Here is a 51,497-nt window from a genome sequence, read left to right as displayed (position 1 = left end):
TTAACTTTTTAGGTGCAGAAGTTGGTTGATTTTAAGTTCAAGCGCATGGAAACAGCATGGATTAAATAAAAAAGATAGTAATTTCAGACAAATTTGATTTAGTGTTATTCTCATATACTGCGTGCTACTCGCTCTCTCTCTCGCTCTCTCTCTCTCTCGCTGTCTTAGGTTAATTTCAGGTTCTTTAGGTTCCACTGTGTTTGAGACTGTGAAGTGCATATCTCTATACTGTAACTGTGTGTTAGCTTCTCCGAGGAAGACATGCAGCCTTTGGCCAGCTGTCCCCTGCAGGCTCTGGGTTGCTTGTTGCTCTGCCTCCTCACCCGACACTGACAGGCTCTACTTTCCTCAGATATAAATAGATAACGATGCTAACAGATGCACCAGCCCCTGTCTATCTATCTGTGCTCTCTCACACACACATGCACACCCACGCACACACACACACACACATACACACACACACACATACACACACACACACATACACACACACACACATACACTGATACCCACCTATTCTTAAGCCAAGAACACTCTGGAAGTAATATAAAAGAGAGGACAACGCATTCTAAAAAGATCAAAATATGATCATGTAATGTAGGTTAACGACCCGAGATTTGTGCGCTCGCAAGAGATTGAAGAAATCAATTACCAAGTTTAAAGAGAGCAACTAATAAGCAGGTCATGGCACATTCAGGACGCTGCAAAAATAGTCAACTATATACAGAAGCGGGCCTTGGCTCTGACAACTGCAACTTCAGATTTGACTTAAATATCCAATGCCAGGAAAGCAAAAGTGATCGGAGGACACTGAGGGAGCAATAAAGTTGATGCTGGAAGATCATGAGGCAGTTGTAGGTCAAGAGTAAAGAGTATTAATTAGTTGCTGCTCTAATCATCTCATTTCCTTTCTCAGTGTTTTAATAACAACTCCCCATCTCCTTCTACACCTCCCAAACACCTCCCCAGCAGCCAGTGCAGGTTAGCGCTCCTGAAAAGGAAAGTAAGCAGGACTCACCGTTCGCAGGAACTGAATCTCCTCCTCTCCCTCTCCCCCTTCTGCCATCCTTCACCGAGGGTTATTCGCAGCTCCTCGGGAGAAAAGAGAAAATCCTTCTGTTTTCTCTCTTTAGGATTTGGATTTTTTTTTTATCTCCTTGGCTATGTCCCTCCCTCTCTCCCGGTCCTTTCTTGTTTCTGTAACCCTCTCTCTCTCTCTCTCTCTCTCTCTCTCACACACACACCCTCTCAGTGTCTCTCGTTCTCAGTGCTAGTGTGTGTGGGTGTGCTGGAGGACAGCGTGAGTCCTGTGGCTCTCACGCTGTTGTGAGAGAGAGTGACGGGAGGCGAAGCTCTCCCTGGCTCCTCTCTCCTCTCGCCTTGCATCCCCCCAACCGCTGATGAGGGAGGGAGGGAGGGCGGGAGGGAGGGATGGTGGACGGGTGAGGGAGGGGCAGACACCTTGTTACACATTTACATCGCTCCCATCCCACTGTGCCACCATGTTTGTAGAAGTGGGCCACTCCTTCACACAGGCTGCCCCCCTCCAACACACACACACACACACACACACACACACACACACACACACACCTCCCTACCCTCCTTCCACATGTCTGAGGCTATAAAAGGAAAGGGGGGTGAGGACTAGCCTTTAGGGAGTGTGCAGTAGGAACAGATGCACATACACACACCTTAACTCCTCAAAGTGAATAAGTCCGCCGCACTGTACCTTAAAACCTTCAGAATCAGGGCATTGACACTGTATTAGGGACTCTGCACTCTGCAAGAGCTATGTGGAAAAATGAGATGTCTGTATCACCTGACAGTCAGCTGATGAGGATGTACCATTACACAGTATTTGAGTAAGAACAGCAACTACTAACTTTACTTAGGGCTGATTATATTTTTTTATAATTGTTAAATCAATTGATTAAAACTTGATTGGCAGTAAAATTGACAGATTGGTCAATGCATGTAAGTGCTTGACATCCCCTGCTATCCAACATTTATACATCCATAACAACTATTAACCTTACTTTAATCCAGTGAGACATAACATTAATATAGGGATATCTAACTCTGTAAAGTAACAATGTGTTCATGACTGCACCACTTTCACTGAGTAGCTGATTAAGAAAATAAGTTAACAGGGCCTTTAATTGATTAAATGCCTAATTTTGCATGTTTTCAGAGCCCTACTTTATGTCCTCAAACTACTGATGTCTGAATTACAGTTTAAAAACCAAGGGGTTTCATTTCAGTATTTAGCTTGATAGAGGGCTTAAAAGGTAAACTGAATAACATAATTGATGTTGATTAATTTGCTGATGGGTATGAGCAATTTCCAATTACCTAAAACAGGCAGTTGTAAATGTTATTCAATTACATAATTCATGATCTTCCTGAATTGATTAGGTAATCCTAACTTAAAAATTGCCTGTATCCTGAAGTAATTTAAAATCTGTTTGATCAAAGCAAAGCTCAATCTACATCTTTGCAAGTTCAGTCAAGTGGATGCTACTGACGCTTTCTTACAGTCCAGCAACCTTGAGTCCAATCAATAACAGGGGGAGAAGCTTTGCACAGACATTATGTCAGGCTTTAATTAGCTCTGTGCACTTTCATACTTCCCCATAATTTTGTTTAACAGATTTTATGCTTCAGTATTAGCAAAGGTCTTAGTTGCACTAAGAACAGTAATTAATTACCAGCCTATTATTTTTTAACATCTGAGTCGCTTAATTGTAATAATATTGCTGTCCACAGCCCCCAGAGATTTCTGTGTTGCCTCTATGCACACATGTGAAAAATCTTTGTAGTGATTTAACAGGGACGAACCTGTCACATGTCTTAATGAATGGACATGAATCCCAAAAGGTCATTAAATTGAGACATTTCACCAAAAAGAAATTATCCTAGTGATCTTTTAGTTAATTGTATTTAAATCTATTTATCTATCTTCTGGTAATAATGTCAGATGTGAGATTCGTCGTTCCTTTAAGGGTGGTAGTGACTAATCAACAGAAAATTGATTTTCTCTCAATAATTGATTGTGTAAATGATTCTCAAACATTTTCACGACCCTAAACTGATGCAAATTAGACCACAGACCCCCATCCAATAAGATTTTTGCTTTTAGATGTTTTATTACAGAAAGTGTTTGATACCTATGAACAAATTAGTCACACATTATGTCATTGTGTTACATATGGATGGAATTATAGTGAAAATAAGTAAAAAATAAATTATTCCCCTGTTTGCTGGGGACCCCTGGGAATCACCTGAAGGAACCTTGGGGGTTCCCAGAACCCACTTTGAGAAGCACTTGTGTACATCACTTATCAAAAAGACAATTGTTGGTTTAATATTCTCAAATGTATGTATGTTTACTGACTTAATCTGTTTTATATCATTGTAAATTGAATATCTTTGTCTTGTTGTGTGGACACCTTGGGCATGGGTATTTCCTCTTATTTACAATTAGTAAATAATAATAATAATAATCCTGCAGCCTTAGTTAATAACTACTAGTTAATCCAATTTAATCGAACTGAATATTATTATAATATTATTATTAGGTTTCTATCCAGCTTCCCTGTCAGAGTCCTTGCAGCGAGTCCTTCCTAGCTCTGAAGACATATTACACCTTGACACAAAACTGCTAGTTGATAATGAATAAACAATGTACCAGAAAATTATTTTTGCAGGCTAATAACGCGCCTAATGACAGACGTAAAATGCTATCTTGTAACAGTGTCAACAGCTGTGTGGACAGCCTGATGCATTCGTGAAGGAAAACTGTGGATCTGCATGAGTATCAGGGGCACACCCCTCCTGGTCATATCAGGCAGCGGGGATGCACCAGACAGAAAAGCTGGAAGTCTGAGCGGAAAAAAGCGCATCACACACAATCACACAGAAACGGTGGCCAGCCTTCAGATGGTGTGCACATACACAAATCCTTACCTCCCCAGTCTCCATCTGGCATCCTTCGGCATGCTCTCCTTCTCGCCCATTTCCCACTGCAACGGCAGCTGGCAGCTGATTAAGCTGTTTTGGGACGCTGCTCGCTGGGATACAACTCTGTCCAGTAGGGAAAAAGAGGATGGGAGGCGGAGGAGGAGGCGATACGCTACTGAAGCAGAACTACCATGAATTCTGGGAGTGTGAGTCCTGATTCAGAAGTGACCTGCTGCAGCCTGTTGTGTTTTTTGCCAACTCATGAATCCTCCTGTGTACGTGCAGTTGCGACGCCGCGCCTAAGGGTGGCGACATTGCACCAACAACTGAACTCAAATCTCTGACCAATGACCTCCGACTCCAAAATGACCAAGAATTAGCATTAGCTTAAATTCAGTGGCGATAAAACAAAGGTAAGTCTTGACTGATGGTCTAATGCAGCATCTAATATTGGTCCCTTTAAACTTAACTAAATCAAAATATATAATATGATAGCTGTGGTACTGTAACGTAACGCTAACGTTACGCCAGTTACATTACTTTGCTAACAATGACAAAAAAAAGTTTAAAAAAAAACGTATAACATAAAATAAATCTCATTCTTAATATATACGAAGTATCCTGTTTAAATGTTTTACTCTGCCATGTCGTCTTAATTTAACTGAAAAACTGAGCTCCGTGAGTTCATTTTACCTTTCGTTATCGTTAAAACTACGTCAATACCACAAATCTAAGATACTTCCGTTTTTACAAGAAATAACAAAATAAAAGCCTGAAAATAAAATGCATAAAACTGAACAGGTTAGTCACAAGCAACACATGGTGGTCTTTAAGACTCACAGCGCCAATGCAACAGCTAATATTTAATTTCGGTGTTGAATTATAATTAAGGTCGTTAGCTTTTTTTATTCTCTGTGTCAAATGTCTTGAGATTTACCAGCTGAGTTGATTGCAACTCTTCCTGTTTTAAAAAAACTATTGCTTAAGATTACGGTAAGATTACAACATTACTTGTTTTCTCCTTTGACATTTCTATATACCATGTTTAAGTCTTTTAGTGATCTTCTTTCTAATGCAAATCCAAATGCATTTTTAGGAGTTTTAGATTTAGCATGCAAGGACTGCAGGAACCCTGCTCTGTGCATCTTTCCCTGCTTTTGAATGCCATATCACCCACTCTCTCTGCCAGCCAGTCAGCTTCCTGCAGAAAAGAAGCCACCTCTGCAGACTTGGGGACATTAATGTCCCCTGTTTGATCGCCTCTTCCTCTTGGTGTGTTAAAACAAGGATGCCTTTGAGTCGCCCTGTCCAGCTGCACAGCCACATTCACGAGCACAAACACTACCTCCCTGTGTAATCACTTGCTACCCTGAGAAATGACAGAGTGGGTTAAAAAAAAAAGAAGAAAAGGAAGAAATCAGGATGATAAACGTGATTTGGGGGACCCTGGAGACACTGGATGAACAAATCTAAGAGGGAGATGCGTGCCATGATTCAACAATGTTATCAGACAGCTAATTATTTCTTTTCAGGAACTGATTCTTTTGCCAAGTTCAGGCGATGCCCCAGAAGACTGTTTTAAAAAGTAACATTTAGGTGTGGCGCATTTCTTTCTATGTTGATACTCTAAAAAGAGCCGCAGATGTCGCTTCCTGGAGTACACTGATGGTACTCAGATGATTGCTCATCACTATCTTTCTCTCTCTCTCTCTCTCTCTCTCTCTCTCTCTCTCTCTCTCTCTCTTTCTCTCTCTTTCTCGCTCTCCTCTCCCCTCCCCCTGGTGCACACGCACACACACCACACAAACACACACACACACACACACACAGAAACTAATGTGAGTTCCCCTATCTGTCAGAGCCAGTTCCTCCATTTAAGATGCTGACTTGTTTATGTTGAAGGGACAAGTGAATGACTTTTGTTAGCGCTTGCACTCTACTTTGAAGCTTGTTTGAGCCTTTTTCTTTTAACATGTCTGCTTTGTTGCAGGCACAGGGAGCATGAAGTCTGTTTTGATGCTGATTTGTGGTTGATAGATATCTTCAGATAGCGGAGAGAGAGAGAGAGAGGTTGACTGACACACTGAGTGGTTTGATAAGCAGGGCTTAGGCGCTGAGTTTAGTCTAGTTGATGACTGGTAGGTGAGCAGCCCTCACCCCCAGCAGCTCTCCGTCCTGTGCCCGCTCCTGCTGTCCTGGGCACATAAACACATAGAGGACACAGAAGAGGAGGAGGAGGAGCAGGGTCAACCATGGAGCTGTAGGGACACGCTCAGATGTCCGTGTGGATCACCAGTGGAGGAGGAGTGCTGCCGAGGAGAAGAGCTCTACAATGAACAAGACCAAGAGGTAATTCAAAAGAAAAGAAGAGGGTGCATCAAAACCGAGAGTCTGGTGCACTCAGACCCACTTGCAGCTTAGTTTCTTAGCAAGTGTGAGTCTGAGTATGTGTCAGCAGCATGTGTTTCATGTGCAGCAGAGATGTGTGAACCTTGAGGTTATATCTGAGATGCAGTGTGGTTTGTGCAAAAGCTCTTGGCAAGTTGATGAGAAAGGAGGGCATTTACTTTTTATTTTCCATTTGATGTTTGCGTGTGCATGTTGTTTGCCATTTATTTGAATCTGACAATGAGTGGAGAGAAAGAGAGGCTTTGTGTGAAAAGAAAAGTTGCAGACACATATCACACATAACACAGTCACAGCTACTGTCTTTGACCTGAATATCAGTGAAGGCTATCAACTTCTCAAATTATTTGTGTGTACTGCACACAAGCGAGCCCTGACATTCAACAGTTGTGCGAGCCTGTTGAGTGCTGCTGTCTGCTCACCTTTCCATGGAAATGTGTTCTGCTTTTTCTGTTCTGTCCCGCCAGTCCCCATTTACATGTCAGTTCAGGCATGGTTGTTGTTTTTTTGTTTTTTTTGTTTAGTTTTGGGTTTTTTTAGCATTCGATGTTAGATACTGCTGAGAAACAGTATGTTGTGTGAGGTACTTTTTTTACTGCTGTAGTTGTGACCGCAGCTCTTATCAGATTGCCTGGAATGAAAGGATTGTGTGTTGAATGTTAAGGTAGTCAGATGTGTGTTATGTGTAATTTAGCTACCTGAGTTTAAGGTGGACTGATGCCCCACTCAGCGGCAAGGTTATCTTGAATGAGTAGTTAGAATTAACACATTGTGCCGAGACTGGGTTTTGTGAAGTTGCGCTAAAAAGAGAAAAAAGATAAAGATGACAAACTGAATCAACATGAAATAGAATTTTGATGAACAAAAGAAGGGAAATAAGTTGAAGCAGAATTACTGATGTGTGTGTGTGTGTGTGTGTGTGTGTGTGTGTGTGTGTGTGTGTGTGTGTGTGTGTGTGTGTGTGTGTGTGTGTGTGTGTGTGAGAGAGAGAAAGAAAGAGAGATCACAGGTGTGTGTAGTTGCACAGGTATGATTTCACAGTCTAACAGATTTGTGGCTGGAGTCTCAAACACTTGATGCTTCTCACAGACCAGGTGAAAATGTTCATGGATATTTGCTGTAGATTCTCTGGAATCTAGATTCTCAATGTACAGTAGCTTTAAGTTGAACCTAATGATTGAATTACTCAGTGCAGTAGATGCATCTCGTTGATGTGGAGGGAAAAAGAACGCAGGTTGTGAGAGGGAAGAGCAAGAGAAAAAGAGCAGCTCACAAACAAGGCCTTCAAAGGGCCCTGGCTTCAATTAATCAATTAAGGAAAGAAAGAGAGGAATTTGCATATCCCCCCGCCAGTGTGAGAGCGAGAGAGGGGAAAAAGGGGAGGGGGGGAGGGGGGGACTGGATCTGTGGCCAGGAGTCCTGACACAGATAGGAAGGGGAGTGAGAGGGGTATTTCCAAAGAAAAAAAGGAGAAGCTGTTTCCTGAATGGCTTGAATAGAGCAAGGATGAAGGAAGAGGGAAAAAAAAGTAAAGAGGAGTCGGAGAGGAAAAGGAGGTGTGGGAGGTCTTCTGAAAACAAAATCAGTAATATGATGGACCAGACCCAAGTTCATTAATGACTACTTGGGGTTTTTTCCTTCATTGTCACGCACACGAGGATTCTCTGTTTCACCGTCAAGTTTAGGCAGTCTTCAGTTTCCATGGAGGCACTGTTAAATAAAGAAGGGTAATTATTATATTTACCCAAGCTGTGTATCTCACTATTGGGAAAAGGTGAATGCAAATACCTAAACAGTAACTCCAATTGTGTTCAGATTTGCATGGGAGCTCACCACTCTATTTACCAACAGCCCTCGGTCTCTTCAGCTGGCCATGTTCGTTACACAGAACAGAGATCACTGACTGCTGTGCTGTGTGTTACCTGCTCAGCACTCTGTGGGAATTTCCCTGACAAACGTCACAACATCAATAACATTTCCCCATCAGCACTTCTGTTTGTAGTATCGACCGTGTCTCCTCCTCATATGTGTGACACGCAGAGCTGGATTCACTCTGAGTCAAAGAGAGAGATGACAAGTCGTAAAGGGCACGCAGATAAGAAGAGCATCGATCAGAAGTCAGAAAATTAACTGGCCAAATGTGCGATAACGGATTAATCTTTTATGTTTTTGATTTTAGTATATTTACTACATTAGTTTACACGTTATATGATATCTAAAGGATATATCTGGAGATATTCATGTATATTTTACAGGACAATATAAAGAAATGAAAACAGGAAAAATCATTTGTCAAGCAAAAATGCAAAGCACACACTTGTTCCAGCTTCTCAAATGACAGTATTTGTTGTTTTTTCATCACTGTAAAACACGACACATTATGGACTATTGGTCACATAACTGTACACATAACTCTGGGAAGATATGATAGGCAGTTTCACAATCTATTGATGTTTTCAATCAAAAGAAGAATGAATAGATTACTCTGTAATGGAAACAATTAATTAGCTGAAGACCTACAGTGATAAAAAAAATAAATTGTATAAAGACCAATTTGAAACAGTTAAGTGTGGCCCAGAGTCCTAATGGATAAGGCATCATGCTCCAGAGCTGGGGATTGTGGGTACCAGTCCCACCTGGGTTCTGAACGTCAAATGATGTATAGTGTACACTCTTGAAGAACAAAAAAGTGTTAATTGAAATGAATAGGAATCTGCTAAATGTTGCAGGATTGTCATCTCACCATCAACTGTCTAATGCTTTCTGAAAGGGTTTTCAGAGCTTCATATTCTCAACTAACATGGAAGTCAGAGTGAGTCCTAAACGTGAAGTCAAAAGAAAGTGATTTATCCTAAACAAGGACTTCACAGAACATGTAATGAGATGCAAGGTCTTCAGTGGAATATATTGCATGAGTGTAGTAGGTGACGGAGGTATAAAATGAACCCAGGCACCTTTATTGTGTCCTTGTTTGGTTTCTCCCACTAATGTCTCCATGTGTTGTCGGGCTTACCTAAATTTAATGTAAAACAGTTCACGGTGTACATGCTGTGCTGTTCAGTGTTAGTGTTTTGAGTTCAGTAGCCAGCCGGTGTAATGAGGCGAAGAAGAGGAGGAGGAGGAGGAGGAGGAGTTTTGTTGCCAAGCAGGTTTCCAAACCAGCCGTCTGGAACTGGACTACCAGGATCCAGAGAGATGGGGTCGTCACTGACATCCCTCCATCAGGGTTTCTCGATCTGGGCATGAGTGAGGAGGGAGATGTGTGGTGTGATAACTGTGACGTGTGAGTGGAACAGCACGTACAGGGAGGAGAGCAGCTTGTGGTATAAATAGATCAGTGAATGTCACCCCGTACGCCTGTATGAAAATGTGCATCCATGAGTGTCCATTTATGTGTTGTACATAAAGAAAACCAAATGCTTTTATGTGACTGGAGTGTGGATGCATGTGTATGTTGAGTAATGCATTGTATGCGTGCGTTTTATGACTGTGAGTGGGCTGGGGAAATGAACTGCACAAACAAACAGAGGTTAAGAGAAGGGGATGTAAGTCTGGTCATTCAGGGAACTTGTCGCCAGTTCTCTGAACTCACAGTGTTTCCTGGTAATGTCATCACATTAGATGCAGTATAGAGACCGACGGTTACGCCACGCTACATGGTGCACAATTTTTGGACTGATATATGAGGATAAAATCTGAAACACCCAAGTACAAAATTTTCAAGTTTTACTACCTTTTTTAGGAAACACTCACAAAGATTAGGTTTCTTTTGAACTTTGGTTTCATTTAAAATTTGGGAGGAGGACTGTTTAGATCAAATCTCTTTTGCAGAACAGAAGCAAAGATACCAGTTTAAATGAGAAAAAGCATGAGAAGAATCAGTTATTGTGAAATACAGTCAGACATTGCTAAACTGAGCCCCTGAGCTGAAGAGGAAGCATTAATCGCAAAATGAAACATTGGAGTCACATTTGTCTTTTCAAGGGGCATTCGTGTTAACACTCTAAGAAATAAGCGTTGTTCATTGGCCTTCTCTGGCGGAAAGCTCTTTTGCACTTCTGACCACACTCATCATCAGCCCAGCTTCACTGATGGGTGTACCCAAAGGTGTGGTCTATGTGCTACAGTGTGTCTGACCAAAAGCAACTTCTGTCAGCACTTTTCAAGTCCATATTGCCAGCAAAGGAACTATAATTAGCATCAACATTGTCCTACATCAGTGGTTCCCAATCTGTTGGACTTAATGGCAATCCCTAAGACAAAGTAATATTTTAACCCCTTCTCACTGGTTGCGTAGTGTGTGTCTATGAACTGTGAGGAGTGATCTTCTTTCCCTCTCAGGTAGATTGTTTGTAGGAACCTAAGTACATTGAATTATTCAGTATTTCACAAGAAGAACAGAAATTTTGTGGTGCAGAAATTTTTATTGCATTTCTCCGAAAGAGTGACAAAAAGGGCGCCCTCCCACCACCACGACCACCACACACACACACACATACACACCCCATCCATAATGTATGTGATATAGCAGTAAATAATACCATAAGCTAACGTGTGTGCCACAAACTGTGCTACTTTTTGTGAACTCAGATCAGGTGTTTTCTGAGGAAATACTGAAGATATACAATGACTTGCAAGTTAGTATTGCTGTACATGTGCGATGTGTTGTAGCCTACAGCTGACCTCATCTAAATGTGATGTAATATTGTACTGTTTCAGCTTGACCTTCAGATTTTCAGGGTACGCTGTAGCTACTGTTTAAAGGCATGTATTAATACTACAAAGGCAATGGCCAAGTGATAGTAACTTACACCAGAACTTTTGTTGCTCTGAAAATGGTCACCTGCATTTATTAACACTTGTAAAACAAAGCTGCGTTGCTATATTTTTGAAACTCATGCAAGGAGTTACAGCAGTCGCCTCATTAAACAAAACATGTTAGTCCTCTCTTAGCACTTGTTACCAAAGCCAAAAACGAATGTGCAATACTTCTCAATAAAAATCTTCTGAAAGCACGGAAAAAATAAAAATACGGTGCACCTGTCTGTAACTGGACCAGTTCTTTCCATCAAAACCTGCAACTGTGACATTTACAACTAGACTAAAAGTATGTGACCTATTTGTAATTAATAATGAACATTTTCTGGACCGTTCCACCATTATCTGTCTCTGAAGTGGCTTAAAGTAGAGAAACACATTAAGCTGTGTAGTTGTTTGCAGCTTCTCTGCCTGTGCATGATGTTTCAGGCAGCTGCAGCGCTGTAGCACAGCTTATCAGATGTGGGGAGCTGCATTTCCTCAGATGCTGACCTGCACTACCTCACCACACTCTGCTCTACTTATTTCTAGGCTAATATACACCCTCTCTCTGTCTCTCTCTCTCTCTCTCACTCAGGAAACCCAGTGAGAGCCCTGGTGTGCTGAAGAGCAGGAAGCTGGTCCCACGGAGGAGGAATACATGTCCCAGTCCTCAGGACATCAGCCGGGCCCTGCAGAGCCCCAGCTCTGCTCCCAGCGCCAGTGCTGCCAGCCTGGATGAGCTCATACAGCGCTGCCTAAACTGCTTTGGTCAGTCTCTGTCTCTGTGTGTTTGCATGCATTCCCAAGGTTTGTCATTTGTCTTTACTCTTTATCACAACCAGATTATATAATGAGGGGATGTGAGGGAGAGTGAGGGGGGGGGGGATCCAGGGTGAGAGAGACTGACAGGGAGGGAGGGAGGGAAACAAAGGGCAGTCTCATACAATCAAGCTTTGTTCTGTTGGGCTAGAGAGGCCAGCTAGCTATTCCCATGCACTGTTACACTACACAAGTCTCTCTCCTCTCCCTCTCTTTCAGTGGTCTCTCACTCTTCATTGGTCAGTTCTCCCACATCATAAAAAAACATGCCTATACTATCTTACAGTGCCTATTGGTGTGTGGCATACAGATAGTTTGTAATTTGTTGAGAGTCCTTCCGCCGCCGCAGCAATGGTGAATAGAATTTGCAAAAGACCCAGCAGTAACACGTCTAAACAGAAGCTCTCTCCTGGTTTATCTGGTTTTTCCAGGGAACTTTTTTTCATCTATAATAATAGACGTCAAAAGCTGACAAAAGGAAATAAACAAATGAGCCCAAAATATCTGAATATTCAGATACCCCTAGGAGGAAGTGGAATTTGTTTGTTTGTTGTAGAGGGTGGTGGTTTGGTTGTACTCACCCTTTTGGCACATCATTCTAAATGTATCATTGAAGTAATACCTATACATAGCTTTCATAGAGTATAGTACGGTACTTTGATTTCAAATAGCACTAAGTATTAGATATTTTACAGTCAGTCGTTGTGACTGACAACTTCTGTGATCTACTGCGATCCACTTGTTCAGGCAGATCACATGCATGCACATGTTTCATTAAACAGAGAGAGAGCTGCTGCAGGCAAATACGTGCAATAAAGCTTTTTTTTTCTACATGTGGGTGTAAAAAGGATCAAGAGCTCAAAATCTCTAGTGTTGCTTGTTTTATTTGGTTGATTTGGTAAGGGTGAGAAGTAGTGATGCCCACACCCACATGCCATTCAAGCATATTTCTGGCCTTTGTCTCCTCTTTACCAGCAACCTTAAATAACCCTGTGAGACACAATGACTGACATTGGGTTGCACTCTTCATGTCCCATGGCTGCTACAGCACGGTTCATGACTGACCACTGAGCCACGCTGCAGCACATAGTTTTTATTTTTTGTTGTTGTTGTTTTTAACCACACTAATCCCTGTTGTGTGAAACGTGCTGCTGTGTTTTGGTTGCAGATTCAGAGGGGAAGCTCTCCAGCCCTAGAGGGTCCCAGCTCGTCCACATGATGCTGATGATGCACAGCTGGGTCGTGCCATCTCAGACATTCGCCCAGAAACTTCTAACCCTATATCCTCCACTGTCGCTCAGCGCAGCACCCTGGTCCCACCGGTGCACTGCTCCCAATCACATGTCCACAGTTATTAATCAGATCAGGAAACAGACATGGCTTTGTTTTACACTCCTCGTCAGCAAAGCAGATTTGAAGTATACAGTAGATCCGTGCCGGTGTGTAGTGGTGCAGGAGTGTAATGGTGTGTTGAGATCCTTGACTCTTTCTCTCACTTATAAGGATTGTCCCTTGGACAAGAGAGGACTGAGGCGGACACAGATCTGCCACCTTGTCAGGTGAGTAAGGACACCAGGCACATGAACGTATTGTCTGACAGTGTATGTGACAGAACTGGTTATACTGCTCTATTTGCGGGTAGTAAACATATTTTCTGCCCTGCTTCGTGGCAAGGCAGTGGATCAGCCAGTTTCCGGCAGTGTTCGAGGCAGGCCCCCTCCTCGAGCAGACCATGGGGGACCTGTGGGCGCTGGTTCGGTCGGACGGAGAGGAGACGCAATCGCAGCTCATCGACCCCTCCTGCTTGTGAGCCATGTTTTGATTATGATTCACCATTATGCCCTGCAGGAATTGCAGTTTGCTTATTTGGTCACAACTCAAACACGTTTTTCTATAAATAGAAAAAAAATGTCTATTTTTATCCTGTTGCTTGGCTTTCTTTTCCTAGAAACCCTCATGGGAGCATATCCCAGGCACCCTCACCCTCCGTGAAGAAGAGGAAGGTGTCTCTGATCTTCGACCACATGGAGCCAGATGAGATGGCCGAGCATCTCAGCTACCTGGAATTCAAGAACTTTTGTAACGTTTCAGTGAGTTCAGTGAACAACTCGTCACTATTTGCTGTTCCTGCTTTGCTTAATGAGGCCTCATCATGTTGCCATGGCTTGCAGAGATGTCACAAGACAAACACTCACATAAGTGCATACCATGAAGATTTTATAACATGCTTAACTGACCACATGCCAATTAAAATACCAAATGTCATTTGGCTGATCCCTTTATAAAGAAAGACATGATACTGTACCAACAATTCATAGCAAAAACCTAATTTTACACAATTTTACAGAAATACTCTGACTACCAAGGGTTTGGTAGAAATAAGGAGACAGTTGTAAGGGGACTTAATGTTCCACACCACTGACATAAGTTTTTTGATTTAATCTATTTGTAAGAAGACCTTTTTGGTTGCAAGACTGTACGAAATGGCTTTGGCTGGTGTATAATATCTCCAGTGGATAGTTTGACCACTTACTGTCTGGAAAAGAGTTAAAGAGCATCTGTAATATTCACTTATTAATACCTACATCACCAGACTCAAACCCACAATAAAGTATGTCTTACTAGAAAGTTTTGGATACAGCTTTCTTTCTTCGTTGTTCACCTGAGTAAAAACACTGCTGAACTCTTGGCCATGTTGTTTCCTGCCTGACCACCTGACTGTCTCATTGGCCAGTTCCTGGACTACCACAGCTACGTGGTGCGAAGTTCGGTGAGGGACAACCCTGCTCTGGAGCGGTCGGTCATGATGTGTAATGGAGTCTCCCAGTGGGTCCAGCTGATGATCCTCAGCAGACACACAGCTCAGCAGAGAGCCCAGGTCTTCACCAAGTTCATTCACGTGGCTCAGGTAAACTGGCTGAGGGATCAAACTTCACACAACTCGGCTAAGAGGCTCAGAGGGATTTTTGTTTAGCTTCCAAAAGCTGTACTTGTTTGAGTTATGATTTTGGGTAATGTGCTGCTTTGTACCCTGCAGACATTCACTCTGCTCTTTCCTCTGTAGAAGCTTCGGGCTCTGCAAAACTTTAACACTCTAATGGCAGTAACTGGAGGCCTCTGTCACAGCTCGATCTCCCGCCTCAAAGACACTTCTAACCTGCTGCCTCCTGACATCACTAAGGTATTTGAAATATTACACATCACCACGAGTCAGGCTCTTGATGACTGCCTCACCACAAGCCTATGATGATGAAATTTTACTGTCTTGAATCAATCTCCTTCCTGAACTTCTCTATGCTTTGTCAGGCGTATTTGTTGCCTCTGTCTTCTCTGGAATTATCTGAGTTTGGTGAGATCTGGTGGCATTAGAAGACTGAATTTAATTTTCAGCCATTGCTATGAAACAAGGCGACGTACGGGTATCTGTATCTATAAGCAAGAGGAATGATGTGTTCAGGTATAACAGCGACTTGGAGAATTATTCGGTATAAGTGACATTTTTACTTCCTGTTTTCCTGTGGGGGGGGGGGGGGACGACAACATCTTCAGCTCCCCTCTTCAGGTTTCTTGTTTTATCTTTATAGTAATTCTTTCTTTTTTCTTTTTTATTGTCGTTAAGTTGTTCTGTTAAATTGGTTATGATTTAATATATATTTTCATCTGTTTACAAACAGCTGTTACATTGAAGATCATTGGAGAACAACATTTACTGTACATACAGGATGCCATACATGAATGGCATGTACAGCTATGTCCTTAAACTCATGAGCTAATTTAGAGATTGCCCAAAAGATTCAAATTCACCGTTTATAGGCCGAAATAAGAACAATGTTGGAATAAGACCATGTTGTTAATCCACTTTTTTATGTGTTGACAGAATATTGTTGAGCCCAGATGTTATTATGTGATCATTTTGATTACGAACTGACTACAGAACCACATGTATCATCCATCTCTTGACGTTTCTCCTCTTTCAGGCCCTGAGTGAGATGACAGAGCTGCTCTCCTCACGCAGCAACTACAGCAACTACCGGCGGGTTTACAACGAGTGCAGCGGCTTCAAGGTGCCCATCCTGGGCGTGCACCTGAAGGATCTGATCTCGCTGAATGAGGCCCTGCCAGACTACATCGACGAGGACAAGATCAACCTGAGCAAGCTGCAGCACCTGTACAGCAACATAAACGACCTGCTGTCCATTCACAGCTGCACACCGCCCTTCGAGACCAACAAGGACCTTCTGCACCTGCTCACGGTATGAGAAAGAAGGAGGTGACTTTTAAGATATTCAGATAAAAAAAGATTCCACGAGGAACATCTTAAATTATGTTCTTTTAATGCTTCAGCTCTCTCTAGATTTATACTACACCGAGGATGAGATATATGAACTTTCGTACACCAAGGAACCCAAGAACCCCAAGATCCAGGTCAGTGGAGCTGCATTCTCCTGTTTGAAGTTGAGCTTAATCTAACGCCATCAGGCTCACACTTGTTTTAACCTCTTTTCACAAGAGGAGGGACAGTTGTACACTTTCTGTGGGTGTGACATCTTCTTCAAAACAAAAGCACTGACTCCCTGCTGAAATACATCAAAGTCAGCCACATCAAAGTGCTATACGTTAGGGAAGCGTGTTATGTGGTGGGTGTGCTCTCTTTTTTTTTCTTGTTTTCTTGTATGCAGTCCTTCTTGTCTCATCACTGCATCTGTCGGTCCACAGCCTGTAGCTCCAGTTAAACCACCTGTAGTGGCAGAGTGGGGATCAGGAGTCACCCCCAGGCTCGACCCTGACACCATATCTAAACACGTCAAACAGATGGTGGATGTGAGTATGTGACTCTGCAACAACCTCCTGTCTTTCACTTCCTTATTATTTGGCAGGATTAAGCAGAACTAACCAACAGCTTTCAAGTGCAACTGACTGTCTGATTGCTCTGTTGCCCCCTGCAGTCCATAATGAAAAACTACGACCAGAACCAAGATGGCTACATTTCACTGGAGGACTTTGAGAAAATAGCAGCCAACTTCCCCTTCTCCTTCTGCACTCACGAAACTGACAGGTGAGGAAGCTGCAGCACACACAAAGGCCTCTCACCATGACGTGGCTGCAGAACAGAGAGAACATGATACATCATGAGTTGTTGAATGGATTGTAAAAACCTCGACTCACTTACTCACTTTTGTGTTGCACTTTGGAAAATTTTCTGCCCAGGGAGGGACAAATCAGCCGTGAAGAAATCACCTCTTACTTCATGAGGGGAATGTCTATATGTGCCAAGTTGGGCTACAACTTCAAAGACGTGCATAACTTCCATGAAACCACATACAAACGGCCAACGTTCTGTGACACATGTGGAGGCTTTGTTAGTATCCATTGTTTTTCATGTTTGTGGTTTTATGTTTTTTTTTTTTTTTTTTTTTTGGCCAATCAAACTGTAATATGACATATCATGTCTGCCCTCTTGTAGCTGTGGGGAGTCATCAAGCAGGGCTACCACTGTAAAGGTAAGATCATAAAGACAGAAATTAAATTCTAATATGACAATCCATGTCACGTCATCATTCAGCGAAAAGTAATCGGCTTCATCAGGGCAAGATTTCGCCTGATACATGCTGAAATAAGTTAAAGGTTCAGGTTCAGGTTCAAAGAAACATTTTGTCACCGACCTCCAGAAAGATTTTGGTCCAGGTTTTGACACCGTCTGTCTCTGAGATTTCTTCTGCCATGTCAAAGTCATTTGGTTCGTGGCGCTAAAAGCATTCAATTCACAGACCTCCTGTAATTTAAGTGAACTGATCCTTTAAAATAAAAGCGCTTCTGTTAAAGTCGGAACATTTTCTCTGTCTCTCAGACTGCGGGATAAACTGTCACAGACACTGTCGAGATCTGGTGGGGATGGAGTGCTTGAAGAAACACAAAAACACAACGGGTTCCTGCCCGTGCACGCCCGCCCCTGACTTAAGAACCAAGGGCAACAGCTGGAGTGCGTCCTTTCTCCATCATATACAGTGCACAAAACACACACATAAAATTCCATCCCTATAAAATGACTTTTAAACACAATGCACTAATGTGTATTGTTCTCCGCCAGGTTCGGAGGAGGAGGCCTTCGTTTTCCCGCAAAGTAACGAGACGGAACACGAAAAGGGCACTTCGGTCTGGAAAAACAACACCAGTGATTCAACGCTGTCGGACCGCTCCACTCAGACAGATCCTGGGGTGTGGACACCTGAGAAAAAAGACAAGAGGCGAAACAACCACAACTCTCTTGTATATTCGTCCCCAGATAGAAAGGTGAGACGGGACACGAGTCCCTGCAAATTCATCCTGCAGGATTTCCTGACCTTTTCTGACCTTTCACCCTATTTGTACGTCACAAAGCTTAACTTAACATCAGTGTGAAAGTCCAAATCCCTGGTGTGACCTCATGTGGTAGAAAAAATACACAGTATGAGCTTCCAGCACTGATTCACATCAGTGAAACACTGAGTCACTCACCAATACTGGCAGCTTGGAGAGTACATTTACTACTTTATATGACTCTCCTACCTACTACTGTAATTTTCCTGTAAATGTCAAGCACATCCTAAAATCTGTAGTTTAAATCCGACTGATGACTGATTCACTAAGTAGCAGAAAGTCATTTAAAGCCTCCATGTGTATAATCTTTGTATGATGATGGCATCTCTCAAATGATTTTGACAGCAAACATTTTGTCTTTAGAACTAACCCGTTTCAAAGCAACAAAATTTCTGTCAAAGTCAGAACATTTTAAACTCTACACACTGAGGCTATAATTTTCTTTTAAGCCTCTTTCCCTCTTAACCTGTTACCAGACATCAGCGTTTTTGTACACAAGCTGAAAAACAATGTACCCAAAATAAAAAGGTAGCTGTTCTGCAATCCTGTTGATTGCACTGGTCTCCTCCGCAAAGTAGCTTCACATTTCACAACCAAAAGGTCAGAACACTGAGCCAAGATTACAGACACAAACAAGGTAGAAATGTAATTTAAAAAGGGACTAAAGGGACTATAAGGCCTGTACTACTAGCTTTAGTGTAGAAAACACTTGTCACTTGTCTTGAACCAATTCTGTGTCAACAGCTGTTGCATTGATATCAGGGGTATGATATAATCCTGGAATGCTTTGCACAGATAGAATCAAGAGACTCTTCAAGTAATGTATCATCTGTCGAGTGTCAAGTGTAAGGATTTGAGTCGTGCTCCCACGACCGAAGCATCTCGCAGGTGGGACAGTGTATTTTGTGTTTTCACTCGGTGGCTGATCCACGTTGTCCGTTCTGAAAGTAAATTTGTTTCATTTACAATAGAGAACTGAGAAATGTAGCCTTAGCCAACTCACCCCTACCAACAAACATTCCAAGCCCATGGTTTTGGTTTTCTTTACTGAGTTTTTAAGTATAAAGGAGAATTCAAAGACTTCAAGAATTACATTTGACTAATTCAAAGGTGAAAGTACATTTTATTTACGCCTAACAACACACAGTAAGAGATACAATACAAGTGCAGGGAATAAAATACAAAATAAATTAGAAAAATATAATTGCATGAAAATAAATATGATAAACGCTGGTGTTGGAGTTGTGAGAGAGGTGTGTTTTGAGGTGGGATTTGAAAATAGGAAGAGAATCAATATTACAGATGTCTTGTGGAAGAGAGTTCCAGAGTCGAGGGGGCATCACGGCTGAAGGCTCTAAACCCCACGGTAGTCAGACGGGCGGGAGGTACGGAGAGGTTAATGGAGGAGGAAGATGTAAGGGTACGGGCAGGTGTGCAGATATGGGGTAGATCAGAGAGATACGGAGGTGCTAGGTTGTGAAGTGACTTAAAAGTGAGAAGCAGAATCTTGAAGTCAATACTGTGTTTAACAGAAAGCCAGTGCAGCTGCTGGAGGACAGGAGTAATATGTACTTACTTACTAAGTACTTTCTCAAAACCTGCAAAGTTTTATAAAGGGGGACAGGCTGGATCATGCAGCTCAGATAATTGGTCTGTCCTCTGACACACCAGAAGGTGCAGCCCTGAGTGAGGTTTGAAAGAGAACAAAAAAGGTAAAGCAAAAACTTTGCGTGGCTCTAAACCACTAGCGTGAAGTAAGATTTTTTTTTTTTTTTTTTTGTCAGATTTTTGATGAACCTACCCTTTATATAATTTTCTTGATGTTGAATTTTTACCTTTTCTGTTTTGCAGGTCAACACGTTGCCTTCAAGAGCCCGAGGTTGCTCGATGCCTGTTTCCTTCTTGCAGGAGAAGATGGAGGAGCTGCATCTCTATAAAGACAAGAGCAGAGAGCCGGACTGAGCACGCTACTGTCTAACATTTCCCCACATGGACAAAAACATTCAGACACCACCACGTTTCTGACAGAGCTGTGTCTGACTGGTTGAACTGATGAGATTTACTGGCCATTCACCTTAGAGTGCCAGCAATTATAAATGGACTCCTTCACGTTTCAAGTATGCCTGTGACTTGTTTTTAATTTTATTTTTGTCAGTCTTATTAGTTTGGCTTATTGTTTAGGCTCTGAACATTGATTATACTGTAATTTATGAACACCTCATTTTGTTTTTAGAACACGTGCCTTGGTTCTCTGGTGCTAAGATTCTACACAACCTCAATCCACAAGGTTTTCCTGATCAAATATAATCATTATAAATGCAGGGTAGGAAATTAACACTAACCTCAATACAATTCTGGTTCATTTTAACTTTGGCAGCTACATTATGACAACTTTGCTCATCAATTTGGAAAGTAAGCGGGTAAAAACTAAGAATTTCTATTTGTTTGGCTTTGCATTGGGTGATATGATGGTTGTCTATTTGTTCATTATCTCTAGTTTAAAAGGCCAGACAATTTTCCATATCATTGAAGCCCTGTCTTTATGGCAATCTTGGCTTTACTGGAATTTTGCATTATTGATTAGCTACCTTGAGTTGGCATTCTGGTTTGTTTCTCAGTTCAATTTTCCAGAAAGTTTCTACTGCTATCAAAAGCAATGTAAATTTATACAGAATGTCTTAAGACTGTCCATATCACCCACTCCTAGTTTGGTCGGTAAATGGTGATGGGAGCTTGTGAAGCCATGGTAACTAGAAGAAATTGTTTATTTCCTGCCCTGACTACATTTGATTTTCAAATTTCTACAGAAGTTCATTCAAGGTTCAGCAGGACTGCACTGGAACTGTATGTATGCTCCAAAATGGTCATATGGTCAATGGTTATTTTTAACTAAATGCTTCGTTTTGTCCTTTGTCCGTGATTTCAATTTTGTTGAATATGAAAAAAATACTCCAACAATGATAAATCATGCAGTATGTATTGTGCTTGAAAAAAGGATCATATTAACCGCTACAGGCGTATACAATTGCATTTATTGTATAAAGACAAGAACACAGCTTGGGTAACTGGTCATAATCAGATTTTCATTTTCAGGTAGAAAAAAATGGGTTTGAAAGAACAGGATTTAACTACTGGACTCAATGAACAGCCATCACAATGTGATAAAAAAAAACTGCACATACAACTACTCAACAAGAGTGGCAAAATATTCTTCTCAAAGACTGGATTAACGCTTAAATACTACATTATCAACACCTATAAAAAAAATGTTCCATAATGTTCAAATTCTATCAGAGTAAATAAAACGTTCTCATTCGGTAACTGAAAAATAAAAAGCGAGATGAAAGAGGGTCATGAAGGTAAAAAGCATGCATTTTGTTCTTTGTTAAGCTTCTCGAAACACGCAAAATTAATCAGGCTTTGCTGTATTTTTCCCGCCCGGTCTCTTCTTCACACTATGCATCCTAGAAATATACAATTACCTCCTCAATCTGTAGGAAATGTGGAGTTTGCAGTTCAACAGACATCCACATTCAATGCATAATGATAACATTCATTAAATGTTTTGATACCTATCATCTACCACCTCACAGTCACTGCTTAGAGTAAGACTTCATTCAGTAAAAAAAAAAAAAAAAAAAATGAAAAGACATCAAACTGTATACAGTTTAGGTGTACATTGATTGGTGAGGAATAAAGGATACGATGTTAAACCAGACAGAGACAGTTATGGTTGATGACATAAGGTGGAACTGTACAAAAATCGATTTTCTGCAGAGGTCAGAGGTGTTTAGGACACAGGTGGATGCAGGTGTAGGGCAAAGCTACTGGGAACCAGAAGATGAGCCTTGGTTGCCCTGTCCAGGGTAGCTGCCGTACTGGCTGTAGTACTGGTTCCACTGGTTCTGGTTCTGGTAGTACTGCTGCCACTGCTGAGCATACTGGAGGGGAGAAACAGAAAGAAAAACAAGTTAACATTTTTTTTTTAAGCGAACTGTCACTGCATTTCCATTTTGTGCAACGCAGCAGGTCATTTTCAGCAGAAAGAATACTCCACCCTAAATCTTATGAGCATGAAACATTAAACTCCTGCAGACTTAAAACTTTAAGGTGGCTTCAAAAAGTTTGAGGAAAGCGTGCGTAGATTTCGTCTCCTCATTCGTCTTGTGTCAAATGGGACAATCAGAAAATTAAACGAGAGCATACAGGATATAAATTAGAAAGGTGCAGCAGTTTTGATTCATTTTTCTACAGTGAAAAATAAATAAAATAAAATCTAAAAAATAAGATCTATTGTAACTGCACTGAATTCATGCTGACCACGGTCACTGCCTTGCGGTTTTTTATTTTTATTTAACACAACACAAAATGGCGGGTTTGGTTCTGTGTCACTGTCCATAGTGTTGGCAAGTCAACTGAGGATCCTATTGACCTAGCTTAGCGCAGAGCTGTACCCTCTGACGGCCCCATCACTCACTCCATCATCCCATTTGGGTTGACTGTCATTACTCTTCAACTACCTGCTGATACTGCTGGTTGTAGCTCTGTTGTTGCTGCTGCTGCTGCTGTTGCTGCTGCTGTGGCTGTGGCTGCTGCTGCTGCTGCTGTGGCTGCTGCTGGTGGTGGTTGTAGGTCTGTGCAGTGGTAGGTGTCTGGCTGTAGCTCTGGCTGTATCCTGGGTACTGACTGTAGTTGCTGTAGTAATTCTGGTTGTAGCTGCCTTGGTTGTACCCTTGATTGTAGCTCTGGCCGTAGCCCTGGTGATGAAGCAAAAAATTCATGAGGATAGATTAGTTTAAAATTAAAATTAGGTTGTTTAATTTGATCATTTCTCAAATTTTACACATAAAGGTGATGCCCAGTACCTGGCTGTATCCTCCCTTGTAAGGGGCTGGGCGATTATAGCTTCCTCCTGACTGTTGGTTGCGGTTATACCCACCGCGTGCATCAGAACCTCCATCACGGTAACTGTTGCCCCAACGATTCTGATTATAGCTGCCACGGTTGTAGCCTGCCAAATAAACAGACATTATCTTGCAACAGTAATACACATAGGTTCAGTGTATACCAACATACACGCCCCAGTTACAGCCTTACCTGTTGTTAAAGAACCTTCAACACTCATCTTACAGGACAAAGACATGTAGCCATGTGACTTGAATGTAACCAACATACTATTGATTTAAGGGATCAAGAACAAACATGGTATGAGGTATGCCAACTGCCTCACTCACCTCCTCTGTATCCACTGCCACCATCTCCACTGCGGTTTTGGTAGCCACCACGGGACCCATCACGGTTATCATAACGCTGGAAGCTACCGCCGCCGCGGCCGCGGAACCCAGCCTGCCTGTTGTCAAAGCGTTTCTCAGGGGGCGGGCCAGCCTTGCGGCCCTCTTCATTGTATTGCTTTAACAGCTTTTCAGCCTCATCTCGCTGCAGCTCAGCGAACGTCACCGCCTCCAGGAAGTCGCAAGCCTCGGGGATAGTAAAGTTGGCTTGAAGATTGACAGAGGTGACCACAGGAGGAGGAGAAGAGAGAGACAGCCCATCCAGCAAGAGATGGATGGAGAGACGGAGAGAGAGAGGGGTAGGGGGTTGTAGTGAAGACCAGAGCAGCCACACCACCGGAAAACAAAATGAAAAATAATTACGACCATACAGAGGCAGTGGAAATCATAGAGAAACTAAGAGCAGATAGATGAAAGCAGAGGGCAGGGTAAAGGGAACAAACATAACCTCCAGAGGAACATGGAGGAAACATTTGTTTAAGCAGACACAGGGAAGGGAGGAGACTTCAGTAGAGGTGGGGAGGGGGACAAAAAGGACAACTAGAAGGTTGGTGAGAAGAGGAAACAGCACTGCAAACCAAGGTAAGTTGATGTAATGCTATTACAAATTAACTTCCGACAACTTGAGCATGTGACTGCTTGTAAGCTTGCCATTTGGAAATATCATTTTCCGGGAAGCCAATTGTGCAATAATGGCTCTACAATTACATGACCTCAACAAGGCCCAAGTCTCAAGTCTCAGTTTGCAGTGCATTAGAAGTAAGCTGAATGGCAAGTGGCAGATAGAGGGCAAAAATAAGGAAGAATCAAATTCATGTGGACTGTTTAAAAATGTCCAAGTCTGATATCTGGCCAAAGGCTATGATAGGGGAAGGGGGTAGGGGGAATCTTCCAAGTTTGATTTTAGAGACAACACATAGAAAAAGTAAAAAGTAGATCTGGTGTTTTATTTGTTGTTTCCACAGCATTCCTACCTTTCATTTCTAAAACAGCATGATCGGGCACATCCTTCCCCTGCTCATTGGTTTGCTTTAATGTTCGTTCTTTTAAATCCTCGTCCGTGGGACAAATTACAATAGCCTTGCGTTGAAAACCTTCAAAAGGACGCATTTTTCGTCTCCTTGCTGATCCATATACATTTGTCTAGCAATGGTGACAAGAAAGAAGTAGAAGCTTGTTTGTTATTGTTTACTTGTAATGGCTTTCCACTGGAAGGAAGCTGGAACCCTGCAATAATGAAGTGAGAGAGGTTTGGCTTGGATGTCAGTCTACGTTTTTACTCAAGTGCTAGAGGCCTCTCGTCACTCCACAGACTTACCTCTGTCTGTGCATCCAGGTACCCAGTGACTGCTGATAAATGGCAATTATGGACATAGAGGGACCCCAAGAACATCTAAACTGACTATACATATTAGACAAGTGAGTTTTGACCAGTTGATCATAAAAACTGATATTTACCTAGTAGCTTATTCAATTATCTCTGCAAGCTGGGACAATTTGCTGCATTGTGAACATGTTTGAAAAAATGTTGTAGTTATTACTTGATACTGAGAGCAATTGCCAACGTATGAGGTGTGCCTTTTGTCCAAATGCTACATCACAAACTATGACCAAAGCTATTCTGCCCCTGCAGAACAAAACAAACAATGTAAATGCAAAGTTAGATACAACATGCAATGTTTTCCAAAGGTGTCCTGCAATACTTACACATTACTGTTACTCTTTATTTGCTGACTATTTGGGTAAGGAAAATATAAATCTATATTTTATATATATATATATATATATATGGTGAAAACAAAAAACACCACACACAAACCTAACTGCCATTTCTCATAAATGAAAAGGTTTTTCATAGTTATTGTTGGTTACATGTTGAAATAAAGAAAATAGATTCTGTTTACCTTGCCATGCCATACTTGATTTAGTCTACTTTTACTATTAGCCATTTTGTAGCATTATGAAAACTGGGAACATTTAAAGTGCTGCATTCTTATACTATGCTCCATGATATGCTTCATCATGTTAGACAAACTTCCTCCATAAAATTACATGAAGTGGAATTTATGCATAAACTCCAACATCTTGTTCTATCACTGCTATTTGCAAAGCTTATCCACACTTCAAAGTACCAACTAATCCAGCATATCGTGAACTCTACATGTTCACTGACACATCCAAACTTCACTTTAAGAAATTGATATATGGACTCAAAACACTTAACACATCAGTGAGTGTTTTTAAATCTGCAACTGCTTCCACTTCAGAACTTGATCTTAATGATAAACCCTTTATGCTAATTTAGAGGTTAAGTTCAGATTTCAAACTGCTGCAGATCTACACACATGCAGATAAGAATAAAGTGAGCATCATGCTGCGTCATGTTATTCAAACAGAGGATGTGCTGTCACCAGCAGTTATATACACTTTACCACACAACAGCAAAGCTTCTGAATGGGAAAACAACAAAAGTACCACCTACATGAAACAATCGCTGTTCACTCAACAGTAACCAGCGGTTTCTACACTGACCAACGAGACACTACAACACTATTGATTTTTAGTGTAATGTTATGCTAATGTCACACCAATATTTATTTGACATCGGAATAATAAGGATATTAAATGATTTCTCCAAATATCATGGAAATGGTTTTACAAAAGTTTTACAAATTCAGTCACTAACGGCATCTGACAATTTAACAGGAAGACTCGTTTACCTTGTTTAACACCTTAAAAGGTATACCAACATTACAAAGAACTTCAAAAAATATTGCATACATTTAATTTGATTCCCAATGTTGCACCCTACCACCAAACTCTACAGCCATCTTTGATACAACATTATCATTAACAACATCTACAAATAAAACCAAATCGCTGGCAATTCTTCAATTCAACAGAATATTCTCCCTCTCTGAACTGCCAGTTATGCCACAATCAATCTGATACACTACAAAAGCATGCCACATCAAAAACAACTTCCTATTCTGACGGGTCCCTCCAAACTTACCTCGACTTACCTCATCTTCATACGGATTCTAGTCCCACTCAAGACAACAACAGACAGATATAACCTACCTGCACATACTCACAGTATCCACTGAAAAGCCACAGTCCACTGCCAGACCCACCTACCTTTTCTCACTTTGCTGAGCACAAGGATCTGAAAATCTAAAACCTGTTAGTCATTACTTACCTTCAGGGTCAATTTATTAAAAAACACACTCAAAAGTTCCATGTATCTCACTTAAAAATAGCTTTTAAAAAAGCTATCAACTCTGTCTTATTAAATTAGCAACAGAAGGTGTTTTTCTTACTCACCAGTCAGAGCTTACTTGTTTCTCAACATCTTTACATAGTCATGGTTTACTTGTACATTGTTGAATTCACAAGACAAACAATACTGTATTATGACAAGAAATAGCAAGTGCAAATATACTGAGGAATGAAAACATGAAATATTCTGTCACTTATGAGAGCCATTAATCATTTTCTTTAACAATGCATGACAAGCAAGTGACAAGAGGGTGAACAATGCTTCTTCTACTCTATAATACACAGAGCCACCCTGAAAGATAAATAAATAGTCCATTAGAGAGAGTGATCATCAGGGCACATTGACTGACTGTGGCGATAATCAAGGCAGAGTGTGGGTGGGAGGGCAGTACCTGGTCGAGGATGTAGTTGCGTCTCTTGCGGGCAGCAATCTCAATCAGCCTATTCAGACACTGGGTGGCCTGCTGTATCAGAAGATCCCAGCGCCCAGCGTAGTTCCTCTGGCGACGCAGACCCATCACCTGCAGAACGAACAGTCAGTAAACCCTTTTGTGTATGTTTGTTTTGTTTGGGAGTGGTGGTCCAAACCAACCTTCATCTTGTCCATGATGGCATTTGTGCCCAGGATGTTGTATTTCTTCTCAGGGTTAGTCTCTGCGTGCTTTATGGCCCAAGTAGTCTTTCCACAGGCAGGCAGGCCAACCATCATCAAGATCTGCAACACATTAACATAGAAAATTAATTAACTCTGCATCAATTTTTACTTCATAAGTCCAGTTCCCATTAAAATCAATCACAAATATGTGTGATCTAACATTTATTTCATCTCTTTAAATCTAAATCTGCAAATCTAAATGTTGTGATTGATGGAGCTATTAACAGGTGTTTACTTCCCAGTCTTGCCAAGAGCTTCAGTTTGCATCAGATTTACAGCGCAAGAGGTAATAATACACCGTGCAGCGCTACTTCTTCAGGGCAGACTGGAAGCTACATTGACTTGGTATTGGAAAGTCACAAGACAGTCCTGTTGGACCAGCTGGTTAACATCTAGCTTTAGTAGATTGGTGTTGCTTTCCACCGCTGGAGACAGCTCTTGGCGAGAAAAGGAGAAAAGAACTTGCAGTTCATCTAGATTAGTAAATTAACGGCTGTTAATGCTAATGTTGGCTATGTAGCAACAGTAAACCTTACAAATAGCTCCTTTAAGATCAGTTTACTGAGATGTATTCCAACTAACATTACGGTATTTTTCTGTGCCAAAACAAAATTCTAATTATATTCTCTATGATTAATATTATAAAAAATAAAAACCAAACTAAAAAAAGGGGAAAATAAGTTTTATAGAATATGTACCAAATATCTGTATCAATTTTTTGTGGGCAAAAAAGGCCATAAACATTTAATTTCAATGCTGCTCTACCTCGCATTCAGATTTGCTGGCAGGTCCTTTCGTGCCTCTGATCTTGTCCTCCATCCCTAGATTGTGGATGTATGTGTATCCCTCTGGTGGGGGGAAGTAAGGCTCCCGCTTCTGTCCAAAGTTGAACTCAACAGCACAATTCTTCACCAGCACATGAGGGAACAGGGCACGGCCTGCCAAAGCCTCCTTGGTTGTCCGGAAAGCCACTCCCAACGGCACACCATTCTTAGAGTAGGCTATCTCCACCTCATCACCACTGTCAAAGTCCTGAAATAACGGTCATGAGGCACAAAGTAGCATCTTAAGTTTAACTTGTTAATAGTATACTGTCAACTACATGGAGAAAAACAAGCATACATATTTGTTAAAACCACAAAATCAATTATGAATTAATCAAATTTATTCCATTTTATCCATATATGATGCTATATTAAAAGAAGATGAAGTAATTGAATCACTGTTGCCAAAACTTACAATGTAACAGCCGATGACGTCGTTTTCACCAAACTTCTCCCCAAAGTCTGCAAACTTACAGTCAGCTGATTTCTTTCCTGTTCCTCCGTATCCAAAGGAGAAGGCCTCCTCGCCTACAACACGACAGAATGAAATGCATTTGTTTCTATTTAAGACCACAGTTCTCTGTTTCAACAAAAATTCATCCACGCCAAACATCTTGATTTTTCGGACAGTTGCTCCTCTCACCAAGCTGAGTGCCACAATAGTTGAGGGACCATCCAATTCTGACCACATGGGGATCTGGCTCACTACTGGGCAGGTGCTTTACTGGAATTTCCTCATTGATCTGAAGAATGGAAGACAAGTCAGTTCAAAATCAGGCCTTGAGAAGACTTTCTTCAAATATTTAGTGCTAAAAAGGAACAAGTCATAACACTAGAAGGTAGCTAACAAGCTTTAATGCAGTTGAGTTTTTTTAACAAGTAAAATTTCCTTAATTGTGTAAAATAACAGGGTGTTAAAACTGAGTTCATTGTTAGACAGTGTGGGATATTATCTCCTTTCTTGGTTTATCTGTATAAGGATGATGGCCTATATTGTTTGAAAGTCTTCCCAACCTTGCTAGTCTCCAATAGTTCCCATATGGTGTTTGCATAGACATCAGTTTTAAGGCCTAAAGAGTAATGTGATACTTAAGTGTAAAGATACTGTATGTTAATAGCAGAAACAAACAAACTGCTCATACACTGTTTCAAAAATAACAACACAGAGCCCGTCTCATGTATAAGGGTCCACTATGTAATGTGTAGACATAGTATACAGAAAAGGATTATTTAAAGTTGCTCGGTGTTTCACCAGAGGAAATTCTCCATTAAAGCAAGATTCTATGACATGCTGTGTATATTACCTTCATCTCATAACACACGCGACCCTGGGTGACACCATGTGTAGCTCGTGCGCCAGCCCACAGGTAAGCAAAGCCTTCAATGGTCAATGGATAACCACTGTAGCGATCGCGGGACACTTTGAAGTGCAGATCGCAGTTGTCTGAAAAGAAGCCAAAACAGATAGTAAATGTATGTTTGTAAAAACTGGCACCACATATGCATAATTTTAAATGCAAAACGTGACATAAATATGCATTGCTAAAGCTATGTGACTGTATGAGGCAAGTAGTTACTTGAACAAGCCTTGACACTAAAATGCTTCTTTACAATATGCTTGTTTCTCTCTAAAGTCAGTGCTTGCAGTGCCCAAACTGCAGCCTTACACATCCGTGTGATACTTTCCATGTACTAACGTGATTGTAAAATGTGCAAACATGTTCAAAAGAGATATCTCTAAAGCAGATGTCTGGCAATACACTAGTAGAAGGGGCACTGGAGGTTCTGGAGCATGTTCGGGTAAAAGCATCTGTCTACAGCCGTTGTTAAGGAGTTGTGAGATGCAAGATCATTCCTGATTTCCCTTCTCTTCCTCTGATAAATGGTGTAAACAGAATGTTTACTATCATTACAGGTTACACACAACCCATGGCTTGTCTAAATACAAAACACTGTGGTCAGTTGATTCGCCAACTAAACAGAGGTCATGATTGATTGATTTTAGGTCGTTATAGAAAATATTTGATAGTCATGGACCTGACCTTTGGAGAAATGTTATTATTGTATGATGATATTAATAAGTGAATTGGAATCTAAAGAACTAAACTGAAATTAAATTGTGAAGGCAAATGCTTGAGGAATAGAAGGCAGTCAGCACACAGCTAGAGGGCTCCAGCTGGGACGGCAATTCTTAACAGCTGTGACTACATTTTTCGTAAGTCATCTGTACTTGGGCAGAGACCTATTTTATCCTCTTACTTACATGTATCAATTGTGACAAGAGTGTCATCTATGTTCTCTTCTTCATCTTCAGCAGGGGGTTGCGGTGTGCGGGATCTGTACAATATAAGGGAGGTAAGAGGTTAACAGCATTTACGGCGACTTACATTGACAATGACATGCATTTCACTTATTGTTCTGTTAGTGTGTTGTCATGTTGTGCTTATTTGGAACACCAGCTGGAAGCCTAAATGCAAAATATCACAATTTATGATGAGCATACCTCTTGTCCTCACGGTGTTCATAATAGCCGTAGCCTCTATTCTCCTCATACGGTCTCTTACGGCTGTAGTGCCCACCCCTGTCAGCTTCCACTTTGACTTGCTCGGCCTGACCTGCGCCATCTTGCTCACGCTGCTGTTCTGTCTTGTGAATATCCTGCTGTCTGTCTTCAGCAGCCTCAGCGTCATCTTCCATTTTGACCTCCACTTTTATTTCTAAATGATAAAAGTACAAAAACAGTGAGCTACATGTTCAGTGTTACAACTGTCAAGCAGTAATAAGTAGGTCATCAATAAGAGCATATCTGCAATAAGTCATTGTGATAACAGTGTAGTGGAGAGATGTTTCTGTGCCTTGGGCTAGACACGACATAAAAACCACCGCTAACTACAGTTGGATGGAGACTTCTTTGACAGCATCACAAAAATTTGAAAATGAGCATCTATGACTCTGCAGACAGAGACTCACAAGGGGCTCTATGGAGTTTTCTTATAAACAAACAAAAGTTATGTTTCATTTAAATATAGTTATGTTTGTTTACATCCATGTTCACTAGCTTGCAGTTTTCTCCCCTGCCTTTGCTGGTGCACTGCAGCATGTCTTGGCGTGTTAGCACCAACTGCTGATCATGGAATGGTGTGCCATGATTGCTGGGGCTGTGTGTTGTGTCACCTGTGCCAGATATGCATCCTGGTGCACATGCACGAGAAACAAAACAGGGACCCACTCATAGGGAAAACAACTACGTAGTACTGCTAGAGGTCTAAAACTCTGCACTGAGAGACAGTTATGATAGAGTTATGTCGAGCAATGCTATGAATGACGTGACATCACCTAACTATATGTACTCATAAGAATGATGAAGGTGTAAGTTATTCCATATCAAGGGATGTTACAAACTAAAACTAATTAAAAATAAATCTTATCAGGAGAAATGAGTGAAAACACATGGATGAGAAGACTATGTGTAGGTTCTTTGATTTAACAGACCTTAAGTCTGTTAAATTCCCTTGCAGAACTACACGTGAAAGCAGTTTGATTTGGAAAGTCTTAGCTGTTTTAATTTTACTGTTATTCTTGGTTTAGTTTGAATTTCTAAGAAGCTGTCTGTTAAGTCTGAGATTGTTAATATACATCTTAATGACTCAGGAGAAGAAGGTAGCAGCAAAGCAAACTGCACACCAACTCCAACTTGCTCTATGAGGTTACAGTACTAACCGCTGAGTCATTGAGCCACCCTTGATTTGACATGTGTCACCATTAAAAAAAAACACTCTCTTTCTCCCTCTCAACTCTCAAATGTATTTTTATCTTCACTTCACTAATGGTGAATTTTAATGAGGTAAAGATCAAATCAAACCATCTTATTTTGTAAAATCATTGAAAGTCATAAGTTCTTGGAATTTACAAATCCACAAAATGCACCTGTAGACAAAACACTTTGACTACAGGACATGATAGGGTTTCATATTGCACCTTTAGCTGATAAACTACTGAAAATCACCTTGTCTGCTCTCAACTTTCTCCTCTGGCTCCAGCACAGGCTTAGTCTGTTCCTCGGGCATCATATCAGATTTGGGTATATCAACATCTGCTGTGAAGTCAGGCATGCTGTGACCCGAGTCTGAAGTGGGTTGACTTTCGTAAGGCTCGCCCTCTGGCTCCTCCTCCTCATAGTAACCGCCTGAGTCTCTGCCCTCGTCTTCCTCTTCAGGGAGATCACCTTCACCTTCACCTTCACCTTCACCATCCCCTTCACCTTCACCATCACCATCACCATCACCATCACCTTCACCATCACCTTCACCATCACCTTCACCATCACCTTCACCATCCCCATCCCCATCATCATCGCCATAATCATCAGCTTCTGAAAATGAAAAAGGGAGATTCAAAACTTTTAGTTTTCCCTTACATGCATAAAAACAGAAATGTATAAACTCAATGCACTCTTGTGGAACTTTCATGATTTTGACACTTTCTATGCTTTACCTTATCACTAACTGCAAGTGCATTTTTACCTATTCAAATTAATTAAATACTTTCCAATCCTGGAAAATACCTGTGAAGTGAACAATTTTTTAATCTGAGTTCTATGAATGGTTACAAAATGTGGTTCTTAAGTTAACTTTGTCACAAGTCAGTAAAAAGAATTTAAATCTAAAATATTGGTCCGATGCAGCTAAGTGTGTTTATAAAAAGTGCACATATCATAAAATTACACATAAAATGCAAGGTCTGCCAATTATTTTATAATGTTTAATTTATAATTTAAATAAGGGTAAAGACAACGGACTGCTTAGTTTTACTAGCACAAATATAATCAAAGTCAATGTCTGATGGGAGAGAAAAATATCTAAAGAAACAGAATCAACACCTTGTCTCACTTGGGCATCCTCTCCATCTCCATCATCCTCATCTTCTTCATTGTCTTTTTGGTCCTGGCTGTACTCCTCCTCCTGCTCCTGCTCCTGCTCCTGCTCCCCCGGCGATCAAGCATCCGCCTCAGCTTCTGCCTCCAGAGCGGCTTTCAATCTCTCCACCAAGTCTGCCTTTAGGCCCCTGGTGTCCAGGCCGCGGCGCTGGAGCTCCTCTTTTAATTCGTTCACTTTCAGTTTCTTCACGTCAACACTCATTTTGTTTCAGATGCTTTTCGTCTAAATTTGTTTACTGAGAAAACAGAGAAGTACAAAATTGTCAAGTACGGCTAACAACACTGCCTCTTGCTAAGTTTCAAATCGATATCTGTTGCGCGGCAGTCTCAGCCAAACAGCCTACATTAGCTGGTTAGCTAGGCTAGCAGCGGTGGATTTACAGTGCAGCATTATACATTGTTCCACTACAGATCTATAAACCATGCAAGCCCAGGTTTATGACTAACCCTCGTCTGTTTAACTATTTGCAAGACCAAACTATCACTAGAATATTTGCTATGAATGTTATTAGCTTCTGGTTCTCGCTATGTGGCTAACGCTGGTAACCTTCTTAGCGTAACGGTAGCTAACGTCCCGCCAAATGATGCAGGACAAGTAACTTTAACTCCCAGAATATTATAGCTGCAATCGTTACTCTATTTTTGCATGGAAGTTATGTAGTCCATGCATTGTTTGTTCAGTTTGTAAGATAGTTATGATGCAAAATAAGTTTAAAAATAAGATTGAGGCCTACCTCTTCTCACGCTAGTTGCGCGGGTCAGCAGTGGTAAAGATTGAAAGGGTCGCTTCCGCCCTCTAGCGTCCGAAACTCTAACCGGACGTTTGGAACAGTTCAAAGTAGGAAGTAGTGTAGTGTTTACGTTGAAGGCATGCTGGGTAATGTAGTGTCATAAACATACCTACTTAATCACTTCTGCCATCAGCTGAAACTGGATTTCATATAGTTTGTTGTTAGCTCACATGAAGTGATGAGAGTGGGGTGATCTTAATTTGTGTGCAATGTGACACAAACTCCATCAACAGACAGCATACAATTTTATTTTACACCTTCCTTTTACAATTGCCATCACATCCAATATACATGTACCAGCAAAGGGATTCACAGTGTAAATACAATGTGACATGTCTGTGAAACTGCATGGGCAGATATTGTCAAAAACAATCCACTGTTGTGACCTGATGTTTTTGAGTTGCAGTATATAATCTAGACTTACTCATAACTGAAGCCGATCAAGCATGAAAATATGCATTTCCTAAGCGATTAAGGTCCATGAGGATCGCTGAAATAAAAAGTAATATGCTGTAGCTGTTATCAAATATATTAACTTTAGGGTCTAACCCTGTGTTCATATATAGTCAAGTCTTGTAATGGACATGCGAGATGAAACACAGAAATTCACTATGAATATCATAGCAATCCCCCTTTATAACTAGTTGCTCAAAACATGAGCTCATGATACCACCCAAATGTACAGCGCATTGATATGCTCAAGTCCACCTCTTCCACCCTACTTCATGGGTTTAGGGTGTGTGAAGCAGGGTGGTCATATGGCAGCACTATGTTGGTGCACTCTTATTCCATCACACACTGATCAACAAACAATACCATGCCATATAGCAAAGAACTTATTTAATCACTTATTGGTGGGAGCAGGAAAGGACAGCACTAGCCTGTTGACCTCTTTCAATCGAGCTTCTAGAGTCTCTGTGGTTAGTGTTAGTTCTGCTAGTTCAGTCTGTAGGCTTGTGATGGTCTCATTCAGCTCCTCCTCTTTGCGGCGGGAGTTAGAGGCCTGCCTGCTGTACTCCAGCACCATACATCCACCACCGATGAGGAAGATGATTGCCTCTCCCAGCAACTCTGCGCCCAGCTCTGCAGCTGCGTCCTCATTCAGTGGCTTAATGGTGGAACCCCGAAAGCCCATGACCCGCATCTTTGCTCTCATCTCAATCCAGTGGTAAACTGTGAAGACAATGAGCACATAGTACACAAGCACATGAAAATTAGGCTTTCAATATAAGATTTGCTCACAATGTACCAGATGATACACATGAGAATGCATTTGTGATCAGAGATAGTTGTGTTCACATAGGTTGCAGTACGTATTGTGAATGTGAATGCACCACTAACTGCCCTGTAGGATTCCCAAGACAAATTTGTTGTGAGTTTATAGCACAACAAATTTCTCAAGCACGTTTGTTTGCAAGACTCATTTGGTTTTCATTCACACTTTCACTTTCTTTTTAATGTCTTATTCTTTGTTTAAATTGCTGTGTATCATTTTGTGTGACTGGTGTAAATGTTTTTGAAATTAAATAGTGATTACTTCGAGCTAGGTAGGTTTTTCTTGTGAAGTCCTAGTAGAAAAGTTTTCTGGTACAGTACAGCACATATAGTATATTTAACATTACTTTACCTGCCATTTCATCAGTGTTTTGAACCACTTATAAATGTCTAAATAACAGAGCACGGTGCCTGATCTAAAACATTTCCATCTGATATTATAACCTGAACAGGACCTGGGAAAAAAAAACATTCAGATAATTGTCCTCTCCTGTTCTGTCCTAATAAAAGCAAAGGCTTCACTCTGTAACCTGTTCAATGACAAACAAGGCCCTCCCTCTTCGAGCGTCCCTGGCTGCTATTGGTCGACCAGATAAACCGGTGAAAGTGATTGGGTAAGCGGTCTTGACTGATGCAATCCCATTGGATTTCGTAGCGATCCCCGCCCTATCCACCGTCCGGGTGTCTGACACTGAAATCTAGCGGTCATTAGTAGCCGTTAGCTCGGTTACTTACGCTGTGCCGGGGGTAGACATATGTAAGTTTTGAAGAACTCGCTTCTCCGGGCTCCCGCTTTTATCCGATTCGCTACAGGCTTGCTCATCTGCCTCACTCCGAGATACAGGAGCTTGGCGATAGGGAAGGCACCAACAACCATCTTGGCGGAAACGCTTCACCAGTGTGGGGTGGAGCACGTATAGCTTACGCGATGACGTTGTTTTTTTGTTTTTTTACGTTAAATGAATGACGTTAGGTTAAGGGTTAAATGATTAACAAACCCGCCCATTTGTGGTTCACTTGGATCTGGTCCACCTAGGTAAATGTCGCAATCCGAAAAGTTAAAAAAAAAAGATCAATAAATAATAATCCGTGACGTAGCAAAAACAGAACCTTATTAGTACATATAATGGATATCTATGGCCTCTGATTGTATTTTATGCTAGTAGTCTGATTTGGACAACACCAGCATGAATCAGAATGACAGGACATACTGATACTTTTCCTAAAGGGCCCTATCTGGCACAGAAATTGACACGAGATCCCCCTTGAATCAGCTCTAACAACAACAGAATACAACTTAAAAAACTTTGCCCCCACATTTAAAGGCTCAGTGTGTTATAAAATCTGTACTGAAGTTGCTGTAAGTATGTAAAAAAAAAAATATTACTCATATAGATGTTGCATCTTTCACATTAGTCAACATAAATGTATAAAAGAATAATTGTATTCGAATCATATTCTTTGTATTCAATGCTTTCATGTGGGCTACTTCAAAGAAAACGTCAACTGAAAATGTCAGGTCAAACCTGGTGGCATATTTTACCTGGGCCAGCTGTGGTAGAAACACCTGGCTCGGGTTACAGTGGCGGAGAGATCCAGAGGGGCTGGACTCTGAGCCAAAATAACTCCACTCAGTACGCAGCTATGACTAAATGTCTGGAGCCACTGACACAAGAGGCAAACACAGACTAAGGAACCCGACTTCAGGAAGACAAGAAACTTTGACTAGGGCTCAGCTTTTGTTTTTAGTCTGAGACAAAAGAACTAAAGGACTCTCATTCTTGAGGTAATGATTTTTTCAATCCGCTCCGTAACGTAGGCTACGCACTTCTGCGTGGGATTAACTGTATGAGTTTGAAGACTCGTGATGAATTACGCTTTATAATACCATGTTTGTGGCGTACGATTGGTGCGTCGTTAGTGTCTGTTCGTAGCTCCAGTTGATGGGAAAACGTATTTTCCTCTTTAGTTCTTTCCACGGTTTTCTTGTTCATTGTGAGGGGTCTTGTTGCGAGGAGGAGCTTCTTCTTAAACTAATGAAAATCAGATGTTAGGCTACCATCTCTGCCTGGCATGCCTCATAGTCTACGGCCACAGAGTGAAGCTGAAGTGCCACAGCAAAGCTGCTGGACATTGATAGACCTATGTGCAGCCAGTATTATAGTCATTATACAGCTATTTACAACCTATGAGGAGTTACTATCTACAGGGACCCACGAGGTATTATGCTTTTATTAATAGTGATGCTATCTGGTTAAATAGTGTTTTTATGATCTTTTATGTAATATTATTATTGGATGTTCAGCATATTCTGACCTGTCAATATTGAATGAATTAGTGGTGATTTGTGATTGTTGCTGTCCTTTCACGCCCATTCTTATTCCTGAGGGGCAATTTGCAGAGACAGGTAGAGTAGCAGCACAATACAGTAAATTTAAAAAAAAAAAAAGCTGTACACATTATGGTACTAATATAATAGTATAATACATAAATGCAAAAATGAGCGGTTCATGTTATGATAATAATGATATGATAATATTAGTGAATGATGATATTAGTGCAATGAAAGTATAGTGCCATATAAATAGTATCTAATGATATGGGAATGTTGTTGCAAGTTAGGAACTGAAATGTGTTGGCAGGACTGATTTTGACACAACTGTAATTTGTGTGCGAACCAAACCTTCCTGTCAGAGCAGGATTTAGATGGCATTCATCCAACTTGTGTGTTCTGTACTGGTTCTCAATCCAAACCTGCTGGGTTGCATTGTGTCATGCATTTGCAGATACCTGTTTCCTAACAAATTGTTCATACTATCACCAGAACACCTTGTAATTTTACTCTCCTCATAGTGATTCAGTTCATACATGTACACACATGCAAACAGACAGGCATAGTATTTGTCCTCTCTTGGTAATGGCCCTGCTTTGTACACTTCTTTTTTTTTGCTCCTCAGCATGAGCATGACACATTGCAGGCATTAGATTGAGCATGTAACTTGCCAGAAATGTCTGTTATGTTGTGTAGCACTGAGAGATTCCTAAGTCACATGCTGCGGAGAACACTGTGAAGAGGATAGCTAGCATAGTGCCAGAGGCCACTTTGCCAAAGGAGAGCCTGCAGCATCATGAGTGTGCTGCACACTTGTGTGTGTATTTACACAGGTAGACAGGCTAAGCATTTCATTGAATTAGTAGGTTGGGGCGTAAGCATTATAAAAAAGTACTTTGGGTGGAGTTTTTGTATGTGAGAAGCTTATGCTTGATGAAAGCTGGGAGTAGAAGACATGAATGATCTATGAGCTATTTATGGATGGTCATAGGTCAACTCATCATTCAACAGTCAAATTTTACTCAACAGCTTATGTACAGTAGCTGGGAAAAAAGTCGATACAGCTCGAGACCTGAGGTGAGGTGTTGCAGATACACTTTTCTTGGAAACACTTCCTGTGGTGGCAGGTACTGAAGGGGAAAACCATAAATGCACCAGATGATCTCCTTCCTAGAGCTCTATGACACAAATTCCTGGTGTCTTATGCAACAATTACACAATAACTCCCACCTGCATTTGCACATTTTGCCATGACCTTAATCTCCAGTTAGAATCCAGAAATACTAGCAGCTCATTTTAATTGACTCCCCATTATTCGAGATGGTGGTGAGCCAGTGTAAACATGACACCTTTGTTATCTTTGAGCTTGGACTTCTGCCATGAAAACACTTCCAGGTGAACTCACACCAATGATATTCTGGATATTTTGAATCAGGCTCTATGCAAGAGCAGTTAAGAAAGCTTGTGAAAATAAGATTTTAAAAGCAATGTGTATGTTTTCCCTGGAGCTTAAGAGAGTGTATCACCGCAGCCATGTGAAATCACAACTGTGGGGATTGGCAGCAGGTTTATCCACCAGTGGTAGTTTTGTGGTAATTTAGTTTATGTTGTGTGCATGATGACTAACAGCCAGACTTAGATTTTAGAAGTCCTTGACAAAGAAAAATGAAAAGCAAATCACAAAGGAAAGCATCAAGTTGTAATACAGGAATTTTCTTATCATTCGGTCTCAGCCAGGTTCCCTGCCATGAGTGAACTTAGACAAAGCCAGACAGGTCTAGAGGAAGGATATGAATGAGGCAGCCACAATTGTGAAACAGGAGAGGAAGGAAAGGAATGGACGCCTAGATGAAAATGAGGAGTTCAGCAGAGACTAGAGAATCAGTTAGATGCGTAATCATGGATTGTTGGTGAAGTACTTAAAAGGAATGGGAGAGAAGGAGGGACTGCGTGTAGTCTCGGTCAGACACACCCTGGCATTCTGCAAAACTAATGATTATTGTCTTTAATCCTTAAACCTCCTTTCTGCTTCCCACAGGATCTTTCTGCTTTTCTGAGTGTCCATTAGCAAAGTTTCTGAGTTGCCAAGTTAAGGAGTTAAGCACTCCCTCATGTTTTTATCTTGTGGTTTTCATCTTGACTTTACCACTCGAGAGAGCTAATTGAGGTATGTTAAAATGGTTGAACCAGCTGCCATTGTAATCTAAGCACTGGAAAGAAAATGTTTATGACATTTTAAAGAAACTTCTCGTGAGAAAGCGACTGAAGTGCAGCAGCAGGTCAGCAAGCCTGGTCTAGAGAACAGCATCGCTGCAGCGACCACAATCTGTCAGTCCACGTTAAATTTTGAGATGATTAATGTTTCTGTTCCTGAATGCTGAAAGGAAAAGTCTAGCCTAGAAAACAAGTTCACCTTACTGTATTTGCGCAATAGTAAAATATGCTAATAAGAGTGAAGAGAAGATGCAAATTACCACTGATGTTTTTAATTACAGTTTTCATCTTATTAAGTATTCAATGTTCACTAACAGCACTTTCATATGTAGTTTGGTGGTGATGTGATAATGTGCCAGTGACAACACAGCACACAGAAGCGTTTCACAGGGAGGGGAGAGGCGGGGTGAATGAATTACAGGGCAGGAAGAGGGAGAGTTGAGCCAGCGAGTGATCGACCTGACCTTTGTGAGTCAGAGAGAGTTTAATCTGTTTTTGTGTGAGCTGCCGTTGACAGAGATAAGCGTCCCAGACATTGTGAGGTGGATGCCTCACTGGGAGGAGTGGTAAGGAATGTGAGCCTGTCGCCAGAACGACAAGTCCCTGCTACAGCACAGCACAGCACACATTGTGAAGAACATTTATTATCTGACAGTGCTGTGCACTTCAATTTGATGACCTTATGTGACATGTTTCCTTCTTGTCCAGGCTAATGTTCAACTGGTGTTGGGGGCTTATCCAGTGAATGAGAAGGGTGTGTCAGATGTTGTCAAGGGGCACAAAAAGGGAACGAGAAGTGAAAAAATCCTTTCAACACCTCCAAAGCTGTGTTATGTGTATCATATCTTGTTTTCTGTTTCTGTATAACTAAACAAAATACAACTAGAGAAGAGAGCTTTGGAGATGTTGTAAGGCTTATTTTTCCACGGTTGAAGAAATACATTCAATAAATGAAGGTTACCATTGAAAAAATAGGGTATTACTAACTGAAGAACATGCAGACAGGGCATTCAGGGCCAGCAGTAGGCACAAGAAGAAACCAATACACCTGTTATACAATGCACATGATGATATAATACAGTTTAAGAGTAGCCCTTAGTTGGTTTTTGAAGTGGGAAACGTACCAAAACAGCTCACAGTAATGGTAAGTGGTCACACAGCAGGCCTAGCTGCTGAATCATCAGGGACAGAGGATTCCTTGTTTTCCACAGCCAGAAAGACTGACTTCACTTTCCATCTGCCTGTGTTACTAAACTTGAATGGCATTATTAGTTAAAGCAGGATTGTAAATGGGAGACAGGTGTGTGAGGACTTTGATAAACGTATGATTTAAATAAAATGTATGGATATTTTATTATTTCAGCCTCAAAATGCACATATTTACTATCCAATGGAAATAATACAGTATAGTGGGTTTAAATTAACATGGCATATATGTTATCTAGGTGTACATGAATATCAGGACTTACTGGTCCATTTAAGAATGCCATGAATGAAAGGTTCTTTACAATATCAAAGGTCCCGTATTTTACTCTTTTCCTGTGTTTTATTTGAAGTGTTGATCCATAAGAAAAAGTATTTTCCTCTCTCGGGCTCTAGTGAGAGGCTCTGAGCATCTCTTCTGATTGGCTGACTGTTTTCTGAGCGATCAAATAAAAATATAGCAGATTTTAGGTAAACATTTAGAGAAACCAAATCCTGCAAGGTTGGAAAGTGGGTCCAGGTGGGTGGGGCATGGCTGAAAGTGATGACTGTTTTGTTGTGACATCACAAAGTTAGTTAGTTAGTCCTTATGACTGGTTTTAAGGCTCAGTTTCTGAATACAGCTTGTGTGTATTTCTCTGTGGACTGAGGCTTTGATACTTTCACAGTATTAATATAGAACCTAGACCCGATCTATAATCAAAAAAGACATAGAAATCTAATTTTATACTATATGGGACCTTTAAGTCTTTACACAGTGTTTGTATTTTAATTTTGTGAGGAAGGTGCCATGGACTAATTAGCTTTTCTTTTTTTTAATCCCCTATTAATGAAAATTCATCAAAGCAGTAAACTCTCTATTTTTTCTTTTAATTTAATTAAAACTTGTGATACTGTTGCCCAAAAATACAAAGTGACAACTTATTGCCCAAAGTCTTCCAAAGTCTTAGTTTTCTCAATATTTGACAGCTGTTGTTGTCACATGTAGAGTATATGGATGAGCAGAAATCAGAAATTATTCAATGACACATTGGATGTCTTTTCGCACCCAGACTTGACTAACTGACCTGTCGGCATACGCAACTGTCTGGAGTAGTAGTATAATCTGTCGTCCACTTGCACTGTACTGTATGTCTGTCTGTGTGAAACTGGCTTTCAAACAGACTAGTCATAGGTAATGCTGAAATACCGGGTGTCACAGATAATGTGGTTGAGTCAGCGAGTACTGCTGCCAGCTCACCTAACACAAAGGGTTAAGGCTGAGATTTATCTATTTATTTATTTAGTGCATTCACATAAATCTTTTGCCTACAAATGCTTTTTTGTTGCAGTTGCTAAAGTATAAGCAGATTTTGGGTTGTTTGGACATGAAGGGCATTCAGGTTAACTGTTCACAGACCTGTCGAGTGCCTGAGGGGATGAGAGAGCAGGGAGCTATGTTGCATGTTCAGTTTGAAGACACAGCAAGACTAGACCTGGACTAGAGTCAGAGGCTTAGTCAGATAGAATGGCAGAAACCAGCTTGTTCGTATGAATCTTTGAGCTGTAGTGTTTTACCATTGGCAGGAGCCGAGCCGAGTCCTGTAAAGTGTCTATGCTGAATGCAAATAAAAGATTGTAAAAACATTGTTAGTTGAAGGTGGTGTGAGACTTTTCTCCTAAAAGCTGTGGTGGTTTTGTTTTACAGGAGCAGAACACTGCTACCTCGCAGCCATGAGTTCTCAGACAGGCGTTGGCAGCGGCATGCTGTGTGAGTTTCCACAAACCCTTGATTTGTCCTTTTGGCTCAGTGTCTTATTTGTTCACATGGGTGTAATATCCTTTGCTAATTTTCTGTGGTACTGCTGTGGTTTATATTCAGTCCAGACCATAAATGATGACCTAAATGCATCGCTGGCTACAGCGGACGAGTTATCCAGAGAGTTTAACTCCCTGCTGAAGGAGGCCTCCTCCAACAACAACAATACAGTGTCCGAGCCTCAGGTACAAATGCATACAAATACACTCAACAAACACTGACCTTGAGTACTGGTTTCTTCTTTTAGCTGTTAGTTTGCAGCAGTTTGTAACAGTCATATTCTTTGTAGTATTTGAAGTGTGTGTCCTGCTTTAGTGAGCTGAAGTCCTGCACCCTCTCCTAGCTAGCCTCTGTCGTGCCACTAGCATTATTATTTCTTATAATCTAAAATGTGTTCCTGGGGTTTGCCTGGCCACATATTTAGCTAAATGATCCACTACTCCACTGACCAGTAAAACTTAAACACCTTGTCATATTAACCAAAATAATTATTTTGTCAGTATTCATCAAAAATGTGTCCTGTGAGTCGTAGCCTTGTGCCTGCTGTAAAAGACTCATGGACAGTCATTTTTGCAAAAAAAAAAAAAAAAAAACTTAATATTTGATCTTTGTTCAAATAACACACTGCTCTAATTTTACTATTCAGTAGTATAGTATAGTATAGCCTTTACATTAAAATTTTAAGTTTATAATGTTTTCCTTGCAGACCAGCCATACAGTCACCCCAGAGAAGCCTCAGTCCACAGAGCTGCCCAACATCTGCGTCTCTACAAAGCAGTCAAGTAGCAGCAGCAGCAATGGCAGCTCCAGCTCTATGCCTTTCTCCCCGAGCTCAACATCTTTCCGTTCTGTGGACTCCTTCATCTCCAGCAATAAAAATGCACCATCCCCCCCTGTCTTCACCAGCCCTCGCTCATCCCCCAAGAGCCACAGGAGGGCAAACTCTCCACTTCCTCGAACTGGATCCGACAGCTACTTGTACGGCCAGTCACCTCAGAGCCGAAGACGCAATTCCCCCTCTCATTACGACAGGAGCCCACGAGGTTCAACGAGTTACAAAGATAGAAGCCCTTCCCCGAGCCCCAAAGGTTTTGACCAGCCACCTCACTCTCCTTCACTCCACTCCTCCTTCAAACTGCTGAGCCCTTATGACAACAGCCCGCAGGGCCGCAGGTCGCCTCGGGCGGACAGAAGCCCCTCTCCTTTGTCTTTCAATCATACAATGTCCAACACTCTCCCGAAAAATTTTGGTATCAGGCAATCTGGTGAGTGGCTGTAGTTATGTAGCATTAATACAGTAAGCTGATAGTTGTGGGCCAACAAAAATATTTAATCATGGGATTAAGTTCACTTTATTTGCATTGTAGTCATTTTGAGTCAACATCAGATGCAAGGTGGGAAACTCCCTGAGAGATTGTCAGACTGTACATAAAGGAAACATGACCTCAGCATGCAGTTGAGGGATTTGCGCTGTAATATTTACAATATGACCAACATTGTTTTGTTTCGTGAAGAAGTAGTAGTTTTGAAAACAAAAACAGTTTCAGTTTCAAGTGGATGTTTCCGTTACAGATATCATTTAAGTGCTGCACAATCATGAAGCTGGTAGTACTAAATCTGAACTGTCCCTCAGTGTATTGCTGGACAGCTGTTGATATTCAGTGTTTACCCTATCTAATGGTGTGTTGAAGTGATGAACAGGGTATTGTATTGCTGAACATGGTGTTTAGATATTGTATGTTAGTCACAGTAAAAGCTCATGAATAATCCTACTGTTATGTTACTGAACCCCAAACAGTCCGTTCATATTAGGGTGGGTGGAAAGCACTGGAAGCTGACTTTTGGTGTAACTGAACTTTGGCAAAAACAAACATAATGCTACCAGTGGGCTTCATAGAAATACAGTATGGTAGTCCTACCTGTTTGACACAAAAAATAGAAAAATACTGCAACACGTTTAAACAAAAAAGAACTATGAAAATACACTGCAACCTATCAGTGAAAAAGTGGAAAAGTGATTTGTGTCACCATGCCAGCCCACCCAAAAGAATTACATTACGCTTTAAAATTGAATATGAGTTTAATGTCACAGTGCTCTTAAGAGATCCTTCAACTCTATAGATAAAGTACCTTTCTTTTAAAACATACTTTTGTAATTTCTCCTTCTTTCTAGCACTTCTACTCTGTTTTTTTGTTTCTTTTACTTACTTATTTTCATTCTTTATCTGATTCATTCTGTTTTTCTCTCTCAGATGAGGGTGTGCAGCGGCAAAAGAGTCCTGGCAAGTGGAATGAGACGGATCTGGATGTGTCCTATGAGAGAAAACCTCACCACACCTATGACAGTTGGTTAATTTCTGATCCGTATCTGTTATTTTTTTTTTTCTATTTTTTTTTGGGTGTGAAGTCATGGAATGAATTGGTCCTAAGAGCACTGGTTCTCTGCCTGGGCTCTGTTTCTTGACTTAACACTTTCTTGTTGCAGAGACAGATTGGCTGCGGCGATCTGTGCCAAATAGCAGCTGGAGAGAATCCAATCTTGATGGACCTCCTCCAGCGCCGAGCCCCAAAAAGGTACGTGCTGCTAAAAGAGACATGCAAATTAGATTCAAAATTAGTTCTAAGTAATCTGCTTTTTCACTGCATGTTAATTGTTACACCATTCCCTCAAGCGCTTGAGAAACCACAAATATTCACCCAGAGGGAGTTACAGCAATTACCTAATATTGTCGTTCACACGTTTAAGTTTCGTCAACAAACTGTAGGTGGAGATAAGAGTTATCATTTCTAGAGAACACACACCTCATTGGATTCTCGTACTCAAACCTCTGTCATAGTGTTTCTTTTTTATTAGTCCAAATCATCATAACTGCTAAAAGCTCAGCCAAACACAGCTAGCAAGTTCAGTTGTGTCAGGAAATACCTGCATACTTCCACATCCAGCAGACACATGGCAACATTATTGTCCCGTTGGAACCTTGTTTCTTTCCACCTGACCTCTAACTCTCTACTGACCAGGTCTATCAGAGCATTTTGCTGCTAGCAGTTGACAAGTGGTTGCCTAATTGTTGATACGGTGATGAAACTGAAGCACACAATAAATTAGCCAGCAGTAACATAAAAAAAAAGAACTAAAAGAGGCTTAAGAGCTCCATAAAGCTGCAGAATTAACGATAATCCTCTGTGATTTGGCACTATAAGAGACCACTCACATTGTATCTGATACAGTGGTTTGGGATGAGGAAGAATTTATCCCTCTTTATTTTCCCTTTCCAGGATCCTCGCTCTCCATCTCTCCCGTTTTCCCATGGTTCTCTTCCCCGTAACACACGCATATCAGTACCTCCAGATGTCACATCCCCAGCCCACTCCCCTTACTACCCTCAGCCCATCATCTCCCGTATTTCTATTCCCCCGACTTCTACTCAGTCCCGTCAGCGCAGACCCATCCCTCTCTCTGTCATCATGCGTCTCCAAAACCCTCATTGGGGAGCAATGGCCACCCGCCACCCCAGAGTCCTAGGAGGAGAAGGGGACATGCCCCCTTACCAACCTGCCATACCCATGCCCAGGGAATTCTTCCACCAACCTGTACTCCAGCCTCTGCAACACCCACCTGAGCTTAGACAGCCAGCCATATACAGCGATGGTAAAACACATTTAAATCTGCGCATTGTCTCTGTTCACAGGATCTTTGTTCAACTAACATGTGGTGTGCTATCCATCTTTGCAGTGCTGAACCCAGGGGATATAGATGCAGAGTTAGAGCGGATGGACTTTATTCATCACATCCCTGTGATTTGTGAGAATCCCAGCATGCCAGGGGGTGGTATTGAGCAGGGCATGCCGCTTGCTCCCCGGCCCCTGAGCCCCACCAGGCTGCAGCCAGTCGTGGCCCCTGAGGCCCAGTCCCAGGAGATCCCTGACCTGGAGGAGCTGCTCCGTATCCGGGCAGAAATCCCCCGGGCGCTGAAGAGACGGGGCTCCGTGGACCAGTCACAGCCCCTGAAGAGGGCCTCGCACTATCAGCCGAACCAGTACAAAAATCTCATTAACAAGCTTTTTCGCAGGAAGGATCGCCGGCAGAAGGGGGAGCAGGGTAGCGAGACCAGCAGCTCCTCAGATGGAGAGGACAGCGCTACACCTCCTGCCCCTCTACCTCAGACATCCTCACTGATTCCCCATGACTTCAGAGTAAGAAAGGCTCGTAGGAACATAATCATAAGCAGAAAGATGTCAAACTGTAAAAGGAAAAAAAAAGATTTGGCTGAAAATTTGATGAAGCCAGTTCATTTAAAGGGAACATATGAAAAAAGAAAAGGAACATATAGTAAAACACCAGAGGATTAGATAATAGAGTCAAATAATAATGGGATTAGGGAATGGGAATGTGTTATTATGCTTTCAGTGCATTGTAAAGGACATGTTTATGTTTCTACTGTACATTATCTGGCAACAGTTTTCATTGTTAAACAGCTAATGTTAGGTTAGTTTGTGGAAGAGATTCTCTGCTGTCAAGTGTTTTACTTTATGCAACTGACCATCCTTTTTGTCCCTTCAGAGCTACCATTCTATTCTGCGGCGGTCCAATCGGGAGCGCAGAGGTACCGGGAATCGAGCTCGGCTCAGTCCACTGGTCCTGCTGCTGGACGGAGCGTTGGTCGGAGAACTGGAGACAGTGCAGAGAGCAGTGCAGGAGGTGTGTGTACAGCTACTACTACTACTATGCTGCTACTACTACTTCGACTGATAGTATACCCAAAATACTACACCCATAACATCAATGGTTATATAGATAAAAAATATATTTTAATACATTAAGCTATGATTTAGTATTCAAAGCAAAATCATAGGGGTCAGATTGATTCATAGAGACTGAATAATGGTTCACACATTAAAATGCAGGCAATAAAGCACTTTGCATTTGTCATTTTGGTTATATTGTTTACCATATTTATCATCAGTACTAACTCCACATCTTCCAAAAACACTTGAAATTCTTTTTAGCTTATATCAGCATCCTCCATAATTACATTTTATAGGGTGGAAAGTCAAACCAGTCTAAACTGAGACAGTAAAGCATAGTGGCAAACTTGGTGCACCAGTTCTGAATTTGGACATTAAGAAGCAGTGAAAAATATGTTATATTTAACTTACATTGTCTCAGGGAAGGAATGCTGAGCACGCAGGCCCTTGTTTGTTCAGCACAGCTCTGCTTCTCAGTACAACAGCTTCTATTTCCAGCCACGAGCTGGAGGTTAAATGCTGTGAAAATGGAAGAAGCCGGTTACAACAGAAGCATTTCTTTGTTTAGCATCACACTTCTTGTAATGCATTTAATTGCAGTTTAACTGATGAATTGTGTTAAATGTTTTCCATAGATGAACGACCCCAGCCAACCCAATGACGAAGGCATCACTGCCCTTCACAATGCGATCTGCGGAGGCCATTACAATGTGGTGGATTTCCTTGTTCGCATCGGAGCCAATGTCAGCTCACCAGACAGCCACGGCTGGTAAATATTTACTTATTGTTTTACACATTTATCTTCTCCCTCATTGACTGTGGCCTCCGGGGAAGGTTCTGTGGCGGTAAAGGTAGCAGGATAGGTTTAAAGTTTGCCAAGGTGAAGGCTTCGCTCATGACACTGTGAAGGTCATAATAAATCCTGGATATTTTTAGCACTTAACATTGTACCCTTGATGTATTTAATTTTACTGCTGTTTTTTGGCCCACAGGACTCCACTGCACTGTGCAGCCTCTTGTAACGATCGTCCTCTGTGTGAGTTTTTGGTGAGGAATGGAGCCGCTGTCATGGCCATGACAGAGAGCGACGGCGCTATTGCCTCCCAGAAGTGTGATCCTTATGCTGCTGCGTTTGAGGAGTGTGAGAGTTTCCTAAAGGGTGAGGCGACTCGCCCACACATGCACCATCACACACAAACACACACACACACCCTATGACACTGCACTATTAACTGCTAAAAGTCATTCATGATTGAATGAATCATAGGATGACACCAGTTGACATTTGTTGCATCTGACGCACTTTTAACCTCTGGTTTTCTGGGTCTCCTATCAGTCATTCACGCACATGCACATAATACAGCTGATGAAACAATAAGTTTACATATATCGCTCTTAGTTAAGATTCTCATCCAAAGTTACATAAAGGGAACAGAAAAGGTTCTGATGTTTTATTCAAAGACACCTCAACAGGACAAATTGTCATAGCAAGTATAAAAATATAGGATTTTTGTTCTTATTTATTTATACTAAATCTGCATTTTTGCCAATGATTTGAAATGTTGTTTAGAACTTATTACACTCAAACTTTGCATTTATTCACTGGTAGATGACGGTCTTGGACACATGAGGATTTTTATTAGGGAAAAAAAAGCAGCAACACAGACTGATTTATATATCTCCTATATTCTTTGTGATATCAGGTGTGGAGGAGGCCATGGGGGTGGAGAACAGTGGGGTGCTGTATGCTCTATGGAGCTACCCAGCTCAGGCAGCCGATGAGCTGAGCTTCAGAGAGGGAGACATGGTCACTATCCTGCAGAAACCTGAGGGGTCGGGGTGGTGGTGGGCCTCACTCTGTGGAAGGGAGGGATTTGTTCCAAACAACTACTTTGGGGTAAGATGTCACCTCCTAATGAACAATGTAATCTTCACTTCCTGATTTTCTCACCACAATGTGTTTCACAATGAAGAAAAATAACATGATTGTCAATGTTTTCTTTTTTGTTTAATTTTCAGCTTTTCCCGAAGGTTCGACCAAAATCTCTCTGCTGAGTGGTCTCTTGATGATCAACCTTGGTCAAACTGGTGCAGAGGACTGTCTCAAAAAGAAATCTCTGTGTGTTACAGCTTCACACTGTTGTTTGAAAGGACCGTGTCTGTGCGATTATGAAAGGGCTGTCTCGCTGCAGGGCATGAGAAATGTTTTTGATCTGTCATTCAAGGAGAGTTGAAGGAGAAGTCTCAGTATTCACTTTAGCTGTACTGACGAGGATAAATCTTTATAGGTGACATCATTCGTACTGGCTCCTCTGTAGGATATCTTTTCTAGTAAAGCTACACAATGCTGCACCGTGTCGGGCTGAGCTATGTGTGTCCGTCCAAGGGTTACAAAGGGGCCAAATTCCCTGCTGTTCCAGTAAGTCATTGGCTGGTTACTAATCAGAACGCAAACAGTGGCTGTTGGTGTTCGGCCCATTCATCGGCGAGGTCATTGTAACTGTATGCTGTCAACAAACATGAACCACGATTGCTCAATTTAGAAAAGGACGGCTTCATTCAGAGCTAAACCAACCCACTCATTACGGGCACGGGAGTTGTCTACTGCTACATCAAAGAAGCATTGTGCACTCTTTGTGAAAGAGAGTCGACATGGAGCTTTTATTCTTTTATAATATTTTTTAAAAAGCCTCTATGTCCTACATCTACACTGTTTTTGCTGATAGATTCATAGATGTTAGTGTTAGTCTCCACGGTCACTGGAACTATTGTGTGAGGCAAGGTTTATTGATCCTAATACACATTCCTGACTTTACCAGCCGCATATAATGTTTGATATTTGACGTTTTCCTACCAATGTGCCTGTAGACTTTATATAATATTTTTTTAAATCAGCCGCAGCACGACTTCACCAGCATTTGGCTCGTTTCCACTTGGCTTTAGTCTTTACACACACTGTTGGTCCTCTGCTATATTTTTTATGCTGCCTATATAAATTAATCCTGTTTGAAAGAGAACGTGTGTGTTTTCTATGACAATGAAACTGGTCACTTGTGTGTGATGTGTTTGTATTCACTGAGGTAGAATGAGTATTCGATGATGCGTTTGTTTTTTATGTTGTTTAGTGTAACAATTTAGTTGCAAGGGACAGCTGTGCACTAAACCTGTAACCCGTCACACACAGGGGCACACAGCGACCAGATGTTTAGATATTCATGACATAAATGAGTTACATGTTTTTTGGGTTCCACTGAAAACGTTTGTTATGGTCATGTGTTTGAGGCTTAAAATGAGACTGTGAAATGTCCTTGACTGACCAGCAGATGACACTGTATAATCAAGTATAAATTCACCACCAGCATAGGAATTTACATTTTACAACACTAGCATCTAATGTAAACTAATATACAGTGAAACACCGTTTATCAAGGATGTTTTGTGCATTATCATTCCTCCGTGTCGTGCATTGTATTAAATCTTAATAGCACTTTGTTCATTCCTCCTTGAAGTTATATTTATTCTCATGTTCTCTCTCCCTCTCCTATTCTGTTACACCACAGAGCACCCAGGCGACTGCTGTGATTCTTAATGAATCAATTAGCTTCACTATTATGCATAAGTGTAATTACTAAAAAAAAAAAAGACTACACACATGATTAATATTTTTTTAATTAAGTCTGACTCAAGCCTTTTGATCTGCTGACTATCTATACCCCACTGGTATTAAGCAAACACCAACACTTGTGTGCTTCATCACAATCCCTGAGGAATATTAGTGTCAATGTTGTTTGAAGCAGACTGCTGT

General features: G+C 41.3%; 4 protein-coding genes and 1 pseudogene across 8 annotated transcripts; 2 read left to right on the top strand and 3 right to left on the bottom strand.

Annotated features, from left to right (window-relative positions):
* Positions 1-4,351: 4,351 nt before the first annotated feature.
* LOC111216984 (RAS guanyl-releasing protein 1-like) lies at positions 4,352-21,990 on the top strand. 3 transcript variants are annotated; one of them, XM_022738666.1, is made up of 18 exons: positions 4,352-4,379; positions 5,957-6,315; positions 11,768-11,979; positions 13,160-13,271; positions 13,488-13,550; positions 13,666-13,797; positions 13,940-14,081; positions 14,726-14,899; positions 15,056-15,172; positions 15,969-16,244; positions 16,336-16,416; positions 16,708-16,812; positions 16,938-17,047; positions 17,200-17,350; positions 17,456-17,492; positions 17,840-17,971; positions 18,080-18,282; positions 20,200-21,990. In XM_022738666.1, exons 2-18 carry the CDS (start codon positions 6,299-6,301, stop codon positions 20,308-20,310), a joined length of 2,175 nt encoding a protein of 724 aa, XP_022594387.1. In that variant the 5' UTR covers positions 4,352-4,379; positions 5,957-6,298; the 3' UTR covers positions 20,311-21,990. The 3 variants fall into 3 exon arrangements, with proteins under 3 accessions (XP_022594387.1, XP_022594388.1, XP_022594386.1); XM_022738667.1 differs by lacking the exon at positions 4,352-4,379 and having other exon boundaries at positions 5,855-6,315; positions 11,768-11,940; XM_022738665.1 differs by lacking the exon at positions 4,352-4,379 and having other exon boundaries at positions 5,855-6,315.
* hnrnpul1 (heterogeneous nuclear ribonucleoprotein U like 1) lies at positions 21,363-32,673 on the bottom strand. Its single transcript, XM_022738664.1, has 14 exons — positions 32,404-32,673; positions 30,901-31,114; positions 30,661-30,734; positions 29,702-29,841; positions 29,041-29,140; positions 28,813-28,925; positions 28,339-28,605; positions 27,511-27,633; positions 27,311-27,439; positions 24,614-24,782; positions 23,583-23,846; positions 23,214-23,359; positions 22,869-23,105; positions 21,363-22,289 (listed from the first exon to the last, which is right to left on the bottom strand). The coding sequence occupies exons 1-14, from the start codon at positions 32,507-32,509 to the stop codon at positions 22,173-22,175; spliced, it is 2,199 nt and encodes a 732-aa protein (XP_022594385.1). The 5' UTR covers positions 32,510-32,673; the 3' UTR covers positions 21,363-22,172.
* Positions 32,571-34,106, bottom strand: LOC111216780 (annotated as a pseudogene).
* A 246-nt stretch (positions 34,107-34,352) lies between these two features.
* opa3 (OPA3, outer mitochondrial membrane lipid metabolism regulator) lies at positions 34,353-36,287 on the bottom strand. The gene is made up of 2 exons (XM_022738615.1): positions 36,135-36,287; positions 34,353-35,297 (listed from the first exon to the last, which is right to left on the bottom strand). Exons 1-2 carry the CDS (start codon positions 36,274-36,276, stop codon positions 34,969-34,971), a joined length of 471 nt encoding a protein of 156 aa, XP_022594336.1. The 5' UTR covers positions 36,277-36,287; the 3' UTR covers positions 34,353-34,968.
* A 755-nt stretch (positions 36,288-37,042) lies between these two features.
* ppp1r13l (protein phosphatase 1 regulatory subunit 13 like) lies at positions 37,043-51,188 on the top strand. Of its 3 annotated transcripts, none has more exons than XM_022738657.1 (13): positions 37,043-37,185; positions 42,836-42,898; positions 43,010-43,131; positions 43,653-44,211; positions 45,199-45,291; positions 45,432-45,520; positions 46,223-46,595; positions 46,680-47,140; positions 47,508-47,645; positions 48,328-48,461; positions 48,685-48,851; positions 49,396-49,589; positions 49,712-51,188. In XM_022738657.1, exons 2-13 carry the CDS (start codon positions 42,862-42,864, stop codon positions 49,745-49,747), a joined length of 2,403 nt encoding a protein of 800 aa, XP_022594378.1. In that variant the 5' UTR covers positions 37,043-37,185; positions 42,836-42,861; the 3' UTR covers positions 49,748-51,188. The 3 variants fall into 3 exon arrangements, with proteins under 3 accessions (XP_022594378.1, XP_022594380.1, XP_022594379.1); XM_022738658.1 differs by lacking the exon at positions 37,043-37,185 and adding an exon at positions 37,370-37,619; XM_022738659.1 differs by lacking the exons at positions 42,836-42,898; positions 43,010-43,131.
* The last annotated feature ends 309 nt before the right edge of the window (positions 51,189-51,497 follow it).

The sequence above is a fragment of the Seriola dumerili genome, unplaced genomic scaffold (assembly GCF_002260705.1).
Source record: "Seriola dumerili isolate Sdu_G_001 unplaced genomic scaffold, Sdu_1.0 BDQW01000036.1, whole genome shotgun sequence".
In the NCBI taxonomy this organism is placed as follows: domain Eukaryota; kingdom Metazoa; phylum Chordata; class Actinopteri; order Carangiformes; family Carangidae; genus Seriola; species Seriola dumerili.
The sequence above is the reverse complement of the archived record's forward strand: the minus strand, read 5'-3'. Positions and strand labels throughout refer to the sequence as shown.

Coding starts and splice junctions, on each gene's coding strand:
- LOC111216984 (XM_022738666.1), top strand. Junction 14,082..14,725: donor AGAACTTTTGTAACGTTTCA/GTGAGTTCAGTG, acceptor CTCATTGGCCAG/TTCCTGGACTACCACAGCTA. Junction 16,245..16,335: donor ACCTTCTGCACCTGCTCACG/GTATGAGAAAGA, acceptor TTAATGCTTCAG/CTCTCTCTAGATTTATACTA.
- hnrnpul1 (XM_022738664.1), bottom strand. CDS start 32,509: ATGCCTGACTTCACAGCAGATGTTGATATACCCAAATCTGATATGATG. Junction 31,115..32,403: donor GAAAGTTGAGAGCAGACAAG/GTGATTTTCAGT, acceptor TTTATCATTTAG/AAATAAAAGTGGAGGTCAAA. Junction 27,440..27,510: donor CCATCATGGACAAGATGAAG/GTTGGTTTGGAC, acceptor TTCGTTCTGCAG/GTGATGGGTCTGCGTCGCCA.
- opa3 (XM_022738615.1), bottom strand. CDS start 36,276: ATGGTTGTTGGTGCCTTCCCTATCGCCAAGCTCCTGTATCTCGGAGTG. Junction 35,298..36,134: donor ATGTCTACCCCCGGCACAGC/GTAAGTAACCGA, acceptor TTGTCTTCACAG/TTTACCACTGGATTGAGATG.
- ppp1r13l (XM_022738657.1), top strand. CDS start 42,862: ATGAGTTCTCAGACAGGCGTTGGCAGCGGCATGCTGT. Junction 43,132..43,652: donor ATACAGTGTCCGAGCCTCAG/GTACAAATGCAT, acceptor TTTTCCTTGCAG/ACCAGCCATACAGTCACCCC. Junction 47,646..48,327: donor TGCAGAGAGCAGTGCAGGAG/GTGTGTGTACAG, acceptor TGTTTTCCATAG/ATGAACGACCCCAGCCAACC.